This window comes from Jaculus jaculus, chromosome 1, assembly GCF_020740685.1.
Source record: "Jaculus jaculus isolate mJacJac1 chromosome 1, mJacJac1.mat.Y.cur, whole genome shotgun sequence".
In the NCBI taxonomy this organism is placed as follows: domain Eukaryota; kingdom Metazoa; phylum Chordata; class Mammalia; order Rodentia; family Dipodidae; genus Jaculus; species Jaculus jaculus.
The window spans coordinates 5,540,405-5,601,352 of record NC_059102.1 but is presented as its reverse complement, the minus strand read 5'-3'; the positions used below and the strand labels follow the sequence as shown (position 1 = coordinate 5,601,352).

At 47.6% G+C, this 60,948-nt stretch overlaps 1 protein-coding gene and 1 pseudogene across 3 annotated transcripts; both read right to left on the bottom strand.

Moving 5' to 3' along the window:
• Positions 1-293: 293 nt before the first annotated feature.
• Mki67 (marker of proliferation Ki-67) lies at positions 294-26,258 on the bottom strand. Of its 3 annotated transcripts, none has more exons than XM_045142078.1 (14): positions 26,125-26,258; positions 23,157-23,235; positions 22,949-23,064; positions 20,352-20,418; positions 18,027-18,072; positions 16,015-17,025; positions 14,412-14,584; positions 12,835-13,159; positions 12,628-12,746; positions 12,356-12,527; positions 10,692-10,850; positions 4,009-9,110; positions 2,156-2,599; positions 294-631 (listed from the first exon to the last, which is right to left on the bottom strand). In XM_045142078.1, the coding sequence occupies exons 1-14, from the start codon at positions 26,214-26,216 to the stop codon at positions 575-577; spliced, it is 7,962 nt and encodes a 2,653-aa protein (XP_044998013.1). In that variant the 5' UTR covers positions 26,217-26,258; the 3' UTR covers positions 294-574. The 3 variants fall into 3 exon arrangements, with proteins under 3 accessions (XP_044998013.1, XP_044998014.1, XP_044998015.1); XM_045142079.1 differs by having other exon boundaries at positions 12,835-13,153; XM_045142080.1 differs by lacking the exon at positions 16,015-17,025 and having other exon boundaries at positions 26,125-26,257.
• Positions 26,259-58,420: 32,162 nt separating this feature from the next.
• On the bottom strand, positions 58,421-58,669 carry LOC101611162 (annotated as a pseudogene).
• Positions 58,670-60,948: the final 2,279 nt, after the last annotated feature.

The following is a 60,948-nucleotide window of genomic DNA, read 5'->3' as shown; positions in this document are numbered from 1 at the left end:
AAGGCATTGCCAGCTGAACCTCAAGCCATAGCTGTATTCAAGTAAGGTCGCGGACTCCAAGGACTGAACAGACTTGTGCTGACGGCCAATAGCTATGGAGTTCCACCGTGCGGCTGTGTTGTGGAGGTTCTGAGCACGGAATCAAAGGTCATCACTGACGTCTACTGAGAGCTGCTCAGCATGGGGACACGGGACAGACCCTCCTGCCTCTCCTGTTGTGGAGGACAGAGACAAACAAGACCAGGTAACACAATGCTACAAGAAACAGAGGCCAACAGAAACTGATCACAGCAGGCGTTGAACTCCAGGCTTTATAGTTAGACAGTAGGGAGGGAGCGCCGCCCCTTTCCCACCGCCCAGCTTCTAAACTGGTACTACCCCAGATTCCAGACAGCCCCTAGTGCTTCCATGTGGGCTTTTGAAGACAGTACAACACAGAAAATTCCACGTTTTCTCCCTTACACACAGAAATCAGTATTTACAAAGTATGCTTGTACACAGATGGTAAAAACAGTAGAATTCATCAGTGAACCAAGTTTTTTGTTATTTCCCTTAATTACTGATACTAAACACCTTAACTGTCCCGATGACTTCTTGTTCTTAATTTCTTGGTGCATTCACTGTCCTTATCCTGTTTGAGAAAAAAAATAAATAAACAAGAGAACTCTTTAGTATTGTAAACACAGGGACTGTAACCAGCCATACACTGCTAAAACCTCAGAAGGTCAGCTGTCACTCCAACTCCATTTTGAAGTTGTAAATTAGGTTTAAGATATGTTACCGTACCATGAAGTTGTTTCTTCCTAAAGGTTTTATTTCCTTTTTTAAACAAAACTTTTTATTCTTTCATATCCAAGTTTCCAATGTGTTTTAAGCAGATACATGCGACAATTTCTGTGAGAATGCACACACTTGGGAGTTGCAGAGGTGGCTTAGCAGGGCCTGACCATAAACAGCGCGGCAGGGCCACACACACCTGCAATCCCAGTCCAGTCCTATTTGAGCAGAGAGAGAATTTCTGGGGCTCACTGGTCAGCCAGTTGACTGAAAAATGGCAGCTCTGGGGTTCAGTGAGAGTCTGTCTCATGGAACAAGCAGGTGAGTGATTTAAAAAAGCAAGCATTCCAGAAAAAGTAAAGATAGCCTGGATTATCACTCCAGAGTGCCCTCAAACCAGGTCCCCGCAGACAGAGGACTCTGTCAGGGTGCTGACCTGTGGCTGTGAAGCTACAGGAAGGCAATGACTAGAGCGCCCGGGAGATTAAAGCCCGTCTGCCTGGAAACAAAACAGCCTTGCCCCTTTTAAGTGAGAGTCCCAACACCCTGGCATCTATGGTCCTGATGCACATAAGGCCTAACCAGGGCAGACCAGAAAAAGCCAGGGGTCACAGGGTACACTTCAGGGGAGCTTCAGGAAGTTGTCGTGAATACTAAGAAGAGGAAATAGGAGTCTAAGGCTTAAGCTGAGTATGGTGGTGCACACCTTTAATCCCAGCACTCAGGAAGCCGAGGTAGGACGTTTGCTGTGAGTTTGAGGTCAGCCTTCGACTACAGAATGAATTCCATGAGACCCTTACCTCAAAAAACTAAAAAAATAAAATAAAGAGCAACTGTATACTACTCACACAAAGTTATCTGTCCATGGACGGCATCCTTCACACTGGCCCACCACATTCCCTCGAATACTAACATTTTTATCGTGGCAAGAGGGATGATGCAAATTACTGATAATGTGCTAGCTACTTACAGCTCATTAGCCCAGGTACTGCTCAGTGGGGGAGGGAAAAAGCACATACTTCCTGCTGAGCTCTACTTGTCTTGAAGACAGCTCTGACCTTCTGAAGAAGTCCTTGGAGACCTAGACAGGGCCGGCGCTGCTGACTGCAGAGAGTGAAGACATCAGCTCCGATCTTATTATAAACTGCGTCAGCAGCAGTGAGAAAATGGAGACCCAGTAAGACTTTAACAGGGTGAGTTCACCACAGGAAGTTCCAAGCGACATAAGGAAGACTCAGCTTAGCCTGATGCCTCTTCCACTAGGAGAGCTGCAAGCTGGCACCATGTTGTAGTACATAATGCTCTTCATCTGCTTTCACAACGTTGGGCAGATATACCCACACATGCCTTCCTAAGAGGTAAAGCGGAAGTTACTCACCTTCTTTGGGTTTTCGGCACCTTTCCTGGCAGCTCGGGTGAATCTCGGCTCAGGCTCACTGTCCAAAGTGCGTCCTCTGGGCTGGACTCCAGTCTTTCGAGACCTCAAAGACCTTCCATCTGTATCTCTGGTGACTCCTTTCTCGTTCTGACTCTTCCCTGGGATCACTACACTTTTTTTAGGTGCTTTCTCCTCCACTGCTGGTGGCTGGGAGACCTCCCTCTGACCCCCAGATCTCAGGCAAATTCGCCTCCCTCTGACGTTCCCCCTTGATGTGGATGTCTTGGCCTCCTCGCCTGCGTTTTGTAACTCCGTCTCCTGGGGGGGCTTCGTGGGCTTCTTCCTGTTTCTCTTTAACTCAGTCTTCTCTGCTGATACGACAACCTCAGCTTTTTGCTGCTCTGTGTTGGTTGTATTTTGGCGTCTGGAGCGTAGGGATATTTTCTAAAGAAATGAGATGCCCAAAATAACTAAAACACATCTCAAAATTATCAGGGAAGAAAACAATCAAATACAAAGGGGAAAATTACATAAATTTCTGTTCATTTTCTAAAGCATTAATCATCTAAGATATTAAAAGGAACACCTTACACTTTGTTCCCAAGGAGAAGCAATCATCTCTACTAATAAAATTATCCAGAAAGGACAATCCTAACAGCCACTCTAAGCAGTACAGTTCACAGCCCTGAAGGATGCTCATCACATAGGCAGTCAAGGAAGCCCAGTCTTCTCATGATCCCTAAGGAAAAAAGGGCCTGCATTTCCTGAGTTCTGGGTGCCATGGTAACGTGGCTGCCCCAACAGCTACTTCTCAAAACATGTGAGTCTTATTGATGGTATCCACGGCAAAATACTGTCACAGGCTGAGGAGATGGCTCAGAGATTCAAGGTCCTTGCTTGCAAAGTCTGCAGGCTTGGGCTCAAGTTCCCACAGAGCCAGATATACAGTAGTGCATGCATCTGTGATCCCAGTGTGTCTACAGCAATAGGAGGCCAAGCCAGAAGCCACAGGTCAGGCCAGCTAATCAAATATTCTGTCTGCAATCTGGCATTTCATTTGCTGTGGCAAGAAGTCCTGTCTCACAGAAAGTGGAGCACAGACACCTCCAAGTTGTCCTCTGACCTCCACATGCAGCCTTGGTAAAATACTGTGGTACATACCTACACACACACACACACACACACACACTTAAAAATCAAAAATAGGGCTGAAACCAGGTGTGGTGGCACATGCCCTTAATCCCAGGATGTGAGAGGCTGAGGTAGGGGGATTGCTGTGAGTTTGAGGCCAGTCTGGGACAAATTCCAGGTCAGCCTGGGCTACAGCAAGACCTTGAAAAATAAAAAGGGGTGAGGAGCTGGAGAGATGGCTTAGCAGTTAAGGTGATTGACTGCAAAGCCTAAGGACCCAGGTTCAACTCCCCAGAACCCATGTAAACCTGATGCACCAGGTGGCTGGTGGATGCGTCTGTCTGTAGTTTGTAGTAGCTGGCTAGAGGCTCTGGTGCACCCATTCTCTCTCTTCCTCCAATAAGTAATAAAATATTTTTAAAAGTTAAATTTAAAAGAGTAAAACTAAAACACTTATGAAGACACTGCTGCCCTAATGAATTTTTCAAACTGAAGATGGATGGACTCCGTGAGAGGCTTGGAGGAACTCTGGCAACCATCACTCTGCTAGTTCTTTCCCAGCGCTAGTCTATGCCTGTGGAAATCCCCAAGGGACCCTTTTCACTGCTTATGGTGGTGAATGGGAACCTTGTGGAAAAGGGAACCCACTGCTAAGGCCAAGCTATGCACAAACTACCAGACAGTTGGGCCACACCACTACAGATAAGGTTACGTTACATCACCTGATCTGGAATGACCACCTCTTCTTCCTTGGGTTTCCTTCCTTTACTTTTCAAGCTGTTGCTGATCAGCTCCTCCGCAAGCTCAATTCTTCTCGTCACGATTCTCAGCTGTTTCATCTTCGGGGGCTCTGGGGACAGGTGTCTCTCACTGGGAGCAGTCCTCTGGGTCCTACAGATGGGCTTCTCATCTGCTGTTTCCTGCACTGGGGCCACAGAGCGCAGGCCCCTGGTTCTGGAGACACGTCCATCTCTAGCAGATGTCCTTGTGACGGTCTGGGAAGTGTTGCTGTGAGATGCTGAGGGGGCTCTGGAGTCCACTGGGACTTCCACGGGGCTCCCTTTAGGAGCCCTCAGGACTCTTCTCCTGGCTCTCAGGGGCCTCACTCGGTCAGGCATTTGCTCTGGAGTGTTGAGGCTCTGAGAATCATTATTTAATAGCTCAGTGTGACCTGATATCTGGATGACTTCTCTGGAGGCGGCCGGGACTTCCGGAGGCTGAGCCGCTTTCTTAGGTGTTCTTAGCCGCCTTCTGCCACCCGTCACACTTGCCCCCGTGTCCAGTGTGAGCTTTGCTGCTTCCTTCGGGGCTTGGATGCCTTGATCACCAGCCTCGGGGCCCTGGCGGGAGCGCACGGTTCGCCTTGACGCTCTCACCGTCTTCCTCGCTGCCCCAGGCTCTTCTTGCACATCTGCTTTGGCACGTCTCGTCCTGGGGCGTGGTGAGGCAGTTGGGCTGCCCACCTTTTCTGGCCGTGAAGAGTTATGAGCCACCGGAATGGGTTTATCATCGTTCAGTGACTCTTCAGTGTGACCAGGGGTATGGATTGGTCCACTGGAACCAGCCAGGTCTTCTGGGAGCTGCCTCTCTTCCTTGAGTGCCCGTCGCAGCCGCTTGCGGCCAGGTGCGCTTGCTGCTGGGTCCAGTTTCCGCTTTGTAGACTGCTTAGGCTCCGGGTCACTCGGACCATTGCCTGTGGGCTCTCTGTGCGCGTTCCTGGTGTCCCTGCCTGACGGTTTTCTCTGTGCTGCGGGCTCTTCCTTCATGTCCACCTTACAGACTCTCATCCTGAGTGGCCTCTTCGAGGCAGCCGGGCTGTCCCTTTGTTCTGGCTGCAGATATTTGTAAGGCCTTTCTGTGGTTTTCTCATGACTTGCTGACTCCTCATGGAGGTCTGGTGTTTGGGGTAGCTCCTTGGGGCTAGCCTGCTGTCCTGGGGGCTGGACCTTCTCCAGTGCTCTCGGTGGCCTCCTCCTGCCAGTCACACTTGCTGCCGGCTCCTCTTTCTGCTCTCTGCGCCTGCTCCTAGCTTCCCGTGATGTTCCTGACCGCTCCGTGCGCACGGGGCACTCTCCTCCCACGTCCACTGTCCTGAGCCGGGCCCTGCGACTCCAGGTGGACGTCTCCACTGCTTCTGGAGCTTCACGGACCTCTGAGGTCCCAGCCATAGTCGCTGGGTCCTGGGCACGGGCTGGGGTTTGGAAGAGCTCTTGCAAGCCAGTCAGGTCCTCTAGGGCCTGTGTCTGTTCCTCAGGTGCCCGTCGCAGCCTCTTGCTGCCAGGTGCCCCGGCTGCTGGGTCCAGTTTCCGCTTTGTAGGCTGCTTAGACGATCCAAGGCCTCTGTGCTCACCCGGCACCCTGGATGTGCCTGTGGCTTTTCCTGATGGTGGTGGGAGCACCTCGAAGTCTGATGGTTCTTTCGTTTCATGAACTTTCCGCAAACTTGTCCTGGGTTGCCTCTTGGGGATTACAGGCATCTCCATGGTCTTGTCAGCTGTCACTGACTCCTCGCCATGGCGGGGTGTGTGGAAAAGTTCCTGGAAGCCAGCCAGGTCTTCCGCGGGTTGGGCCTTTTCCTTGCGTGCCCCTCGCTGCTTCTTGCTGCCAGTTCCACGGACTGCTGGGTCCAGCGTCGGAGGTGTGGGCTCCTTCGGATCCGTGCTTCCTCTGCCATCACCTTCTGGAAGCCTGGGTGTGAGCGTGATCTCCTCTGATGCACGCAGCGGCTTATTCTGCGCAGGCAGCCTCACTGGTGCTTCCACATTCCCCAGACTTGCCTTAGACAGTCTCTTTGTGTGTGGCAAGGTTCTCACAGGTTCTGACTGTGGAGCCTTCTTTGGTGTTGGGTCAACAGTCGCTGGGTCACTGGCATGGCCTGGTGTTTGGAAGAGCTCTTGGAAGCCAGTGATGTCTTCTAGAGGTTGGGACTTTTCCTTAGGTGTTCGTGACAGTCTCTCATGTCTGGTTACATTTTCTGTGGGCTCTCGTTTCTGTTCTGGAGAGACAGCAATGCCTTCTGCCCCTTGCTCCTGGACCGGTCCTGTGGGCGTGGGCCTGACTTTGCCTGGTGACTGCCCTTGTCTCCTGAACGCTGGGACTTCACCTTCCACACTCACTTTCCCAAAACTGGGCCGCGGCAGTTTCTCTGTGCTTCTTGGGGCTATGACTGGCTCTGTTCGAGGACATCTGTAGGTCAACTGTGTAGTTTCATCAATAGTTGCTGGGTCCTGGGCACGGGCTGGGGTTTGGAAGAGCTCTTGCAAGCCAGTCAGGTCCTCTAGGGCCTGTGTCTGTTCCTCAGGTGTCCATCGCTGCCTCTTGCTGCCAGGTGCCCCGGCTGCTGGGTCCAGTTTCTGCTTTGTAGGCTGCTTAGACGATCCAAGGCCTCCATGCTCACCTGGTCCCTGGCGCGCATGTGTGGTTTTTCCTGACATTTGTGGAGGTGTCCTATATCCCAAAAGTTCTTCTCCCACCTCCACATGCCCAAGACTTTTCTTGGACAGTCTCTTTGTACTTGCTGGGGTTTGGACAGGATCTGGTTGTAGAGCGTTCAAGGACAATCTTGGTGTTTTGTCAACAGCCACTGGACGGCTGGCTCGGGCAGGTGTTTGGAAGAGCTCATGGAAGCCCACCAGGTCTTCCAGAGGCTGGGCCTTCTCCTTCGGTGGCCGTGGCCGTCTCTTGGGTCCAGATGAATTCCCTGTGGGCTCCAGTTTCTGTTCTGGAGTCTGCATGATGGCTTCGGTCCCCTTCGTCTGGCTCACTGGTTCCATGGGAGTATGTGTGACTTTCCCTTGTGACTGTGATTGTCCAGGGGCCGAAAGCTCTTCTCCCACATCCACATTCCCAAGACTTTTCTTAGACAGTCTCTTTGTGTTTCTTGGGGTTCTGGAAGGTTCTGGTTGTGATTTTAAAGACATTCTTGGGGTTTCGTGCACAGTCACCAGGTCATTGGCACAGCCTGGGGTTTGGAAGAGCTCTTGGAGACCAGCCAGGTCTTCTAGGAGCTGGTACTTTCTCTTAGGAGTGTGTGGCCGTCTCCTACGTCTAGGGGAGGGATCCAGTTCCTGCTCTGGAGTCTCCATGCTTGCTTTAAGCCCACTCTCCTCCTGTCTGGGAACTGTGGGAGTGGCCGTGCTGGCTGACTGTGTTATCTCCCTGAGTGCTGAAAACTCTTTCTTCACACCTGCTTTCCCCAGGCTTATCTTGGGCAGTGTCGTTGTGCTTCCTGAGGTTCTGACTGGTTCTGGAGATTTCAAAGACATTTCTATAATTTCACCAGTGGCCACTTGGTCTTTGGCAACACCTGGTGTTTGGAAGAGCTCTTGAAAGCCAGTCAGGTCTTCTAGAGATTGAGTCCAGTCCTTAGGTGTCTGTGGCTGTCGTTTATGTCCAGTTAAATTTCCTGTGGGCTTTGGCTTACACTCTGGAGTCTCCAAAAGTGCCCGGGTGCTTCTCCCCTGCTGTGCTGGTGCCACGGGTGACAGTGTTAGTTCCCCAAGTGCTGAGAGCTCTGCTCCCACATGCACCTCCCCAAGGCTTATTTTGGAAAGCCTTTTTGTGCTTCTTGGGGTTCTGCCTGGTCCTTGCTGTGGAGATATGCAGGGCATAGTTGTGGTTTTGTCAACAGTCCCAGCATCCTTTCCACAGCCTGGGGTCTGGAAGAGCTCTTGGAAGCCAGTCAGGTCTTCTAGGAACTCAGCCTTCGTAGCTTCCCCAATGTGCCTCTTACTGCTGGTGGCACTTGCGGCCGGGTCTCGTATTGGCTTTGCAGATTCCTTCACAGCTTCATTTCTGCCGTGCTCATGGTCAGGCACTCTGAGCATAGGCGAGTCTCCCCTGGACACGTGCATGAGCTGCTTCGGTGCAGAGAGGTCTCCCTCCATAGCCACTTTCTTCCGGGCCGTGCTGGGCTCTGGGGCTCCGCAAGGTGCTGTGGTTTCATCATCACTCCTGGACTCATTGTGCCTGGGTGTTTGGAAGAGTTCACTGAGGCCAGCCAGGTCTTCTAGAGCCTGGGTCTTCTCAAGCGGTCTTGGCTTCGGCCTTATCGCAGTTGTGTCTACCTCTGAGCACACTTTCTGCTTTGTAGTTCCCTTCCACACTGGGGTGCCACTTTTTGGTGACTTGCGTGTGCACGTAGACTCCTCCGAGGCTTGTGTGAGCCTCCCTGACGCAAAGAGATCTTCTTTCACGTCCTTACTCCACAGAGGGGCCACGAGCCGTCTCCTTCTGCTCTCTGGGGAGCCCACTGCCTCTGGCTGTGAGGACTCGCTGGGGGGTTTGGTGACTTCCTCCCCGTGAGCTGGCTCCTGGGCACAGCCAAGCATGCTGAGGACAACTTGACTACCTGATAAATCCGTAGATTCACCTTTTGGCTCCCCATTTCTTGATCTCCTCATAGCAGATATCGTTTCTGGACTTTTTGATTTGACGTTTTCCTTGCATCTTGGTAATGACGGTTCACTGTCCGGTGCCTCTCCCTTCACTTCCTGTCCTTGCAATGGAGTCTTCCGTAGGCGTCTCCCTGTGAATCCCTCAACAAGGTCTTCTTCTGTCCCAACGCTCTTACTTTCTACAGATGGCATCTCTGCATCTCTGAGCTGCCTGGACCTCCTGAACCTGTTTGTAGCAGCCACTGTCTTCAGAGGCTCTGCCACAGAATCAGGAGTTCTCATCTCAAGATGAGTCACTGGACAGACGCCTCTAGCAGTTGTTGCTGTGTTTCCATCCTTCACGCTCCGTCGTCTTAAGGTAGGGCTTGCAAAATATTGGTCAGATGTCTCCTTTGCTGCATCCAAAGGACTGGAGAGCATATTTGCGTCTGTAAAAAATGAGGGGACACACAATATATGTATTAGCTTCACTACGCTATGTCAACTTCGTGTTTTCTTCCTTTTTTTTTTTGTCCTCATAAAATACAGCACAAGAACCAACAGTTCACCTGTTATCAACCTTGGCAAGAACCCCTGCCTACTCTTTGGGCGCACAAGTCTTTCCCATTGGTTAGCCACGCATCCTTAAGTCTAACGCCATTGGGAGACAGAGCAGCCATCACAAAGTGGCGCTTGGAGTCCACAACCATTATTTATGGAGGGTCTTCTGAACCAGGTATGGCATGTTACACTGACCTGAGCAAGGCATTTTTTAACTTAAAACATTAGAAATGACTATTTCTTGTTTTCTTTTAAATATTTTATTTGAGAAAGAAAGGTGGGGGGAGGGAGAGAATGGGAATGCTAGGGCCGCTAGCCACCACAAACGAACTTGATATGCATGTACCACCTTGTGCAGCTGGCTTACGTGGATCCTGAGGAATCAAACCCGGGACTTAGGCTTTACAGACAAGAACCTTAATCGCTAAGCCATCTCTCCAGCCCAGAAATGTCTATTTCTTTTTTTAAATTTTCTTGTTTATTTTTATTAATTTATTTGAGAGCAACAGAGAGAAGGAGGGAGAGAAAGAGAAAGAGGAAATGGGCACGCCAGGGCTTCCAGCCACTGCAAATGAACTCCAGACATGTGCGCCCCCTTGTGCATCTGCCTAATGTGGGCCCTGGGGAATCAAGCCTCAAACCAGGGTCCTTAGGCTTCAGAGGCAAGCGCTTAACCGCTAAGGCATCTCTCCAGCCCCAGAAATGTCTATTTCTTATTTGATTTACCAACAAAGTGACCAGCTTCTGCTGTGTATGCACTGGGCCCACCAACACAAGACACCTTCCTTTTAACAGCAGCAAGCACCAGAAGGGTAGCAAGCAATTCCCTCTCCGGAAGAAACACAAGATCCAGTGCCAACCAAGAGGGCAAAGAAATTCAGGTTTCCTTTCTCATACCATCCAGTGACCTACTCCATCCACAAGAAGAAAGGAAAAGCTAGACAGAAACAAATCACTACCACTCTCTCCTAATCTGCAATTTCAAATTTGAGTAATCTGTGAGTGATAGACAAGTCTACTTGTTACAGTGTCATGCTCTTAAAGAAGCTAAAGGTCGTCTGGAGAGATAGCCCAGCTGTTAGGGTACTCACCTGCAATGCCTAACACCCTGGATTCAGTTCCACAGTACCCACATAAAGCCAGATGCACAAAGTCATACCACATCTGGAGTTCATCTGCAGTGGCTCGAGACCCTGATGTGCACTCATTCACTTTCCTTCCTCCCCTTGCAAAAAAAAAAAAAAAGGCATGGTGGCACGTGCCTTTGATCCTAGCATTGGGGAGGCAGAGCAGGAGGATCGCGGTGAATTGGAGGCCACTCTGAGACTACACAGTGAACTGCAAATAGGAATCTCTGCTTTAACCTCACAGAAAATAGCACAGCACTGACTACGAAGAACTGAGACCACCCGCCAGTCCCCCTCAATAGCACAACAGCGCAGTGCAGAAAAATAACAAATCAAACCCACCCAAAACGTCTGAGGCGACAGGCAGAGGCTTTTCTCCTAAATTAGTTCCTTGACAATGTCTTCCCAGCAGATTTTCTGAGTTGGAGAGAAGGGTGGAGCCCCGGCTCCTTCTCTGCTGCTGTTTCTCCTTTGCTGGAGTCTTGAACATTTCTGTCAGCCCTGGGAGAGGAAAACAGTACAAAAGCTGACACACTATCAGCTTATCCCGTTTCTCCCACAGGAAATACTAATGACAAGAAGAAAGTCTGCTTGCAATGTCTCACAAAAAGGGTGATTTCACTAATAATGTTGCTCACATTTGTTTTAAAGGACAATGAGAAGCCAAGGGTGCACAGCTCCCTTTTCCATCCCTTTCTCATTGGCCAAATATCTGTGGTCTTCCAAACTAGTCCTCAAATACAAGCCCTGGCAGAAGGACAGCAGCTGGGCATGGGCACCTCCCTCCAGGACGTGCCCTCTTGGTACCCAGGACCAGAGGGCCTTGTCCTGTCTTCTTAGTCTTGGGTTCTTCAGACCTGGTCATAAGTAACAGTTCCCACTTTTAGAAAATGACAGAGTGCTCCCCATACATACGTCATCTAGATAACACCACCACACTACTTTACACCCTAACAGCAGTCCTGAAACAAGCCCAGAAGAACCCTATGCAGAAGACCTAGCCCCGGAGAAGCTCGTGTGTGCCCGTGTTCTTGACTGGCTGGCACCATTGGATGGGAACAACTCCCCAGGCACTCAGCACCTGTATCTGGGAAACCTGCCTGAGGTGACCATGCCAGCAAGGCTGCTCAAAAAGCCTAAGCTCTGCAGGCCTTCCATGGTACAGCCAGGGCTAACTTCCTGTTGATGACTTTAAATGGAAGCTGCTCACACCAAGGGGTGAGAATTTGTGACTCTAAGAAAGGGTCTAAGAAGGAATACTTAGGACAAGTGCTAATGTTATTTATTTTACAAATATCGTTCATATTGAAAATATTATAAAATACACCATACATTCATAACTTATATGCATCCCTTTTGTTTTATAAAGATAAATTCATCCAAATACAATTACTTCAGAGGCAACTTTGCAAACATTTTCTTGAGGCATGCAACAGCAGTCTCGCCAGCCAGGATTCAACCTACTCATTTCAAATCTGACCTCCCCCATACCACACAGTGGAAAACATGGGGCATCCTGCATAATGGGACACCAGCATCTGCTTCCCCATTTCAGGCACGAGAAGACACTATCACTACGAAACATTTGCTCATTTACTAACGGCTTAGAACTTCTGAAGTGGCTTTCCCTGAAGAAGCAGTACAACTACCTAGAAGAAAAATAAGTCTTGAAGATCTACTTCAAGCAACTGGTCCATCTGAGACACGCCACCTGTGTAACTGCTGGGCAAAGAGCCCGTCGCCCTCAGGCTGCCGGACTCTGTACGACACCGTTCTCAGGAGCAGGGACACACTGGGGGTTCCATCCCCACTTCTTACAGGATACATGATCCTGCCAACCGACAAGGTCCTGCCCGGTACTCCCAAATTTATCTTCTTTTGACTATCACCCCAGAAAGCTAACTTTACATTTCTTCTGTAATAACACTAGCAACAGCAAGACACCAACCTCCACAAAGTCAAGCACGGTGGGAAAGGGCAATGACTACCAGGGTCAGATTACTGACCTGACAGATCTTCACTGAAGTCCAGCTTCTGGTTCAACACAAAGTTGTTCAGCATTCTGTATGGTCGAGCAGGCACGTTTACTTTTTCAATCTGAGCTTTCCCTATTACAATGGTACAGGGAGAGTTTGCATGGCCTGTGCTAAACTGATTGTGAACACTGCTTGTGGGCTTCTGTAGGAAAAGGTAGACAAAACGGCACAGGATCAATACACACTTAAGGCAATTTCCAGTAATAACTGGGCAGGAGACAAGTAGAGCCCCGAGCCCATACCTTGGGTGTGCTAGGCCGTCTTTGTCTCTTGCTCATCTGCCGCTGAGGACCATGCTTTACAACTTTCGTTTGTGTTTGTTTTGTGCCGAGCTTCACAACATCTGCCCAGGACTTTGCAACTGTCAGGGGGAAAGATGGTGAGATTTTTCAGCACCCAGGTTCTGCGAGAAAGCCAAGCCCTGCGCACCCTTGCCAGCTGGCACTCACCGATCAGGTTGGCTTCAGAAGCACCACTCCTTCGTTTGGAGCATATCATCTGTAGGATGTCATGCTGACTCCGGCTGACGGACAGTCTCCGCGAGGGCCACATGCTGCTCTTCCTTGCTGCTCTCTTAGCAAAGTCCATCTGAAGTGGGGGTTTGCTATCACCAGAGGCCAGGGAGGCCCTACCTGACCTGCGTCTCTGGTCATGTGTCATCCTTGATGGGGTCACTCCAGGACTGGAGACTGAGGTTCCCACACACGTTTCCTGATCCGTGACTTTCAAACAGATTCCAGGAGCCTCTTTTTTCCCTGACGACAGAGGCTGTTCCTGACCAGAGAGAGGTGCCCATAAGAAACTGGACTCAGGATGCATCAGTGGGGGCTGAGGAGATGGCTCAGTGTCAATGGTACTTGCTTGCAAAGATTGCCAGCCTGAGTCTAATTCCTCAGCAGCCACATGAAGCTGGACATGGTGGCTCATACACCCCAAAGTCCTACAACAACGGAGGCACAGCCAGGAGACCTAATGCTACAGGCTAGCTACACTGGCGCTTGTCCCCAATCACATCTCCCACAAAGTGGAAAAGCCGACACCTCAAGCCTGTCCCATGACCTATGTGCTGTGGCACTTGCATGTGCACACACCAAATAAAAAGAACTTTTAAAATCTTTGTCACTTGAGCCGGATGTGGTGGCGCACGCTTTTAATCCCAGCACTGGGGAGGCAGATATAGGAGGATCGCCGTGAGTTCAAGGCCACCCTGAGATTACATAGTTAATTCCACGTCAGCCTGGGCTAGAGGGACACCCTGCCTCGAAAAACAAAACAAACAAAAACAGCCCTTGTCAATAAAGAACGCCAGCAGTTTGAATTTCAAAGCTCCGGACGGGTAAGGAAGAGGCCCTCTGTCCCACTACTTTAAGAGAAAAGGAAGCAAGCAGCAGTGAAGTCTGAATTGAGGTTCCTTCATGGGGAAATAACTTCTCATCAAGGCACGCTCTGATCTCAGTCCAGCAAATGCCAGCTGTGGGCTCCAGGCCCGAGGTCGCGTCTATAAGGCAGATCAAAGCGGGAAGGACTAGACAAAAAGCAGCAGCCCAGGCCCTTTTAGGATAGCGAGCTATGCGGCCAACCTCCCAGGGTCTAAACACAGGGAGGCCACAGTGATAAACAGCTAAAAGTCCAGGGAGCTGACTGCAGCCATGCCTACTCATGGTTTCCGCTTCGCTGGCCTCATAGTCCTCACAGAAAATGAAAGGAGCCTTGTGCCTGCATGGGCGCTGTCTTCAGATTTTTACCTGGTCATTTTCAGTGTGACTAGGTGGCTATGTGCCTTCTGGATGTGTCGGGGTCTTTTGTACCACAGCGCCCCCGCCCCCCCAGTAGCCACCTTAGAACCATGGCCGAAGGAGCTCAGATATTTATCGTCTGACACAAAACAAGTGGGCCGGAAGTTGTTGTTTTTAAAACTTATCAGAAAAATTAAGATCTTAATAGTCACTCTCCCTCTGGTTTCAGAGGGAACAAGTACCATCTGTGTGCCTCAAGACACAAAGAAAATACTGACAATCCATCTTACCTTGATGGTTTTCTTTAGGACAGGAGTGTGAGTGACAAGTGACCTCCTCTTGGTCGGTGTTTCTCCTCTTTTGAGTGGTGTGTTAGGGGGCAAGTTTTCATCAAATAATTCAGGTTGCAGACAACCACCAAAGGACACACGTCTTCTCTTCAAAGACACTCCCTCAATCTTGTCTAAAGTAAGAAATACAAACACAGGCAGCCATGAGAAGCCCAGGACAGGACCTAAGACCGACATCAAATTCACATTTAAAAAGTAACCCATTAAGGACTGGAGATGGCTTAGCACTTAGTCACTTGCCTGCAAAGCTTAAGGACCCAAGTTTAATTGCCCAGTACCCATATCAGCCAGGTGCATAAGGTGACACATGCATCTAGAGTTCATCTGCAGCAGCTGGAGGCCCTGGCGAGCCCATTCTCCTTCCCACTCTAAAAATAAATATTTGGGCAGGGGGAGTTGTACAGAAACATGTCACCTTCATTCAAAACACCCACCAAGCCAGAACAGCCTCAGGACTTCCTGAAAGATCTCGGGAGAAACCAGAGACCCTGATGTCAGCACTGGCCAGTGCTGAGGGTGTCCTTCAAACATTCCAAGGTGCATGGGACATGACTTGAGAAAGCCACCTGCCTGCAATAGCCATGGCATTTTCAAGCAGACAGAAAGAGAAAGAACTTGAGCCTGAGGAAACATTCAAGGCACAGGTACCTGGGCCAGACCAAGCCTTGCCTAGTGAACAAAATGCATGTGCTATGGAAAAATGCAAAGTTAAGCTGCTGGGTCAGGGCACCCAGACCCCATCACCCAACTTCCCAACACACCAGTCAACAGCAACCCCTTGTTCAAGCGAGTTGTCCCACTACAACACTCACTGAGCACTGGCTGGTGGATACAACTCTCACTCTTTGATACGCACACCCCAACAAAGGCTGCTGTAGCTGGATATAAGCCAGCCCTGAAGTGTGGTGTGCAGAGCAATGCCGGAGCTCCCCACCATAAAGACCAGCTCACAGCTCCTGTGTGGCCATGAGTTGTCAGCTCCTGCTTATAAAACACTTCTCATGGACAGTCCTACTCTGCACTGATCGTTCAACATGGCAATGCCTAGGAAACACAACTTTGCTCACATGAAGGTTCTGGGTCCAGGAGAGTGTCTGTAACAAAGTGCTGTGGAAGACTGGGATCAGAGTGTAAGTACCTGAGAACTACCCACGCTGCGAGATCCTCAGGAGACTGCCAGTGGTTTACAGGATACAGTGATTATAATTGAGAATCGGACCCACACAAAGGCCATTACGATTCTTCTCCTTTTCATGTGGTGATGACGGAAAGGAGAATCATGCTTTTGGGTCTCACTGGCTCCTTAGGCAGCCCCAGGATGTGGTTCCCTAATCAGGTAGCTAAATCTCTCCTATTATCCTTGTTATGACCAAGTCTTCAGTACCTCCTCTCAGACAAAGCATGCCTTGTACTGTATCTAGGCACTTAGCGGGCTCTACTACCAAGCTCATCAGTCCCGACTCAACACAGGCGCACTAACTCACACCTATGTGGGCGAGCTTTCATCTTTCAGGGAAAAGACAGTCACAGTTAAGTAACTTACGAACAGAATCTCCAAAGTTGCTGACATCAACTGAAATAAGGCCAGGTAACCCAGAGCACGTCTGCGCCGCTGTCGCGGCGCCCAGTTTCTCAGGGTTGGTAAGGGCGTCCTTTTCCGTCGTGTCGCACTGGGCAAGACGCCGAGCTGAGAGGGCCTGGGTTTGAATCTCAGCAGGAGACCCTTCCACCTTGGCAGAAGTCCTCCTCCTCTTTCTGGAGGAGGTATTTTCTGGTTTGGCATCTTCAGCTTTCCGGGGTGTCAGGTTTCTAGTTACAAGCTTCTTAGGAGTGAGTATCTCGTGAGGCACCCCAGTACCTTCACTTTCATCCAGTCTTGCAGACTCTCTGCTGTGAGTCACGTGAAGGACATCATCCCTCAGTGGCTGCGAACCCCACACAGGCGTCTTCACTTCAGCCCTCTCATTGAGAGGACTGGCACTCAGAGCCTCTTCGGAAGGCTGAGCAGACGGCACACCACCACCCGGGTCCTCAGCCTGGACGGCTTCTAGCTCAGGCGAAGCGGCAGCCTTCACAGGGGCACTTCCACCAGACTTTGGTCTAGGCTTGCGTGACAGCAAGAGCTGCGTCTCCTTTTCTTTTACTCTGGCACAATCAGGTGGTGGCACTGACTTTCTACGATATGGTAGAACACTTTGGTTTTGTGACTTTATGTCAACTTCTCCCTTTTGTGATTTGGTAACCAGTTCATCCTTCAATGACTGATAAAGCTTCTTAAAGGGAGACTCACTTTTCTTGCCTTCGTCAAGGCTCCGCACAGGAGGACAGGACTTTCGTTCTCTGTAACAGTTCACAGCAACCCTAGACTTTTCCTTAAGAACCCCAGTAGTGGACTCTCTTGCATTTCTGTCATTGTGTCCCACATGTCCCTCACTGTCCTCCAAGCCATCCCAGGTAGAACTGTCGTTGAGTCTCCCGACATGCACGAGAGATTTCCTTGAAGCATTTCCTTCAGAGACATTTGACTGGGCTTTGGGATCAGAACCTTTTGCATCTTGGCAGGACATCATAAAGCAAAAACAGAAGTTCAGCATTTTCTCCGATTAGTGTTTATGGTATTCAATACCTTGTTTCAAATCACCTTGCAAACTAGCTTTTCATTTAGTCCACAAATTACTCAATGCCTAACACATATGTCTTTTTAAGCATGTATGTTAGGTATGTTTGTGTATGTGGGCATGCCAGGGCCTCTCGCTGCTGCAAACAGACACTGGGACACTTACACCATTTCTCGTGAGCAGGTTATGTGGGTGGCCGGGAAATTAAACCCAGAGTCCACAAGCTCTGCCAACACGTGCCGTTAACTGCTGAGCCACCTCCCCTGCCCACTACTTCTGAGTCCACGGCACTGCTATTTCTATCAAGAAATCAATTGCAATAGCTTCCAATAGCCAGTACAAGATAATTATGCTATCAATCAACAGAATTAAATAGAAAACTAAAACAGCAATTGTGGTGGTTTGATTCAGGTGTCCCCCATAAACCTAGGTGTTCTGAATGCTAGGTTCCCAGCTGATGGATATTTGGGAATTAATGCCTCCTAGAGGGAGTATATCGTTGGGGGTGGGCTTATGGGCTTTACAGCCAGTTTCCCCATGCCAGTGTTTGGCACACCCTCCTGTTGTTGTGGTCCATCTTATGTTGGCCAAGGGGTGATGTCCACCTTCTGCTCATGCCATCGTTTTCCCCTGCCATCGTGGAGCTTCCCCTCGAGCCTGTAAGCCAAAATAAATCTCTTTTTCCCAGAAGCTGCTCTTGGTTGGGTGATTTCTACCAGCAATGCGAACTGGACTGCAACAGCAGTTTATGTGCACTTTGGCTCTGGCTTGGGCATAAAGCCACCATCACAAAGGGGCCCATGCCTGGGCTTGCCATGTTAAAATGGCACAAGTATCTAGTTTGGAGAGACCAGGAATTTCAATGCACACACCCACTGCCATGGTCACAGTGATCTGACCCTGAAAATCCCCAGGGTAAAACGCAGCCAATACCAACCAGGGTCAGCAGAGAAGCTGGATCTTGAGGCCCGCCGCGCCTGCTCCTGTGAATTAACAAGAGGAGAGTGGTGATGGAGAGGCTTGCTGAGGGTGACCTCACAACAAAGAAGCACTCCCTGCATTAGCCATTTTGGCCAAATTGCATCTATATGACACCGAGAGACTGAGAGATGGGCCCGAGGCATGTGGAAGTCAGTGGTTATGACATAAAACACTGCTTAGCTGGCTTTAAAAAATTATGCAAAATATGACAGAAATAAAATGCAGGTGTAGGGCTGGAGAGGTGGCTTAGCAGTTCCTTTGCAGTGGCTGGCAGCCCTGGTGTGCCCGTTCTCCCTCTCTCTCTCTCTCTCTCTCTCTCTCTGCCTCTTTCTCTCTCTGTCACTCTCAAATAAATAAATAAATGTTAAAAAAAAATGCAGGTCTAAACTGACTAAAATCAAACCTCATAGATTCTATCATACCCTTTAACCCCTATTCTCACCCTTCCAGCAGCACATGAACGAACTAAAGCTGAAGCCAAGCATCACCTGCACCTGCTAACTCAGGACAGGCCTGTAGAGACCCAGACTTCCTACACGTCACCAGAAACAAGCTACAGATGCACAGGCACACTTGCGCCCTCGCAGCTGACAGAGGTGTGCCTTGCATCCGAGAGTAAAAAGTTAAGGCACCTCTTAAAAGCAGTTTGCCAAGTGGCACTGCCTCCTCAGAGCCTAAAAATCAGACACCACTCTCCTATCTGGAACCCCAAGAGATAGGGTCCACATATTCCTTCAATGGGGTGATTTCCGGAGGCAGAGCTAATAACACCCGTGCAAATAGAGAAGTCTGGTACTATGAAGGAGAAAAAAGTCTATCTTTAAAAAAAGAAAGAAAAACCCTATTAGTACCAAAGATAAAGAATTTAGCTTCTTCATTTAATTAGCTTCAAATTACTTGACATATTAGGACATTCCTATGTGAAAGACAAGTTTTGTATTTCCAATCCAAAGTATATCAAGAATCTTACAACTAAACACAAAAATGAAACAATAAGATTAACATGCATGTGTTTAGCGAACTGTCAATTATTATAATACTTCCTATGTGTGAAAATTTAATTGTCATTTTATCACAGACCAGTCACAAGACAAACAATTCATGAGTAACGAGAGGCACTTACCTACCCCACAGACCTTACACCTATTAACAGGCTGACTGCTCGCTGCTGTGTGGGACACCTCAAAACCTAGCTTCCATCAGAAGCTGATGAGCACCAGGCTCCTCGAGGGCATCAGTATTTAAGGTGGCAGAGACCATGACATGGACACCTGCTGCCATGGAGCTAGCAAGAGCTAACATCACCAAAGGTGGGAAAGACAGAAATCCACAGGACAGGCTGGAGAGATGGCTCGGCAGTTAAAGGCTCTCTTGCTTAGAAACTCTCAGAACATATCCTAAAGATACCAAATTCCAGTAAAAGTCCAAGCAACTGTCCCAAATTGTGCTTTTACTGGAATACCTGTTCTGCTCTGGTATTCTCAAATAGGATTCCCTCCATGAGAAACACAGAACTCACTTCCATCAAAACTGGAAAACAGGACTGGAGAGGACATAGTAGTCAAGGCATTTGCCTGAAAAGCCTAAGGTTCGGTTGCCCATTACTCACGTAAGCCAGATGCACAAGGGGGCGCATTGTGTCTGGAGTTCATTTAAAATGGCCAGAGGTCCTGGCTTGCCCATTCTCTATCTGCCCCTTCCTTTCTCTCTTACAAAAAATAAATAATTGGAAAACATCTTTAGCACGCAACAGTTTTCATGGGATGACTTTAGATACAAAGATGGATGAGCACCATCTGTGGGAGATAAAATGAAGACCAGGTAGAACTGCTACCAGAGCTACTTCTGTGACCTCAGTCCTGTGGGCCTGCTCGAGCACAACACGCCCTAGCAGACATTTTGGCCAAACACTGAGTTAGTGCCAGGTCAGTACTTTCACACAACTCTCCTTTCAACACTGTTTCATGCTATTGTTTACACTTCTCTCCCTCCTTGGTCACACATTTAAAGTGAGAAATCAGTTGTCAACGAAAACACTACTGGGGAGCAGACTGAAGCCAAAGGGGAAAGACTGAGCCGGCGAGCATCGGCACGCGTCTCCTGTTTCCCAGCTGCAGACAGTGAGCGGCCCCTCCCACCCCCATGCCTTCCCTTCCCCGCCATGACCAAGTGCACCCTCAACAGGAGCCAAAAGAAATTTTCTTCCTTAAAAAACAAAAACACATAGATGATTTCCTGGATGAAAAACAGAATCAAAGACAAACCTGATACTTCCCCTCACCTGTTCACGTCTCTTTCCTGTGAGTCCAGGTGACTTTCTCCCATTCTGGGGACCTTCATCTTCATACCTGCAGCGCAGGAGCAATACAGAGTCAGGGTGTGTGCCCGACTGCTAACTGCCTTTCCCGCAAAGGGCTCTAGCCACGCCACGGAGCAAACCGCGGGCTTGGTGCAGAGCACTACCTCACACTAGAAAGGAGCTTAGTTAGAAAACGTCTGCACGCTAGGATCGCACATGAAGGGGTAACTACCACAAAGCGCAACCTGAGAACGAGGCACCTCCAGCCTCGCACCCTCTGTCCAGAGTAGCTCAGGAAGGCTGCACAACTGTGGTCAGACTCAGTGGTCACAGGGTGGCGGCATCCTTTCTTGACCACAGTGAAAATGCTACTCAGTGAAGTGGCCAGGTTGGACTTTAGACGCTACCCATAGCAGCCCAGTGTCTGGACCCATTCCTCAGAGTTCTCAGGGTGCTGAGCCAGGTCTCTTAGGAGTATCAAATTTTTCCTCTCTTTATTGACTTTCATCACCTCAACTAATGTCCATTTGAATAACATTTCCTTTTGGAGAAGTGGTATGACTTTATCCCTCATCAAATACTTCCCACCTAGGAGTCTACAGTCCATAAAAATGCCTTTTTTGCTTGTTATTTTGCTCAAAGTAGGGTCACACTTAGCTCAGGCTGACCTGGAACTCACTCTGTAGTCCCAGGCTAGCCTTGAACTCACAGTGATCCTACCTCTGCTGCCTGAGTGCAGGGATTAAAGGCATGCACCACCACACCTGGCCAAAAGTACCTTGTAAAGTTGTTCATAGAGATATCTTATAATGATCAAGTGGCTTGACAGCAAGACCCAAGAGAACCGTGCACAGCTAAGTTAAGGGTGTGGTGAAAATTACACTGTGCAAGAACCAATCAAAAACGTCAGTTATCTTCCAAAGGGACAGTAAGGCAGCACACATGACTCATAATAAAGCATATTTTGGTTAAATGTGGTGTGTGTGTACCTACATAGTCCAGAGGCCAACCTTAGCTGTAATTCCTCAAGAATGACAACCACATGTTTTGAGACAGGGTCTCTCATTGGCATGGAGGTCACTAATTATACTAGACTGGTTGACCAGTGAGCCCCAGGAACCCACCTGTCTCCACCTACCCAGCAATGACATTACAGGTGTGTGCTGCCACATGGTTTCTAGGGATTAAATTCAGGTGCTCATGCTTCCCAGGTAAGCACCTTACTAACTGAGCTATCTCCCCAGCCCATAAAAACCATTTCTAAATGACAGCTATATGCAAGGAATTCTAAAGACAAAGAATTCTATGAATAATTTAAAATTATACCCAGGAGGGCCTAATTATAGGTCAGAGTATGGCTTCAAAACAGAGGTGGGACCTGGGGAGATGGCTCCGTGGTAAAAGGCGCTTGCTTGCCTAAAGCCTGCCTGCTGGGGTTCAATTCTCCAGCACCCACATAAAGTGTGGCAGGCCTTCATTTGTAGAGGCACAAGATCCTGGTGCACCCATGCAAGTAAATCAGAAGATCTAGTAATAGCAAAATCTACTGCTTTCAAATACACAGTAAATTAACGTGTACCATCTGACCAAAATGAAAGCCTCAATACATTTCAACTGGAAATCACTCAAATATACACCATGACTGAACAAACTGTGTATGATCTTCTATACTGCTGTGCATGTATGCATTTTTAATTGAAATGCTTATACTGTGAAAAGGGACAAGCTGCAAAGAAACCCAACATGCTATGACTCTCCCACACATGAGCACATCAGTCAGGCAAAGCACATATGTTATGGAGTTTAGTGTCTAGTAATCCATGCTCAGGTAGTAAAACTCCAAGTACATTTGGATCTTACAGCCAACTACGAACAAAGAAGCAGTGATGAGAGGCAGTATGAAAGAAACTTCTGGAAACTTCCCTGGTGACGTGGGAGGGGTATCGGTTGGCTAGGACTGCCATAATTGAGCACCAGACAGAGGGTCTTGACAGGTGTCTGCAGGGCTGTCTTCTGTGAGCGCCTCCTGGGCAGGCTACTGGCAGCCTTCTTCCTGCCTTTCTCATCACCTTCCCCCTGGGTGCTTCCGGTGTCCTAACCTCCTCTTATAATGACAACAGTCATGGATTAAGGTCACCCTAATGGCCTCAGCTGTTTCAACTAGACATCCTAAGATACCAAGGGTTAGGAATGTGAAGTGTGAATTTGGGAAGAGCACCATTCAGCCCAAAGCAGGTAGTCATCACACAGTATCTGGATTATAAATTGGTCTGGTCACTGTTCTATAGATTGATCTGCAAGCGTATTTTGCTTTAAAAAATGTACAGTTTTATCACACTTGAAAGAAAATAACCTATCTGAACCAGAGCACTGTGCACCCTCCCGTGCTGGGACCACATCATATCTGGCCCCTTGTGTCACTGCTAGATCCCTACACTTAGGTAGATAAGCTGTGTTGAAAACGAAAGTCTTACGCCCTTCTGACATTCCTCAGCACCAAAGGATGACAGCTGATGGTGACACCAGTTCCCGGTTAATCAGAGCCCGCCATTTACCATGACCCAGTTATGTCTGCCTACCTGAAAGAACGGTCGATAATCGTTATGACATCTCCATGTTTAAGCCGCACAGGTTCGCAAATAGCAGATCCATTCACTTGTGTTGGATTTGTAGAACTGAAATTATATAATATCACCTACAAATGGAGAGGAGGGGAAGACATGTCACTCATGACTGGCCAAAATCGCACTGCCACACTTTTAGAACAGACTTCCGAGCCCCACTCACCCCCTGGTCTTCGACTTCAATCTTGCAGTGCTGCTTGGACACGACCGGGAGCTGGATGCGAATGTCACATTCGATACTCCTTAAGAGATTTCAAAAAAGAAGTTTGTTTGGGGTGGAATGTTACAACTTCTTAAAAAAAAACCAACTTGTCAAAATAAAACCGAATGGGACAAATATGCTAGAACTGCAAATATGAGGACTGACAGAAAAAAAAAATGGGCAGTATAAAGGGCCTGACCTTCTGCAATGTTCACAAGTATAGCCTAAGAAGCTATAAAAGGACATTAAAACCTACAGTGCTTAAAAATAATTAAAGTAGGGCTGGAAAGATGGCTCAGCAGTTAAGGTACTTGCCTGCAAAGCCTAAAGACCCATGCTCAATTCCCCAATAGCTACATAAGTCACTAGTTGGTACATGTGTCTGGAGCTCATTTGCAGTGCCTAGAGGCCCTGGCCTGCCCATTCTCTCTCATATAACATATATATATATATATATATATATATATATATATATATATATATATATATATGAACACACACACACACACATATATGTATATATTTTAATAGTTCTAGTAGAAAACAGTGAAGTACATTGTTATGTTTGCAAGACACAGATAAAGGAGCTCTTCATATCAATTCCAGACATTTTTAGTTTATATAAGTTTGCAATGTTATGAGTGTTTAAGGCTCTAATCATGCTCACATTTCCTGTTAGCCCCAATTTTTGCCTCAGTTTTTTCACACACAGATGATATTCATACCCATGTTGCATTCAGTTAGGGTTGTGTGACCCACAGAGTAAATATTATACGTGAGCTCTTGACAGCTGTTTCTAAATTACACCATCTTGACAGATTCAAGTTTCCTAAAACTGCATGCACATACACTGAACCTGCAGGCAACGAGAAAGATTATCTCTAGGCAACCTGTCTTTCTAGGAAGCCAGCATCTTGACAATGCACAGAAAACCAAATTCCTAAACCCATCTTCAAATTACAACCAGAAGAGTTCAGCAGTAGCTTGAGTATAACTGTGAAAGTCTGCGTATACTATACAATTTCCTGTTTTTCATATGAACCTCTGAAGCCTAAGCATGTCTCTTCTTCCTACACATGTCACATGACCAAACACGAACTGGTCTCAAAATTATAAAAGCTGTGTCATCATCCTCCCCCAGCACAGCCCGGATGAAGTGTGTGCGTGGACCACCAGGAAAACAACAGCCTCCTCAGGCTGTGGGAAAGTCACAGACTTTGAAAAGGGATTCATTATGGCTAAAGTAAAAAACACAAAGATTCAAAAGAGGGAGACTCTGAAAATGCAGTTGAGGCTGCTGAAAAACAGACAAGGAGGCAGAAATTACAGTGATGAAGATGGAGATATTATCTTCAAATTTAATATACCTCAACAACCAAAACAGAAATAAATTTTAATTAGTCAAATATACAAACTTCCAAAATGCATGTTTTTTTAATTAAAATTTCTGGAAATGGCATGAACAAATAAGGTTGGAGAAATAAGAATCTTCTACAAGTTATTTTTGTTGTAATCTTATAAAATATCCTGGGCGTGGTGGCACACATCTTTAATCCCAGCACTTGGGAGGCAGAGGTGGGAGGATCGCGGAGAGCTCCAGGCCACCCTGAGACTACACAGCCTGAATTACAGTGGGACCTTACATCGAAACACCAAAACAAAATGATAAAATACTATGCATCTTCAGTAAAATTCTAGTCATTAAGTGTGAACAGTTTTGCTTAACACCCTACTCCAAATTTCAGAAGCTTTTCAGGAAGCATATTACTCCCATGACACTTCATTAATGTCCATCATGTATGCCAAGACTGACAGTCACAGTGTGGACAATGTGGCTTACTTCTTTTTAAATCTACAGATTATGCATGTTTTACAGTACTACAGATGTCTACATGTAATAAAACATTTGACAGAACAAAATAACAACAAAAAATTATAAAGGCCAGAGAGGTGGCTCAGCGGTTAAGGCGTTTGCCTGCAAAGCCAAAGGACCCAGGTTCATTTCCCAGGACCCACCTAAGCCAGATGCACAAGGTGAGATACATGCGTCTAGTTATTTGCAGCAGCTGGAGGCCCTGACACACCCATATTCTCTCTCTCTTTTTCAAATAAGAATAAATTTAGAGTAAGTGTGCCTAAGTGCTATCGTATAATAACTTTGAGAATGGGATGTTTATTCTTACAAAGCGAAAGGAAGCTATGGGAAGTGGCATCGTCCTTAATCTCAAGAAAACTTGGGTTTTAGGTCTTAAAACGCCCCAGGGACTAGGACTTTGAAGATTAGACGTGGGTTTCACCATAGATGCCTGCTGATTTCTGCCCACGGCAGGCGCTTGGGCCAGAGAATCCCTGGGCCTGGCCTGCTGTCAGACCCGGCAGCTTGCCTCCCTCCACGCCCTGCGAAGGCGGCACGGAGAGACGGCACCCAGGAGCAAGGTGGAGCGGTCCTCCTGGGAGAACCAGCACCACGGGCTGACCCGAGGCCATGGTCCCGGCCCGGCCCGCGCTTACCCGCAGGCAAGAGCCGGGCCCCGAAGACCGTCCTTCCCAACGAAACTGCCGGGCCGGTCGGCGGCCAGTCTAGCAGGAGAAAAAGAAAAGCCCCAAAAAGGAATCGCAGCGCGGTGCTTGCCAGCGAGAGAGCAGCTTTCCCAGAGCGCGGCGGCCACTGCAGGGGCGGCCGGGGCGGGCGGACGGCGAGCGCGGGCCGGGCGGCTGTCTCCGCTCGCGGGAAGGGCCGGGCCCAGGCCGCCGCGCCTCCCCCGCTACTGTTCGCGTCAGTGTTGGAGCAGCGGTCGGGGCAGGCGGGCGCCCCGGGAGCCCCAGGCCCAAGCACCCGGCGAGGCGCCCGCTCCCGGTATTATCGTGACATGCTACTGTTAGTCACGTCCCCGCAGAGCGAGCGGCGGCCGCGCCCGGCGTCACCCACCTTCCCAACAGGCAGGAGCGCAGGCTCAGCGGGAAGTGCGCGCCGTCGTCGCCGCTCCTCCGGATGGTGACCAGGCGACCCGCGGGCCTCATGTCCGCCGCCCCCTGCGACGCGGAAGGCCGCCCGCGCCGACTCCAGACGCTCCCGCCGGGAAACGGGCCGTGCAGACCGAGCCGCGGCCCGCGCGCCCCGCGTCCTCCCCGCGCTCCCTCCGGCCCGCCCGCCCGATTCAAACGAAAACGTCGGTTCAAATTGTGGCGCTAAGTGCTGCGATTGGACGGGGTGGCGCGGCGGGGGACCAATGGGAAGCGCGAAGCGAGCGTGGGCGGGGCCGGAGGCGGGAAAGCGCTTCCGCGAGGCGGGGCGCGGCTGGCGGGCGGGGCTCACCTGTAGGGCCCGCGCGGAGACCTCGGAGCAGGAGAAAAATGCAGTTATCCTAAGGGAGGGGAGACATAAAAAAGGCCTAAAAAGGAACACTCCCACTACCGAGATGTCTTTCTTTAAAAAAAAAAAAAAATCAAGCTGGAGCAATGCCTTGTCTTACTCACTGCTAAGAGATTTAAGTTTTTTAAAAATTAAAAACCAGAGCTAGAGAGAGGGCTTAGCGGTCAAAATGCTTGCCTGCAAAGCTAAAGGACCCATGTTCGATTCCCCAGGACCCACTAAGCCAGATGTTCAAGGTCTTGGCTTTCGTGACTGAATTTCGTTTGCAGCAGCTGGATGCCCTGGCACTCCCATATTCGCTCTTGTTTTTCTGTCTCTCCCTCTCTCTTTCTCCCTCTATCTGCCTCTTTCCCTCTCTACCCTCAAATAATTTTTTTAATTAATAAAAAAATCAGGGCTGGAGAGATGGCTTAGCGGTTAAGCGCTTGCCTGTGAAGCCTAAGGACCCCGGTTCAAGGCTCGGTTCCCCAGGTCCCACGTTAGCCAGATGCCAAGGGGGCGCATGCGTCTGGAGTTCGTTTGCAGAGGCTGGAAGCCCTGGCGCGCCCATTCTCTCTCTCTTCCTCTATCTGTCTTTCTCTCTGTGTCTGTCGCTCTCAAATAAATAAATAAATAATTTAAAAAAAAAATCAAAACCACCAGAGTTAATTAGCTCTGAGATTTTGAGGATTACCATGAGTTCAAGGCCAGCCTGGGCTACTGACTTCCAGGTCAACTTGACTAGAATGAGACCTTGTCTCAAGATAAATAAATAAACCCTTCCCCTCTCCAGTTTCTACATCACCCTTTGCATAACCTGTTATGTGAAGTCATTCCTTGTGCCTTTTCAAGATAGGGTCTTCCTCTAGCCCAGGCTTACCTGGAATTCAGTATGTAGTCTCAGGGTGGTCTGGAGAGCCCAGTGATCCTCCTACCTCTGCCTCCAGAGTGCTGGGATTAAAGGCCTGCGACACCACACCTGGCTTTGTGCCTTTTTTTTCATTGCATATATGTTCTGCTTTTCAAACATATGCAAGAGAGATCATCACAGACATTTTTTTCTAGGTTTGTCCCTGCTTTACTAAGTGCAGAAACTGTTAACATTTACAGAGAATGGTGGTACACTACCTCACTTTAGGAAAACACCATTTAATCATCACCACCACAACACATTAAGTCTATAATGCTTTGCTGTTGTGGGGGTGGGGGAAGGCGCGAATGCCACTTAAACAGCTTGTGCATGAAAACATGGATCATAATGCAGTGCCGAATTCCATCGTGCGGTGCCTGCTAGCCAGGTGCAGGATGGATGGGCGGAAGAAAGCATAAACCCTCCCTCCCTGTTCTGGGATCTGAAGCAGTGCTTCACAGCTCCAAGTGGCCTCCAATTCTTTCAGGGGTGCACAAGATGAAAACCACCTCTTAGATTTTATTTATCCACATCTTCTCAGGAGGGGGTTGGAGTCTGCCAAGTGCAGACAGAGATGGGAGCTTCTAGCTTAGTTTTTCTACCAAGCCAGGTTATGACAGATTGTCAACTTGACAGGACTCACCTAGGAAACAACACCCTGGGCATGCCTGTGAAGGACTATCTAGGTTAGGTTAATTGAGCTGGGAAGACCCACCTCAACTATCAGCAAAGCCGTTCCATGGCTGGAGTCCTGGATGAAAGACAGGGCAGACAGGCCACTAGCATTGCTGGCTTTCTGCTTCCTCACTGTGCACACAATGTGACCAGCTGCCTCAGCTCCCCTGCCATAGTGGGCAGCGTCCCCTTGAACTTGAGCTGAAATAAGCCCTTCTTCCCTTTAACTCCTTTTGTCAGATATTTTGTCCCAGAAATGAGAATGGCAACTTGTACATGGCTGTTACAGAATGTGCAAAAAGGTGAAGTTAGGAGTTCCGGGCAAGCTGGCGTCCACCTAACCGCACTTCAGTTCCTGGGGTAGTATCAGACAGGAGGTTGGCCTGAGAAGATGAACTACCCATTGCACGTCAGTCTGGCCCCAGCAGAAACCACAGAGCAACTAGGGAAATGAGCAAGAGTGCTGCTTCCATGGAGAACCTGATAGTTAGCACCAGGGTGAAGGAGCCAGATTCTGAGGACACTCAATACCTACCAAAGCAGAGATCCAGTTTCCTAAGAGCCCATCACTGAAGTAGACTTAAAACACACCCAACACAGCTTAAGAATTTTGCAGAAGAGGGGGTGGAAAAATTGTTAGAGCCACAAGGTGAGACATCATGCCCAGAAGCCTTGCCTCTCCCCAGTAACTGACTGCTGCTCCCATAACGCATAACCCACAATTCCCATGGGGATAACCTGCGACTCCAATGAGGAGGGCCCCCCTCAGAAAGGGAGCAGGGATGAGGGAAAAGACGGTGCCAACATGTAATGTTCCCATACTAAGTACGTCCATAATTAATTTTAAAATGTTAAGCTAGACTATTCTTTTTACAGTTCGTTGGTGGTGAGGGGGAGGATTGGGTGGAGAAAAAGTTATTTGTGTTAACATGAGATGGGTGCATCATTGTAAAAAAAAAATTAAGATGAGTATTTTCTTAACTCCTCAGTTTTAATTTCAGGTACAGTTCCTACAGAAAGAAACCAAGCAGGTTAAGCCCATCTGCCTACAGCCTCAGTGGAGGACCTGCCTGTGGGCATAAGGGAAGTCCTGAGTGTGCTGAGAGCCGTCCACTCTGGACAGGTGTTGCTGACATCGAATAAGTCCTGGATATTATAAGCCTTTGGAGGGCGCTAGTTTTCATTTCCTACCCCGTTAAACAGTCACCAAAACTCACAGAACAAGCCCGTAGAGTGCTGCTCTTGACATAAGTATTGCCTTTTTTTTTTTTTTTTTTTTTTTTTTCAGAAAGGGTTCTTTCAAATGTCATGGTCCAAAAGAGTAGCACATATGGGTCGGTGTTTAGGCCAGCTGCCCTGAAGATTTTGTGGCCACCATTATGCCTGATAAAATATGCCCTGAAGGCTAAGAGAGCCACCTAGAGGGAACTTGTGCAAAGGAGGAGTTATGCAGGAAAAGGACATAAGCTAGGGCCCTCTCTGTTAGCCTCTGATTTGGTGAGTGAATTGGATAAAAAGAGGGATGAAAATGCAGGTTCTGGCTTGCCAGGTCGTATGGCTAAGGGACTGTGAGAGATACAGGACATAAGTAGATTGAGGTTGTATAGCCCTTCCTGGGACCCAAACACTTGGTACTCATGGGAGGAGTCAGATAATGAAGAGGGAGAAAATGAGGTAGAAATGGCAATGTGTGGTAGTGTGTAAATGAAAATGTGTGGTAGTGTGTAAGGCTCAGCTGACCCAGCCAGCAAGGTCTGAGTCTCCAGGAGAGCTAGGAAGTTCATTCAGAAAGTCTGGTGGTGGAACATAATTTTTATGAGATGGGAGAGGCTCTAAAAGAGCTGAGACACTTAGGCATGTAAAACGAGGGTGGAGAGCCGGCCTGCTGCTGTGGAAGAGGGAACTCTTGAGGGCTGGGTACCACAGCAGTTGCTTTCATAGCCAAGGCTGCCTGCAGGTAGAGACCATGCAAAGCAACTGGAGGCCTCACATTGAATTGCAGATTTATTGGCCTCATACTAATGTACAGACTATCTGGGCTTAGGTGAATGCTGGTGAGACCTGGTTGGTTCCTGGTGGCTTCCAGACACAGCAGGGGCAATGGGCATCGCCTGATGGACATGGCGATAGAATGGTGCAGATGAAAAGGACCAAGCCTAGCTTGGGGTGCACAGTTATCCTCACAGAGTAAACCGTGTACATGTCCCTCTCAGCAGCCAGGTGTGGTCAGTGGAGGGAGGGACAATGCAAGTGTCAGCTTGGACACGTCCCACTTCTGACAGCAGAAGTGGGTCCTTGCTGGAGGAGGTGTGTGGCTGGGAATGGACCTGGTTTACTAGCCCCTAGCTTGCCAGTGTTAGCTGGCTCACTCTCCTGCTGTTGTTGCATTGCCTCTGAATGTGCTGTCCTTTCCCCCACCATCATGCATCTTCCTCTCAAGACCGTAAGCCAAAATAAACCCACCATCTGCTTTTGGTCAAATGTTTTGTCTCAACAGTAAATGTTTAACTACAACAGAAAATTGGTACCAGAGGAGTGGAGTTGTTACTGCTAGAAACATGACCATATGACTTTTGATCTTTTGGAACTGATTTATGGCAGGAATATGGAAGGAATTAAAACCTTGACTAAGAGATGCCATGTGGTGCTGTAAGCAGAATTTAAAGGACCATTCTGGCCAGAGTTGAAAGACCTAAATGTAGAAAGCACTGTTCAAGCTTGGCTTATGAGGGGAAGAACGAGCTTTGTCTGGACCTAGCTAGAAGCAATTTGTGTGTGAGGCTTGCTGCATTATGCCTATGTCCTAAGAACTTGAGCAGGGTTGAACTTGAAAAAATAGATTAATATGAGCAGAAAGATATGACACTAAAATAAATGAAAGCTTCAGGCCTGAGATTGTGGCCCACTCCAGCTGTAATTGTTTGACATTAAGTTTAGGCCGGCTGTTTTACACTGGGACAGCAGGAAGAGGCTGGTGGAGTATCCTGCTCGCAAAAATTCCCCTGGATTAACAAACTTGGTAGACTGGTACTATGGGGCTTAACAGATGAACAAAAGAGAAGGTCACTGGATTTACAACCTGGTAGTTTGCCCAGTGGAGCCATGAAAATGGAACCATGGGTTGCAGTGGAGACCCCAGAATAGGAATGTCAGGACTATAGGACGGCTGTTAAATTGAGCTGTGAGCTTGGGGTGGAGTATTTCTTAGGCTATGGGAAATCCAGCTGAAAGGATTGGAACTGAAACCGTGATCTTACATGCCAGAAATTGAGTTGCTTTGAGTTCTGGGGATATTTGAACAGTGTTGAAACTGATAAAAACTATGGGGACTTTTAAAGTTGAACCAAATGGCCATGAGTTATGGGGGCCAGGGACAGATGTGGTGGTTTGAATCAGATGCCCCCCATAAACTTGTGTGGTCTCCAGCTGATGGTAACGGGAAGGTGGAGCTTTGCAGCAGGAGGTGTGTTGATGGGGGTGGACCTTAGGTTTATTTGCCACTAGCTTGCCAGTGTTAGTTCTACTCACTCTCTTGCTGATATTTTCCACCTACTGGGGCAGAAGCAATATCCGGCCTCTGCTCGTGTCATATTTCCCCTTGCTATTAATGCAGGGGTTTGTTGTTCAGGAGGGGTCTCCCAGAATCTTTGAACCTCAACTTTTGGGTTCTATCCTACCTTTAAGAAAGAATTAATGAAGACTGACTCAAAAAGAATAATGTATGAATTATTTAGGGGGAAATCACAAATTGTGAGATCTATTTAAGGGAGATTAGGGTCTAGGAAGGGAGGCTAAACATGTGGGGAATAGGAAATACACTCTTATATGGAAAAATTGTACAGTTTATACAGTTTGCGTAAGAGAAATTAAGGTTTTTAAAAATATTTTATTTTCATTGATTGATTTATTTGACAGAGAAAGACAGAGACAGAGAGTGAGAGAATGAGAGGAAGAGAGAGAGAGAGAGAAAGAATGGGAGCACCAGGGCCTCCAGCCACTGAAAACAAACTCCAGATATGTGTGCCCCCTTTTGCATCTGGCTAATGTGGGTCCTGGGGAATCAAACCTGGGTCTTTTGGATTTTCAGGCAAATGCCTTAACCTCTAAGCCATCCCTCCAGCCCAGAAATTAAGGTTTTCAAAGACGGACTAGAGTAAAGCTGCACGCACATGGAGGATAGAACTGAGATGTTCAGGTAGAGAGACTTAGAAAGAACATACATGGCATCTGACCTGTGTTTTCTTTTTTTTTTTGTTCAGTTGACACGTGTTTTCTTTAAGAGGGAAAATATGAAAGCACAGACCAAGAAATTCAAAGGAGAAATGAGTGACTAAGAGGGTTACACTCACGGTTACCCAGAGTTTAGAGTAACTACGCAGGTAGCAAGTCTAGAGTTGGTGAGATCACCCATGTCATAGCTTCGAAGAATAGAAAAAATAAAATCATGTATGTAATCAATGTGACAAGTTACCCCAAGGTCGTGTGTGGTGGCGCATGCCTTCAATCCCAGCACTTGGGAGGCAGAGGTGGAAGGATCACTGTGAGTCTGAGGCTACCCTAAGACTACATAGTGAATTCCAGGTTGGCCTGGGCTAAAGCAAGACCCTAAAAGAAAAGAAAAACACGCTACCTCAAGCTATAAAGCAAAGACAAGCAGAAAAGTTTAGATCCCGAAACAATGCTATGCTTTCCTACCCTGACCCAGTCAAGCCCTGCGGGAGTGGAGGCCACACTCACATGCAGCACTGGGTAAGAGCTGGAGAGAACTCCCCACCCCACCACACACATACATACTGAAGGTTGTGTCCAGAGAGAAGAGAGGGAGGGGCTGGAAGGTCACAGCCTGCCTGGCATCAGATTCAGGTATAGAAGGGGAAGACCTATTTGTCTAGTAAATTTGGTGGGTGGATCCCAGAGCCAGCTCCTGCGAACCATTTTATATAGATAATAGCATGTTAGGCTGTGGGCAGCAGGGGGCGCTGTAGATCAGTCTCCGTCAGACAGGAGTCCCTTTCCTGCCAAGACTTCCATTCCTGTGCCAGGGCGAGGTGGCATCCATGGTTCTCTTGGGGCCTCATTTCTAACTGGAACTCCCTTATTAAAAAAAGAAATAAAAAACTAGCTATTTCCTGTAGTCCTTCAGTATCATGCATTTCCCCCTCAAGACTTTAAGCCAAAATAAATCCCATTAGCTGCTTTTGGATGGCTGTTTTGTCCCAGCAACGGGCGGTAACTACAAGAGTCAGGCCCAGGAAGCGGTCCTAAAGGTCACAAGCAGCAAGACAGAGCGAAGCCTTCTCCTCCCTTGGCCCTGGGCTGCGCAGAGCAGCGTGGACAGGTCACTCACTGATCCATCAGGGTGTGGAGACCCACGAGGAGACCCCGTGGGAGCACCCCAGGGTAAGAAAGCCAGACGGCCTGTGGAAAATGATTACAGACTGTAGAGAGCTCCCTAAAGATCCCTGCTGCCACCCCACAGTGCTCTTCTGAGGAGAGAGTGGACTCTTTTCATGCCGTATTAGATCTTGCTATCCTTCCTTCCTTCCTTCCTTCCTTCCTTCCTTCCTTCCTTCCTTCTTTCTTTCTTTCTTTCTTTCTTTCTTTCTTTTTTGTTGTTGTTTTGGTTTTCCAAGATAGGGTCTCTCTCTGGCTCAGGCTGACTTGGAATTCACTATACAGTCTCAGGGTGGCCTCGAACTCATGGCAATCCTCCTACCTCTGCCTCCCGAGTGCTGGGATTAAAGGTGTGTGCCACCACGCCTGGCTTTAACCAGGGGCTCTAAACTACATGACATGCCATGGGGCTGATATCCCTGGCAGAAAGTCTTGGCTGAGACACGAGGCAGAGGTGGGAGGTGCTGCTCAGTGCTATCTGGCTTGCTAACATTTCTTTCGTATCCTCTTAGCTGTGGATCCTGAGACCAGCTGGTGTTTGCTTGGAATGGGCATGTATGGGTCTTCAAAGATCCTGCCCTGTCCTCATTGCATAAATGGTTTGGTGCTGACTCCTGAGTGTCTTGCACTCTGGAAAAGCAACTGGGGCTTAAAGAAGGAACCCTACATGGGTGAGAAAGGGCAGGCCACAAAGCTGTAAGGTGGTCAAACGGCAACGCCAGTACCAGAGGTGGATTACTCCAGTTGCTGACCAAGGAGGCCCCTAAGGTCTGTCTCACAAATGATAAAGGCCATGCCACCACTGTTGGCTGCATGCCAGAGCTAGATGGCAAGACCCTATTGCTGAAGACATCACGTGCTTTGGTGGCAGGGCCAGGTTGGCACTAAACTGGAAGCTCCCTCCCCCGAACGCTGGCTTTCATAGTGCTTGAGGACCCTGTAGAGACCTACTGAGGGGTAATTGCCACCAACAACCCTGCTCAGCTACACACCCTGCATGCTACACTACCAAGATGCCAGGAAAGATGCGTCCACCGGTGCAATAGTGACATGACTGTTGAGGATTCAACCAACAGCTTTCAGGTTGGATTTAAGGCCCACTCCACAGGAGGGAATTCACGTCAGCTCATTGGCCCACTAGGTTGGACTTTGGTGGAATTGTACTTTGGTCTGCATTGGTACCTGGGGTGAACAGACATCCGTTTGAATCATTCCAGGAAGAGTTAATATAACAATCACCATTCCTGCAAATTCTGTAGAGTCCACACCAATGGTTGTGGGGAGGGCAGGAACTCAAAGTGAGGGGAACTAATCAGGTAGCTTTCTTATTAGGTAGTCAGTCAGGAGGGCGCAAAGAGGAAGGACCATGCCTGGCCTGCCTGCTTGTTTCAACAGAACCAGAGCTCAGCATCTGATCCAGTCTAACCAATCAGCTCCCCCCAACACACACATACGCGCGCACACACACACACACGTACACTATGCTGGCCTCTTCCTGAGCCCAGACCAGTCAGCTCTCTCAGGCTTACCTTGGCCTGAGGGTAAAGCCCACCATAATAAGATTATAAATAGATACTTACCAGGTGGGCATGGTCTCTCTTTTATTTTTATTTTTTTGCATAGGACTTTTAAAAATCTTATTTTAGTTTTTTCTCAATTTTTTAAAACATTTTCCATGATTATAAAAAATATCCCATGGTAATACCCTCCCTTCCCCTCTTTCCCCCTTTGAAATTCCATTCTCCATCATATCCCCTCCCCATCTCAATCAGTCTCTCTTTTATTTTGATGTTGTGATCTTTCCCTCCTCTTATGATGGTCTTGTGTAGGTAGTGTCAGGCACTGTGAGGTCATGGATATCAAGGCCATTTTATGTCTGGAGGGAGCACGTTGTAAGGAGTCCTACCCTTCCTTTGGCTCTTACATTCTTTCCACCACCTCTTCCGCATTAGACCCTGAGCCTTGGAAGGTGTGATCGAGATGTTACTCGGTACTCTAGTCACTTCTTTCCAACACCATGATACCTTCTAGCTCGTCCCAAGGCCACTGCCATCTGAAAAGGGAAGATTTTCTACATAAAGTGAGAGTAGCCCTAATTATAAGGGTATGAATATTAAGAGAAGTGCTTACTGAGCAGTTTGATAAGCATAGTGTTGCAGTCTGGTTCTCATTGCTGGTAGAAATCACCCAACCAAGAGCAGCTCCTGGGAAAAAGAGATTTATTTTGGCTTACAGGCTCGAGGGGAAGCTCCACAATGGCAGGGGAAAACGATGGCATGAGCAGAGGGTGGACATCACCCCCTGGCCAACATAAGGTGGACCACAGCAACAGGAGGGTGTGCCAAACACTGGCAAGGGGAAGCTGGCTATTATACCCATAAACCCACCTCCAACAATACACTACCTCCAGGAGGAGTTAATTCCCAAATTTCCATCAGCTGGGAACCTAGCATTCAGAACACCTAAGTTTATGGGGGACACCTGAATCAAACCACCACACATAGTATATACATTTATCCAGCTAACAGCAGACGTTATACCCCTAGGGCTCATAATTACCCCTGTTTTAAGTTTTCAGTATCAAGGATGTGTTCCCTTCCCATGGAGCGGGCCTCCAAGTCCGATCGGAGGGCAGTTGGTTTCCACCATGACAGACGTGCCACTATTGCACCCGTTGGCTCATTTGGCCTGGCTGGCCAATTATAAGGCTTGCAGGGGCATGGTCTCCTTTTGTGGCTGCTCATCTGCCTGGCTCCCAGGCCCTGGCTCCAGTGGAAGCCTGTCTTGCTCAGTGCGTCTGAAGGGTTCACCATGCCCACGTGGCAGGAGCGCTCTGCACTTTCTTCCCGTTCCTTTTCTTAGGCTAATACAGTCTCCCTAAGGCTTTCCTTCTGGTCTCTGGATTTTATTTCTTTATATTCATAAGGCAAGGATCTGGGGATACCCTACATTTATTGGTGTGCTAGCATATTGGTGCATTGGCAAGGAACCCCAACATTCCCCTTGCAAAAGGCTAGAGGGAGTGGCCAGTAGAGAGAAGGCCATCAAAGGATGGAGGGACTCACAGGAGAGCTCTTGGAGCTGTAGTGGGGCCTCACCTTCACCCTGTAGGATGAAGGTGTTTCACGACTAAGGTTTGATGCGAGCTTGCTTGCTTTCTCTCTCTCTCTCTCTCTTTGTCTTCCTTCTTTCCTTCCTTCCTTCCTTCCTTCCTTCCTTCCTTCCTTCCTTCCTTCCTTCCTTCCTTCCTTCCTTCCTTTCTTTCTCTCTTCCTCTTTTTGATTTTTGGAGATAGGACTTCACTCTAGTCCCGCCTGACCTGGAATTCACTATGTAGTCTCAGCATGGCCATGAACTAATGGCGCTCCTCCTACCTCTGTCTGCTGAGTGCTGGGATAGAGAGGAAATTCAAAGTCTCCCTTCACCAAACGAGCGTAACAGTGGGTCCAGCCAACCTGGCTACGCAGACTCCAGTTAGTGCTCCTTCCCGACACCCCATGGCACACAGTATCTTCCCTTTCTCCCAAAGGTTTTTAAAGCCATTCTTTCTCTTTTTTTAAAAAAAAAAATTTTATTTATTTATTTATTTGAGAGCGACAGACACAGAGAGAAAGACAGATAGAGGGAGAGAGAGAGAATGGGCACGCCAGGGCTTCCAGCCTCTGCAAACGAACTCCAGATGCGTGCACCCCCTTGTGCATCTGGCTAAGGTGGGACCTGGGGAACCGAGCCTTGAACCGGGGTCCTTAGGCTTCACAGGCAAGCGCTTAACCACTAAGCCATCTCTCCAGCCCCCATTCTTTCTCTTTTTCTTTCTTTCTACTAGTCAGTTCAGAGTCCCCTTTCTCCTTTCTCTGGCACTCTGCCATTCTCGGGAACCAAGCTCTCTTTCCTCTTGGTTCAAACACCACTGTTCACTCACCTGACATTAGATAAAACCTAGGGCTCTCTCTCCCCTCTCGCTTTCTCCCTCCTCCCCAACCTCTCTCTCTTTCCCATTCCGATGAAGTCTTGAAGCCAAAGCAGCCCCAGCCCTCTCTTGCAAACCCCTTGCCTGACAGCACCCCTTGCGGGGGCCACAGCTCCCCCTGCCTGCTCAGTAACACTAGACGCCTTGTGCTTAGAGACCCAGGGAAGCAGAGCAGGAGGAAGAGCCCTCCAGGGAGGATGCAGAGTTGGGGAAGTTCCTAGAATTAATTTCCATGTCCTTACTGTTAGAGTCCCAGAGCTGTCTGTCTACCACCTCCTTCCCCCCCCCCCGCCCCACCTGGCCATGCTGGGCCTCTAACGTGACACCTCTTCCTGACGTGGCAATGGCAAAGACGTCTGGCTGACAGGAGGGCAAGCCTGCCCACCTCAGCCCCCAGCCCCTGCGTGCCCACCACCCAAGACCCCTGTCCCTGGGCAGTTTCTCTCCTCTCTCCATGAAACTCCTTCCTAGTCCTCGCTCCCTCCCATTCATCTGTCCTGCTCCAGACACTTGAACCCCCACGTTCTCCCCACTTTCCCTCTCTATTCCTCCTCCCCACCTCTGTGTCTCTCTGTCTGCCTGTCTGTCTGTCTCTGTCTCTCCATCTCTCTCCCTTTTTCTTCCTCTCCCCCATTGCAATAAAGTTTACATCCAAGAAATTGTGAGTCCTCTGATCTGAAAGTTCCTCTCTTTTGGGGGGTCACACCATTCTATCCTGATGTTAAATGAGACTTTAAATAAGATTAAATAATCCCAAGAAACTGTCCTGTCTATCTCGGTCCTCCATTTAGAACCCCACACTTAACACTCACAGTCCACATGCATTCAAGATGAAGAAGAAATCGTCCTCAGGCGCGGGCACCTGAGACTAAGTCTTCCAGCCTTGGCTCCTACATGCCTTTATATTTGTTTCAGACACAGGCATACCTCAGGACTTTCCACACCAAATTCCTCAAGATTGAAGTCAAAATTGAAGAGTGGAGAATTCTAGCCTTCCTGGCAGGAGCAAAGATATTCTAAAGAGAGACACGTGCGTCCCTCCCTTCAGCTGTCAAACTTTTGAGACAATGGACAACAAGAAATTGGAATTTCCCCAGGAGTCTCATGCTGGGAGAGGGAAAGGCCAGGCCAGCTTTTGGTGCCAGCGGGTGGGCGGGGGGAGGACACACGACATACCACACAGGTCTTCAGGGAAGAGGTTTCACACAGTTTCTACCACCTTGCAGGGGAGACAAAAGCGCAGACAAACGTGGGCCAGTGGAGGGTGGGAACACATCTTGACCACGGCTGCTTAGTTACACATACATCTTGCTTCAATTTAAGCCTCAGCCTCGTGTCAGGACCCTGAAGATGGACGGGGTGGCGGGGGTGTCTCTGTGCCTCTTTATTTGTCCTTCCCACCCTGGCCACGCTGAGAAGGTCTTTTTCTGTGTTACACCGTCACTTGTCTTTTTAAGTGGTCTATTAGGATGGGTAGCTGAGCTTGTTTAGACTGCCGGGCCAGTCTCTGACCCTAAACACCTCAGCAGCACAGCCTCTCTCACCTCAACATCTACACATAATAAACCACCTTACAAGTTCATTTAAAGAAGGAAAATTTTGGTTTTTTTCTTTTTTGAGGTAGGATCTCTAACTCAGGCTGACCTAGAATTCACTATGTAGTCTCAGGGTGGCCTTGAACTCTCTTGGATCCTCCTACTTCTGCCTCCCAAGTGCTGGGCACCACCACGCCCAGCTAAAGAAGGAAATTCTTTAAATAAAGCAAAATTAAGCAAACAAGCTTATACATATTTTAGTTAATTCTTAGACTTTAAGATTTGTTTAATCTTTAAATCTTGTAAATTATATCCCTTGAGGAATGTAGCTTAAAAAGGCACCAGATGCCATATATATATATATATCTGTGTGGAGACATGTAAGCCCACCCCTCCATACTGGAAAGCATGTATTCCCTCTTATCTGAAATTTGCAAGCTTGGCTTCCTAGGGCTCCAGCTGCTGCAATTCTTTCCGGAGGCACGCATGAGGACACGTCCCTAAGGAGAGGGGGACTCAGGCTGTCGGCACAACACTGCTGTGTCCCTCCAACATTGCTGATCCTGTACCATCAAGGGAGCTCATAGGGTCCCCAAACTGCTCTTCTTCCCCTTACTCCTGGTCGCCATCACTGGGCCCCTCAGCTTTCCAGTCAGAGGAAACAGGCACCTGATCATGGGGAGGGAGAAGAAGGAGGGAGACAGCTTGCTGGCTGCATCATGAGATCCCACCCAGCCCTAAGACAAACATGGATTACCACACAAGAGGACCTGGCCCGCTCTGGTGCTGGCTGCTGGCTGAGCTCTCTTGCTGACCCAGGCTCTCCCTGCCTTCGACCCAGGCTTTGGAGCAGGAACCAAAGCCTTCCATCCTTCTCATGCTGGACAGACGGGGGACCAGGTCTGCAGGGTCCCACCTCACGTATCCCTGTCTCCACTCTGGTGTCTGGGCCAGGAAGGCAGATAAGAGTCCTGGAGAGGAGTCTTCTTTGGACACACTGACCTGCAACGCCTACAGGGCCACGAGGTGTCTGTCAACTAAGGATCCCCAGGGATGGAGCAGTCTGGAGATAGAACCCAGGGCACCCACCGCTGCTCTCAGCATGTGAAAAAGAAAACAGATATGGCATTGAGAAACAAGAATAAAATTTTGGAAACTTGTTTTTTTTTTATTTAGGAAGCTAATATTATATGTTTTCACTGTAGAGTATTTGGAAAACACAAATATGGACAGAAAGCAAGGTTACACGAATATACACAAAAAATCTGGGATGAGAGGCTGGAGAGATGGCTTAGTGGTTAAGGCACTTGTCTGCAAAGCCTAAGAACTAATGTTCAAATCTCCAGGAACCACTTAGCCAGCTGCACAGTGATGCAAACACGTGATATCACACATGTGCACAAGGGGGTGCACGTGTCTGGAGTTCATTCGCAGCACGCTCATGGTCCTGGAACTCCTACCTCTATCTGTCTCTCTGCCTCTTTCTATCTCTCTCTTTCAAAACAGAAAAAAAATTTTGGAGGAGGATCACTGTGAGTTCGAGGCCAGCCTGAGACAATGTAGTGAATTCGGGCTCAGCTTGGGTAAGAGTGATTCCCTATCTCAAAAAAACCAAAAAATATTCACAGAAAAGTAGGAATATGTTTTCCTTGTATGATCATTACATTGAAGTGTTATTTACGTACATGTGTGTATGTAAACCAACATGTTTAAAATTTTCCTGCGTTCATCCAGCAGTATAAGTATTGTCTTGTTTACTTCAGATAAATATCACTCTGATAACTATCTCCTTCTATTTATGGCTTTTCCTAAACATGCTGTTGTTATAAACATGCTTTGATGAACACTTTGAGAACAACTTTGCATTACAAATTGTTTTCTAAGTATAGATCTTCCATAATCCTTATCACACAGAATGTGCTTTAGCCACCAAACTGTTGACTTTTTGAAACTATTCTTATTAATCTATTTGCAAGCAGAGAGAAGAGAAAGGGAGGAGAGAGAAAGAGAGAATGGACACACCAGAGCCTCCTGCTACTGCCCATGAACTCCAGACACAACTGCCACTTTGTGTATCTGGCTTTACTTGGGTGCTAGGGAATCATACCCTGGGCCAGCAGGCTTTGCAAGCAGGCACATTTAACTGCTGAGTCATATCCCCAGCTCCAAATTGCTTTCCTTCCAAAAGAGTTGTGGTGACCTGGCTGGGGTGTTCGTGTTCAGGGCCAGACTATTCATTAGCACTGAACAATCTTTGCTGGGGCAGGGGAGTGGCTTAGCAGTTAAAGGCACTTGCTTGCAAAACCTGCAAACCCAGGTTTGATTCACCAGTACCCACTTAGAGCCAGATGCACAAATAGGCCATGCAGCTGGAGTCTGTACTAGCAGGAGCCCTGTGTACTCATTCTTTCTCTCTCAAATACATGACAGATAAATACGTCCTTTTTCTAAAGTCTGTGCTAATTAGTTCTGCCAAAATGGGTGTCATTTCTGCGTTAGGTTTTAAAGTCACTGCTAAGTTTGAACATTTTCTTCATGTGTTCAAATCTTACATCTTTCAGGTGTCACCAGCCGTCTTGAGTGCTGTGCTATGAACTGTTGTTGACGTGTCAAAGCTGTCCTTGCGGAATTGTTCAATACACACGTAAATCTTTGTCCTGTAGACTTCCTAGAATTTTAAAAGTTCAAAGACTGAGTATTATTGGAAATCACTTTTCTGGATTCCCTGGGAAATGTGTACAAGCACTGGACTTGGGCTTTTTAAGCAAGTCCCACCAGTGACTGACATACTCGGTTTCAGGATGGGAAGAGAAGGGAAGGAATTAGACCTAAGAATCTCTCTCTTTTATGGGGGGGAGGGTTTCAAAGTAGGGTCTCACTCTAGCTCAGGCTGACCTGGAATTCACTATGTAATCTCAGGATGGCCTTGAAATCATGGCAATCCTCCTACCTCTGCCTTCTGAATGCTGGGATTAAAGGTGTGCGCCACCATGCCAATAAGAATCTCTCTTTAAAGATGACCTGAACACAATAGAAAAGCTCCAAGAGCAGGTCTCTTAAACATAAAACAAAAATAAATAAAAGCAAGCTTAGAAATCGTGCTGGTGGGCACACTAGTTCCTGGGCTGTCCTGGCTTGGACTCAACTGGGGAGGCTGGCATCAGCAGATAGTCATAACTCAGGCTCTGCCAGAGGATGAACTCTGAAAAGATGGCAAATGGAATCACAGCTTGTTATAAGTGTGCTGTGCCAGGGACGTGGACAGACGTGTTTGTGCCCTACCACAGTGTGTGAGTTTATAGAATAATGATAAACTCACAAGCAGTATTGATTGTGTTGGCTATAAATTGCCAAGTAGCTGATTTCCCCTGGTAGCCGCCCATTGGCAAACACTGTTTCTTTTCTTCCAAGCTTTACTAATATTAACTCTCAGATCACACAGTACACGTCACACCATAATTACATCTCGGTACATATACATGTAGGTTTCAGAATGGCTACACAGAGTTAACGGGTCTGTAGCAGAGAACCAGGAGTTCGAAGACGCTTGACTAGAGGGGATGCAGGGAGCTGATACGGATGCAAAGAGCCTCGTTGCGGTGAGGAGATAAGATATGAACTGACCCAGTCAGAGAGCTGCAAAGCCAGATCCCAGGGTTGGATCCAACCAAGCTGCAGAGGGGCAGCCCTGAGAGGGTTGTAGAGGTGAGGCAAGCAGCACTGGGTTTGGACAGACAGATGGACAGAAAGACAGCAGTCTGAGTAGGCCACATCAGCAGGGGGTCAAAGCTGAGCTGAAACGCTGGGATAGGAAGTGCTGTGCCTATGGGCCCCTTGATGCACACAGCAGGTAGTCAGAGAACAGGCTGTGGGGCCATCGCCATCCCAGTGTCAGGTGTCTCTTGACGGGGTTTGGACGAGGGTGGCGCACTCTTCAATGGCCTGGCATGTTTGATAAGTTCTCAACGTCTAATTCTGCTGATATGGTGTTCGTAGGCCTGCGTGCTCACATGTTCCCTGCTTTGATAAGTTTATGGGGCCACATATGTACTTTCAGGAAAAATTATTGATCCGTCTCCTGGGTGGTGCTGGACAGTGTCTAAGTGCGTGAAAGGTGTCATTCTGCCTCCCATTTGCACCCCGTGTCCACTGCTGGTGGTGTAACTCTGGCGTCCCCCATAAACTTAGGTATTCTGAGTGCTAGGTCCCCAGATGATGGCGATTTGGGAATTAAAGCCTCCTGGAGGCAGTGTATTGTTGGGGGCAGGCCTATGGGTGTTATAGCCAGTGTCCCCTTGCCAGTGTTTAGCACATCTCCTGTTGCTATTGTCCATCTGATGTTGACCAGGAGGTGAGGTCCACCCTCTGCTCAAGCCGTCATTTTCCCCTGCCATCATGGAACTTTTCCTCACGTCTGTAAGCCAGAATAATCCTCCCCGCTCCAAGCTGTTTTTGGCCGGGTGTTTTCTGCCATCAATGCGAACCTGACTGTGACACCATTCAATGCTTCTTGTAATTCTCAGTCACCCGAGGCACAGTGCGGCCCCACGCCTCCATGTGACACGGCATGGAGTCACGTACAGCGGGGACAGGCTGATCTCAACGCGCTTCCAAGGACAACCAAGCATGGAGGAGAACACTGCTAGCTCTAGATACAAATGACGTGTAGCAGGGTGTGGTGGCGCACGCCTTCAATACCAGCACTCGGGAGGCAGAGGTAGGAGCATCGCTGTGAGTTCAAGGCCACCCTGAGACTGCATACTGAATTCCAGGTCAGCCTGGGCCAGAGTGAGACCCTACCTTGGAAAACAACAAACAAAAACCCAAGGTATAATAAACGCTAGATATATCACTGGTAATCTGTTAGCTGGGAACATTCATCCCATTGCTAAATTTGAGTGACTAGAGCCTTGTAACCCTCCAGGCTGAGGTTCTGTAATTCTTGGATTCTCATAGCTGGAAGGCACCTGTAGAGGGGGTGTTGTGATTTGAGTAAGAAATGTCCCCCATGGACTCAGGCTTATAAACACTTGGTTGGTTGCCAGCTGGTGGTGCTGTTTGGGAAAGCTGTGGAATCTTTAGGAGGTAGAGTCTTGCTGGAGAAAGTATCTGACTAGGGCCAGGCTTTGATGCTTGATCGACCTGCCCACTTCCTATCTTCCGTCTGCTTCCTGACTGTGGACTCAAAGTGGCCAGCTGCCTCAACTCCTGGCACCATGGACTAGCCCCCTAAAACAATTAAGTCCAAACCCTTCCTTTCTTATTTCTTGTCAGATGACTATTCTAGAAACAAAGAAAGTTACTTCTATAGGGCGCCAAGTCCACCACTTTGTACACCTTACACAGGGTGTAAGGGTCTCATCTGGTACCTCTTCTGTAAAGGAGATAACAGAAAAAACATTTAAAAAATGATTTATTATTTATTTATTAAGGAGAGAGAGAGAGAATGGGTGTGCCAGGGCCTCTAGCCACTGCAAACAAACTCCAGACACATGTGCATCTGGCTTACATGGGACCTGGAGAATCAAACCTGGGTCCTTAGGGTTCACAGGGAAGTGCCTTAACTACTAAGCCATCTCTCCAGCCCAGGAAAACATTTGAGAATATGATTCCTACAAAATAAAGGGAAAATCTGTAAGTATGAGCTTATATGTTTTTATTACTTGAGAACAGAATCTTTGCAATCAGGATCAATATACTTAACAAGTAGTTCAGACACGTTTCTAAATGATTATCTTTTTTTTTTTTTTTTACTTCAACCACATCTTTGGACATGATCAATGACTGATTTTATGTAGCCACAAGAAGGTTTTAGGACCCCAAGTTGATTACTGTCATTGGTAAAACATCTCATTACCATTGGAAGCAGTATTTTATTTTTGAAATATTAGATATTTCTTGATAGGGAAAGGTAATTTTCCTTGAAATGATTTCTCTTTTACCAATTTTTAGAAACATACCCTTTACATATATCCTCTTAAAAAAGAAATTTGTTCTGTGATGTGTTAGAAAGTGAATTACTGGTAAGACTTGGAAATTTGCTCTACAAAGATCGCTCACTGAAGTGTCCAGGCAACCTGATTTCCCTGGAGGATGTGGTTCTGAGTGAGCAGAGTGGAATGTCAAGGCCAGTGGCAGGAGGGGGCACTGCTTACAGGTCTCAAAACTAAAACAAGCCGGGTGTGATCGCTCACACCTTTAATCCCAGAACTTGGGAGGCAGAGGTAGGAGGACTGCCTTGAGTTTGAGGTCACCCTGGGCCTGCATAGTGAATTCCAGGTCAGCTTGGGCTAGAGTGAGACCTTCCTACCTTGAAAAATCAGAAAAGTAAAACAAACAAATCCTAAAGCTAAAATACCCTCCATCCTGGTGCAGTATTCAAATACTCTGGGGACAGCCTCTCACCTCTGTAACACAGACATCTGTGAAGGGGTGTTCTATATGCTGGTCGTTACAAAAGAGGACACCACACAGAGAGATATTCCCTACCAGGGCCCCCACACCACCAATGACCTCACTTTTCCCACCCCCGAAAGGTTCACTTCTCAGCACCACCACAGGCTGGGCACTAAGTCTGCACAGGAAGTCTTGAGGGACATTCCAGATCCGAAATGTAACACTAGTGACAAACACTATTATTTTTGTTTCCTGAAACAGCTCTTATGTGGCGCAAGCTTGCCTCAAACTCACTAAGTAGCCAAGGGTGACCTTGAACTCCTTGACACTCCTGCCTCCACCTCTCAAATGCTGAAATTACAGCCTTTGTTCCACCGTGCCCAGCTTACATGGTGCTGTGGGGTGCACTCATGGGCCTCATGCATGCTGGACAAGCACCACCAACGAGCCACATCCCAGCCCAGTGCAAACACCCTTCAGTGCCAAATTATAAAGCAGGACAGAGAATGCAGTGAAAAACCCACGTGTCTATCAGTCATCTTGAAAAATATAACTTAACTGGTACCCCACACGTCAACTGATTTGATAAATTTCTGTGGCCTTAACTAAATCTGTCAATAATCAAAATATCTTCCCAGGGATTTAAAAATTTTTATTCATTTTTATTTATTTACTTGAGAGTGATAGAGAGAGAAAGAGGCAGATAGGTGGAGAGAGAATGGGTGCACCAGGTCCTCCAGCCACTGCAAACGAACTCCAGACATGTGCGCTCCCTTGTGCATCTGGCTAACGTGGGTCCTGGGAATCAAGCCTTGAACCGGGGTCTTTAGGCTTCACAGGCAAGCACTTAACCGCTAAGCCATCTCTCCAGCCCTTCCTAGAGATTTTAATACTGATGTATGCTGCTATGGAATGGCTTGCCTCCAAATATTATCCAATGCAAAAGTATGGTAGAACAGCTTATCATAGATCTTAAAATTGTAACACGTTTAAAAATAGCTCTCCTAGATCAAAACTACTCTAAAGCTGGATCCAATGCCCAAGGCAGCTATTTTCAGGTAGTCTACCTCAGGCAGGCCAGCATCCTCGAGAGGAGATACGTTCACAGCGTGCACAGGAGCGGGAGACCCCGTGGAGAGGAGGCTCTGCGCTGGGAGGCACCGCCCAGGCTTGCAGAGAGAGAGCTGAGGGGCCGTCCTGTCAGGGAGTAAAGTGGTGTGGGTCCTCCGCACAGACAGACTGCAGGGAAGAGCCACGAAACATGCCCACTCAGCTTACACACGCAAGCAGCATAGTGCCAAAATAAAGGTGGCACTGGAACTTTTCCAGGTAAGTGAAAACAGAGAACTCACTCATAGCACATGGGGAAGATGCACTTTAAACTCACCGGGTGATGTAGTCACACACCTACCTGAGTGGTTCAAGTTCAGCAGCTCCTGTTGGGGACAGCTCGGAGCAAGCAGCAGTCTTGGCCTTTACTGGTGGGGGATATGCAGGGTGCAAGTATATTTTTGAAAAATTTTTAGGCAGCTTTTAAAAAATTAACTTACTGCTGATGGGGTCTCATGTAACCTAGGCTAGCCTCAAACTCACTATACAGTTGAGGCTAACCTTGAACTCCTGATTCCAGATTCTCCTACCTTCACCTCTCAAGTGCTGAGATCACAGGTGTGTGTCAGCCCTTCTGGTTTTAAGCAGCTTCTTATGAGGTTAAAAATATCTCTTTCTGGCTGGCTTGATGGTGCATGCCTTTAACCCCAGCACTTGGGTGGCTGAGGTAGTGGATCACCATGAATTCAGACAGTCTGGGTGACAGTGAGACTCTGCCTCAAAAAATAAATAAATAGGGCTGGAGAGATGGCTTAGTGGTTAAGTGCTTGCCTGTGAAGCCTAATGACCCCGGTTCGAGGCTTGGTTCCCCAGGTCCCACGTTAGCCAGATGCACAAGGGGGCGCACACGTCTGGAGTTCGTTTGCAGTGGCTGGTAGCCCTGGCGCGCCCATTCTCTCTCTCTCTCTCTCTGCCTTGTTCTCTGTCTGTTGCTCTTAAATAAATGAATAAAAATAAAACCAAAAAAAATAAATTAAAAAAAAATTAAGATGTAGTTGCTTCACTATTGGCCATTTGCCAAAGAGAACTTAAGTCATGTCGACAAGCCATACCTCCCTGGATGTGCCTGATCTTGTCTGATCTCAGAAGCTAAGCAGGGTCGGGCCTGGTTAGTACTTGGATGGGAGAAATGAAATCATGTTGCTAGAAAAAGAACGATGGGCTGGAGAGATAGCTCAGTGCTTAAAGGAGCTTGCGTGGGTTCAGTTCCCCAGTATCCACATAAAGCCAGATGCACAAAGTGGCACATGTGTCTGAAATTCATTTGCAGTGGCAGGAGGCCCTGATGTGCCCATTCTCTGTCTCTGTTTCTCCTTACAAATAATCAAAATAAAAATTTTTAAGAAAAAAGGAAGAAAGACTGACAAAAGCAGTTTTATTTTTTTTTTTTTTAAGTTTTGAAGTTGTTATTTTTTGAGGTAGGGTCCTATTCTAGTCCAGGCTGACCTGGAATTTACTATATAGCCTCATGATGTCCTTAAACTCACAGCAGTCCTCCTACTTCTGCTTCCTGAGTGTTAGGATTAAAGGTGTGCCCACCAATCCCACCTTCGGCTTTGTTTTTTATAGGCAAACCCTGGGAAATAGAAAAGGAAGGAATCCTACCAAACTCCTTCTATGAAGCCAGCATCACCCTGATACCAAAACCAGGCAAAGATAAAACAAAAAAAGAAAATTACAGACCAATCTCTCTCATGAACATAGATGCAAAAATTCTTAACAAAATATTGGCAAACAGAATACAAGAATATTGATAAATGTAATACATTATATAAATGGACTGAAGGACAAAAATCATATCATCATCTCATTAAACACAGAAAATGCAGTTGACAAAGTCCAACATCTCTTCATGATAAAAGTCCTACAGAGACTAGGAATAGAAGGATCATATCTCAATATAATAAAGGCTATTTATGACAAGCCTACAGCCAACATATTACTAAATGGGGAAAAATTGGAAGCTTTTCCACTAAAATCAGGAACAAGACAAGGGTGTCCACTGTCCCCACTTTCATTTAATATAGTACTGAAAGTCTTAGCCATATCAATAAGGCAAGAGATGCACATAAAAGGGGTACAAATTGGAAAGGAAGAGATCAAGTTATCATTATTTGCAGATGACATGATTCTATATATAAAAGACCCTAAAGACTCTACCAGCAAACTGTTAGAGCAGATAAACACCTACAGCCACATAGCAGGATACAAAATAAATACACAGAAATCAGTAGCATTCCTATATGCTAACAACAAACACACAGAGGATGAAATCAGAGAATCACTCCCATTCACAATTGCATCAAAGAAAATAAAGTACCTTGGAATAAATGTAACCAAGGAAGTAAAGGATCTCTACAATGAAAACTAGAAAATACTCAAGTGAGAAATTGAAGAGGACACTAGGAAATGGAAAAACATCCCTTGTTCCTGCATTGGAAGAATTAAAATTGTGAAAATGGCAATCTTACCAAAAGCAATCTACACATTTAATGCAATCCCCATCAAAATTCCAATGGCATTCTTCACAGCAATAGATAAAACAACCCAAACATTGATTTGGAATCACAAAAAACCTTGAATATCTAAAATAATACTGAGCAAGAAAAATGAGGCTGGTGGTATCACTATACCTGATTTTAACCTATACTACAGAGCCATAGTAACAGAAACAGCATGGTACTGGCACAAAAGCAGACATGTAAATCATTTAGAACAGAATAGTGGACCCAAATGCAAGTCCAGGTAGCTATAGCCACCTTATATTCAATAAAAATGCCAAAAATATTCATTGGAGAAAAGACAGCCTCTTCAGCAAATGGTGCCGGAAAAACTGGATATGTACCTGTAGAAGGATGAAAATAGATTCTTCTCTCTCTCCATGCACAAGAATTAAATCCAAATGGATCAAAGACCTTAACATCAGACATGAAACTCTGAAACTGCTAGAGGAAAAATTAGGGGAAACCCTCCAACATATTGGTCTCAGCAAAGACTTTATGAATACAACCCCAATTGCTCAGGCAGTAAAGTCACAGATTGACTGCTTGGGACCTCATGAAATTACAAAGATTTTGTACAGGAAAGGACACTGTGAATAATGCAAAGAGGCAACCTACAGAATGGGAAAAAATCTTTGCCAGCTATACATCTGATAGAGGATTAATATCTAAGATATGCAAAGAACTCAAAAAATTAAATAATAATAAATCAAACAAACCAATTAAAAATGGGCTATGGAGCTAAATAGTTCTCAAAAGAAGAAATATGAATGGCATATAAGCATCTAAAAAATGTTCTACATCCCTAGACATCAGGAAAATGCAGATTATAACTATGTTGAGATTCCATCTCACTCCTATCAGATTGGCTACCATCATGAAAATAAATGACCATAAATTCTGGCGAGGATGTGGAAAAAGAGGAACACTTCTACACTGTTGGTGGGAATGCAATCTGGTCCAGCCATTGTGGAAATCAGTGTGGAGGTTCCTAAGACAGCTAAAAATTGACCTACCATATGACCCAGCTATAGCACTCCTAGGCATATATCCTAAGGACTCATCTCATTTCCTTAGAAGTACATGCTCTACCATGTTTATTGCTGCTCAATTCACAATAGCTGGGAAATGGATCCAGCCTATATGTCCCTCAACTGATGAATGGATAATGAAGATATGGCACATTTGTACAATGGAGTTCTACTCAGCTGTAAAGAAAAGTGAGGTTATGAAATTTGCAGGAACATGGATGGATCTGAAAAGGATTATACTAAGTGAGGTAACCCAGGCCCGGAAAGCCAAGCTTCACATGTTCTCTCTCATATGTGGATCCTAGCTACAGATGACTGCGCTTCTGTGTGAGAAGGAAAAATCTCAGTAGCAGAGGCTATAAGTAAGGTATAAAAGAGATAGAAAGGGAAGAGAAAGGAAGGGAAAGGGGGCACTTAATAGGTTGGTATTGTATATATGTAAGTAGAAGAATAGATTAATGGGGGTGAAAAAGCCCAAAATGAAGTCTGAGGAAGAGATTGAGTAAAGGAAAGGTGGAGGGACTGCTAATCAAAATCTAAGAGTATATAAATAAATCATATGTAATCCTACTTTTTTGGACAATGGAACACTCAGGAGCTGTAGATTGTTGCTAGAAAATTTTCAGTGCCAGGGATGGGATATCATCCAGTGAGTTGTTGGCCAGGGAGATTCCTGAGGCCCCCAAAACATTATAGGCCATTGCCAAGGTCCTTGGTTTCCCACCAGGAATAGATGGTAAAACCCTATTGCTGAAGACTCCGTGTACTTGGGCTGCAAGGTCACTGAGAAATCCTGATGGAACTGAGTTGATAACCTCCTCCATGTAGACCAGCTGACAGAAACTTTGAAGAAGCCATTCTGCATGCAGTTAAATGGGGGGGGGGGGAGAAAGAAATCACCAGTGAAGATACTCAACAGTGGACACTGCAAGCCTTATATTTGGACAGCCAGGCCAAATGAGCCAACAGGTACAATAGTGGCACATCTGTCATGGTGGAAATCAATTGCCCTCTAATTGGACTGGAGGCCTGCTCCATGGGAAGGGAATACATCATGATACTGAAAACTTAAAATAGGGGTAGTCATGAGCCCTAGGGGTGTAACATCTGCTGTTGTCTGGCCAAATGTATATACTATGCTTATCAAACTGCCCAGTAAGCACTTCTGTTAATGTTTGTACCCTTTTATTAATGCTACTCTCACTTTTGGTAGGGAATGTTCTCTTTTCAGATGGCAGTGACCTTGGGACGACTCAGAAGGTATCATAGTGATGGAAAGAAATGACTGCAGTGCTCAGTACTGTAATATTTCAATCACACCTTCCAAGGCTCAGGGTCTAATGTGGAAGAGGTGGTGGAAAGAATGTAAGAGCCAAAGGAAGGGTAGGACTCCTTACAACATGCTCCTCCAGACACAAAATGGCCTGGATATCTATGGCCTCACAGTACCTGACACTACCTACACAAGACCATCATAAGAGGAGGAAAAGATCATGACATCAAAATAAAAGAGAGACTGATTGAGATGGAGAGGGGGTATGATGGAGAGTGGAGCTTCAAAGGGGAAAGTGGGGGTAGGGAGGGTTTTATAATCATGGAAGTTGTTAGTAAAAAAAATTAAAAAAAATAAAAGAGAGAGAGAAAAGAAGAACATCGGGCAGTGGCCTGCTGAGTCCCCACAGACAGGCCACCTTACCCCCTACCTGCCCCTTAGAATAGCAGCTTCTATTAAAAATCGTACAAGTGCACAGACTGCTAGCGTTTCAAAGAATCCAGCTCTCTGGCATCTCTGTAAAGGACGAAGGGTCTCTTTTTTTTGTCTTTCACCACGCCTGGTGCTGGAGCCCAGCCACCACGGCAGTGGACGGAGTGGCCCTCGTGGTCCCCGAGCGCGGTGTCTGGGCCCGCTGCGCCACCTGGCGGCCAGGCTGGGTCACGGCGCCCTCGGTCGCCCGCTGCCAGCTGCGGGGCTCTGGCTCACCACCTGTCTGCCAGCTAGGCAGGAAGGAAGAAAGGCAGCTCTCCCCCTCGCCTGGTGGCGGAAGTCACCGCCCTTTGCAGGGGTGTGGTGGAGACAGGCCCTGGGGCAAGGCGGGCACCAGCTGTTCACACGCAAGGCCCTAAGGGACCTGAGAGTCCTGTCTGCCTCAGTGCCAGGGACCACGAAACAAAACCCCAGTCACAGTGCCGGAATAGGATTCTGGGAATATCAACCTGAAAAACTCTCAAGTGTGGTTCTGTTCCAAGTATCATGAAACCAACGCCTTTTCTCTGTCCCTTCAAACTTGATCAGTGACAGACCCTGTATCCAAAAAGGTGGGCAGTGGTGACTAGGAGAAAGGTTCTTCTTCTGCCTACACACACACACACACACACACGCACGCACACGCACACGCACACGCATACAGACACACGCCCACACACCCACTCATCCTCCCCACGCAAAAGGTTCAGTGTCACAGTTTTGAACAATTGTGTTTGGGAAAACCTCTACATTTACTAGTAATGTGAAAAATTTAGCCCATGGAATTATGAATTTATTAATTTGGATACAGGAACTATCTGCCAGAGTAGACATCCAGTGTTCTGTCATGTGTGAGGTAATGTGCTAAAAAGATGAATAAATAAAACAAGCCAGGTGTGGTGGCACACACCTTTAATGCCACCGTTTGGGAGGCTGAGGTAGGAGGATCATCCTGAGTTCAAGGTCAACAGGAGACTACATAGTGAATTCCAGGTCAGCCAGGGACAGAGTGAAAAACAAACAGACAAACAAAAACCAGTTGCATTGTCCATGGGCATTTAACTGGCAGAAGAAAACTCTCAAACAAGATTTACTCATTCAGTGCATCTGGCGTGAGTCACAGCAGAAGCTGCATGTTGCTGCCACCTAGAGGACAATGTTGGGAGGGGCCCTGGCCATGGCCATGGTGAGAATCTGCCCCGGGGCTTGGAAAGGGATGGGTTCTATTCACTTGTAGGCCCGCACTACTGCAGACAGCATTTAAACCTCGGAGGAAGATTGTACAGGGGAGAGACGGAGGACGTCAGCTGAGCTGTCGTGAGATTGCCTCAGAGAGAGTATGTCGGGCACAGTTGAGGGCCCTGGACCACAGGAGGTTGCCCCAGGCCTAGACCCTGATAATCTGGACCTTTTCCCGCCACTACATGAACACTTATAAGCCCCTGTGTGCGGGCACTGGAGTTACCCCTTCCAGGGCAGGGTCAGAGCTGGGGGACGGCTACATGTGAGTGCAACTCTAGGCAAGGCGTCACCCCAGGAGCTGTCCTGGAAACAAGGTCTTTTCAAGTTTGGTGCCCAGTGAGCCTCTTGCCTGTCTGTGACTCTGGTCCCATAGGGGAGGCCATCAAAACCCAGGAAAGTAAAGCACTTCTTTTTCTAGAAACATTTACTTATGATGGACCACAGGAAGTTGCCCCAGGCCTAGACCCTGATAATCTCCCCTGGACTGGAGACCAGCAGGAGTGAGGCCCTCCCTCCCTGGCCTGCAGCACCTGGACATCCTGCTAAGACTTAGGTTTCTCCATGGCCATGTGACCCGTACCCCCAGGCTAACCCTCTATGTGAATGGGGTGTGAGCCAGCAGTTCTCACACAGCCAATCCCCTGTGACCCGAACTCTGGACCTTTTCCCGCCACTACATGAACACTTATAAGCCCATTCCCCCAACAAGTAAATGAGCTGTCCTCTGACACAGTCTCCCGGGTGTTTCTTCCCATCACACTCACGGCCACTCAAGACCCTGCTCCGCAGTTGCCTGGACACCCCTGGGAAAGTGATGCACAGTGGCCCCAGGGTGGCCGGGAACCACAGGAGTAAGTTACAGCCCTCAAGGATGGTCAGGTCGGGAACCGTGCTCAGCATTCCCAGCCCCTCCAACCTACCCAGCCCCCTGTGTCTGGGCACTGAGGTTACCCCTTCCAGGGTGGGGTCAGAGCTGGGGGACAGCTACATGTGAGTGCAACTCTAGGCAAGGCATCACCCCAGGAGCTGTCCTGGAAACAAGGTCTTTTCAAGTTTGGTGCCCAGTGAGCCTCTTGCCTGTCTGTGACTCTGGTCCCATAGGGGAGGCCATCAAAACCCAAGAAAGTAAAGCACTTCTTTTTCTAGAAACATTTACTTATGATGGACTGAAGGGATGGCTTAGCGGTTAAGGCACTTGCCTGTAAAGCTAAAGGACCCAGGTTTGATTCCCCAGGACCCCTGTAAGCCAGATGCACATGGTGGTGCATGTGTCTGGAGTTTGTTTGCATCAGCTGAAGCTCACTGCATGCTCATTTTCTCTCTCTTTCTCTGCCTGTTTCTCTTTCTCTGTCAAATAAATAAAATTAAATTTAAAAAGTATTTACTTATGTGTGTGTGTGTGTGTGTGTGTGTGTGAGAGAGAGAGAGAGAGAGAGAGAGAGAGAAAGGGAGGGAGGGAGGGAGGGAGAGGGAGGGAGAGAGAATGAATGAATATGGGTGTGCCAGGCCCTCCTGCCTCTGCACATGAACTCTGGACTCAAAGAGCCCCTTGTACAGCTGGATTACATGGGGGGTAGGGAGTTGAACTGGGGTTGTCAGGCTTTGCCGGTAAGTGCATTAGTCACTGAGCCATCTCCCCAGCCCCGAAGAGCTTCCATAATCATGTGGCTTAGCTGTGTCAGGGCTGAGATGTGGAGTCAGACTTCTGTCTGACTCTGGAGACCTTTATTGTCAAAGTTATGCCTTGTCTCCTCCAGTGTCCAGGTTTTTGCCCCAAGGTGTTTAGGTTTTGCTTGAAGGCTTCCTCCTTCCCTCCCTCCCTTCTTTCCATCTTGCCTTCCTGCCAGCAGGTGTCTTGAGCTGGGCACGATGGGGTCCCATCTGCTCACCCTGCCCAGCAGCGCCGCCGCAGAAGCCTCGGCCTCGTCTCTCCAGTGGGAGTCTGGGTTGCAGAGGCCGGGTGTGGCTCACAGCGCACAGCTGTACCTGTGGGTGTGCTCATCACTCATGGCCCCAGCCCGCCTCGCAGGGACTTCTGTAGGTAGAGCAGGCTGCATGGGCTCTCCGGACCACGCTCTGCACAGTGCAGGAGGGAGGAGTGTCTGGAAACCTAGAAGCTTGGAGCCACTAAAATGACCTTATTTAAGTTTTGGAAATAATAATTGTTTTTAAAAAATACTTTTTATCATCTGGGCATGGTGATATATGCCTTTAATCCCAGCAGCACTTGGGAGGCAGAGGTCAGAGGATCCCTATGAGTTTGAGGCCAGCCTGAGACTGCATAGTGAATTCCAGGGCAGCCTGAGCTAGAGTGAGACCTTCCCTCAGAAAAAAAAAAAAAAAATATATATATATATATATATATATATATATATATATATATATATACATACATATATGGTTTCTCTCTCTTAGAAACAGACAGTGAATATGGGCAGGCCAGGGCCTCCGGCTGCTGCAAATGAATTCCAGACACATACACCACTTTGTACAACTGCATTTACATGGGTACTGGGGAATTGAACCTGGGCCATTAAGCTTTGCAAGCAGGCACCATCTCTCTAGCCCAAAATAATTATTTTTAAAAATCATGCAATATCCTTTTAAACTCAACATTATCTGTGAATAATGACCAAATTCTTCCATGTGTCCTAAAAAAAAAAGAAGACATCTAAACAGACATTTGAAAGGACTAGCTAACCATCAGTGGGCACACAAGTAGAAAGCCAAGGAGCCAGGTCGATTTCTAAACCATTACAAGGTGATAAACATTTGGAATTTTATTTTGGTGTGGCTCATGTGTAAATGCAGACACACACCTGAAGTTCAAGGGCAATTTGGGGGTGTATGTCCTTGTCTCACATCTCATTTGAGGCTGGGTCTCTTATTGTTCACAGCTCCATTTGGCAGGCTAGCTGGCCCATGAGCTTCTGGAAGATTCTCCTGTCTTGATCTCCCATCTTGATGTGCACACAGGGATTACAGATGCTTGCACCAAAGCATCAGGTAGATTCTGGGGACTTGGACTCAGGTATCCAGGCTTGTGCAGCAAGTGTTTTATCCACTGAGTCACGTCCCCAGCCCCAGGTTGCTTCCTATCTTGCACAGTAAGTCATAAATCATCCCCGTGGACAGAAATGCAATTCCATTAGTCAACCATGGAAGCCAAAGAGTTGGGCTCAGAGGGCCTGGACCTGGACTGTGTTCCTTTCCCACCTCTTACCTGCTCCAAACTGCAGCAGAACAGTAATAAGGCAACTGGCCTCCCCTTGTGTGGGTCAAAGATACCTGGAAAAATAGCTGTCTGTATTGAACATGAACAGATTTCTTCTTGTCATTATCCCCTGAATAATACAGTACAACAATGATTTACATATCATTTGCATAGCATTAAGCACTGTAAGTAATCTAGAGGTGATTAGAGTACACGAGAGGATGTATGTAGGTTCTCGGAAACACTTTACCGAAGGGACTTGAGAATGCTGGTACCATGGGGGATTCAGGAAACAACAACCCATGGGCACCAGAGGATAAGTGCCCTGTCTTTGAGGGTTTGGGTATCACTTGAGATGAAATGGTTGTCACCCAGAACCTGATGTTGAAGGGCTAAATATTGGAATACTGTAGAATGTAGCTCTATTTGGTGATAGGATCTCCTAAGGGTAATTTAAGGGTAATTCAGATAAAATGAATTCATTAGGGTGGGCCCAATTCTAACATAAGAAAAGCTTAAGAGCTGAGCATGATATTGCATGTAGGAGGATATCATGAATTTGAAGCCACCCTGAGACTATATAGAGAATTCCAGGTCAGCTTGGAGATCTTACCTCAAAGAAAAAGAAAGAAAACCTTAGGATACAGATAGGAATGGGGAATACTAAAAGAAAATCCTAAAGTATCTTTTTTAAAAAAAAAAAATTTATTTATTTGCAAAGAGAGAGAGAGATGGGGGGGGGGGGAGAGAATAGATGCACCAAGGCCTTTGCTGCTTCTGCAAACAACCTCCAGATGTATGGATCACTTTGTGCATCTGACTTTACATGGGGACTGGGGAATTGAACCTGAGCCATTATGCTTTGGAAGCAAGTGCTTTTCACAGCTGAGCCACATCCCCAGCCCACAGAAAAAGAATCTACAGGCCAGGAAGTGAGGCCTCAGAAGAATCAACACTTCCCCGACCTCCTCATCAACAATCCTCCACACCGCCTAGGCCCTCACGTTCCATGGTTCAGCTCCTCAGCCATAGTGTTTCCTAAATGGCTCCAGAAAAATGATACAATGGCTTTCTGAGTCCTCATACCTAATAAATACCCCACGAGCCTTAATTTCTCCTTTTCTTTTTGTCTGCTTTTAAGAGACATCCAATTTTATGAAGTCATGGTTGTAAGAAGGCCATGCGACTGTCTTATATAAGCGGTGTGGAGCATGCATGCAAAGCTTATATGGACACTGCTTCTCAAAGCCCAGGGTCTTGAGTGAGGCTCCACGTGTACCGTATGTCTCTGCCTGAGGGCTTTGCACACAGCTCATGAGTTCATGGTCTTCAGGGGGCCAAGCAGCAAGGAAAGAGATTATGGTATCTAACACACTTCCCAAGTTCAGTTGGCCCTGGAGGGCTCTACTAAAACCTTCCAAAGAGCTGGGAATGGTGTTCTGCACTCTGGCTGGACCACACCAGCCTCAAGGAGACAGGCTCATTTTAACCTTCATCCCGACAGGAGTGGATGCACAAAATTCAGGGATGGTTCGGATGAGTTTTCACTGGGCACATTTTAATGAAGGGCAACGTGCGCTACGTGTGCTGTATGCTGAGGGACCTTTTGTGCGTGTGTGTAGTATGTGTGGGGAGTTGTATGCATGTGTGCGGGCAGATGTTTGCCTCTTGCACGCGTGCGGAGGCTGAAGAGAATGTCAGGTGTCTCCCCACCACTCATCTGCGTGTTTTCTTTGGCGATTCCAGTCTCTGCTCCCCACAGGATCAGGGTTACAGATGTGCATGCCATGGCCAGCTGTTTACATGTGCTTTGGGGAGGCACATTCAGGCGGCCTCAGCCCCCCTTGCTTGTTCTATCTTAACTGTTGACCCATCTCGCCAGCCCCTGCTGAGGGCATTAAAACCTGTTATTGACAGCTTCTGTACCTACAGGTAACACCATGAGCATGACCCTCACCCAGACACCCCCCTCTCCCCTCCCAAAACCCCTCCTCTTTCTAACTAGCCTCTCTTCTATTTTGATGTCAACATTTTTTCCATAGCAATTGTTATTTATTGAGAGATATTATGTCTTATATTCATACTTCAGGTGCATAGATCAGTGACAAACGTCCTCTGAAGCTCAGTGCATAGAAAATCTATATTCCACAATTATTTCATACTCTGGAAAATACCAGCTCTCCTCATCTCCTCAAAATCTTTCATGGAACCGTAGTTTCTATAGAAATCTACATATGCCTTCTTTCTTGGTTCAGCCACACCAACCTGACAGGACAATGAAACCCCAGAAAGACAGTGAGCACCCCAATGATGAAACTGCAAGTGCTTGGCCAAAGGACCTTGACTCTACGGTTTTACCGAAGCACCAGAAGCCGTGGTAGCAAAGGGCCTGACACCCATGTCCTTCCCAGGTGGAGGAGAAACCTGTCAAGTCTTTGTTTTAAAATATTTTATTTTCATTTATTTATTTATTTGACAGAGAAAGAGAGAGAGTGAGAGAGAATGGGCATGCCAAGGCCTCTAGCCTCTGCAAACGAACTCCAGATGCATGTGCCCCCTTGTACATCTGGCTAACGTGGGTCCTGGGGAATTGAACTGAGGTCCTTTGGCTTTGCAAGCAAACGCCTTAGCTACTAAGCCATCCCTCTAGGCCCTAGTCAAGTTTTTTGTAAGAGATACGTGAAGACAGGAACTAAGCTGGCTTCCCATCAGTGTGACAAACACCTGAGTAATCCACCTAAGTGCAAAGGTTTGTCTGTGGCTCATGGTGTTATGTTTCAGCCCACAGCCCCCTGACCCCATTGCTTTGGGTCCATGGTGGCATTTAACAGTGGAAGACATGGCTGACAAAACCCTTGGCTTTATGGCCTGGAACAAAAAGGAGAAAGAGTTGCCAGGCATGGTGGCACACACCTTTAATCCCAACATTTGAGAAGCTGAGATAGGAGGATCTCTGAGTTCGAGGCCAGCCTGGGACTACAGAGAGAGCTCCAGGTCAGTCTAGGCTAGAATGAAACCCTACATCAACGAAACCAAAACACAAAACGATGCTGGAGAGGTGGCTTAGTGGTTAAGGTGCCTCCCTGTGAAGCCTAAGGACCTGGGTTTGATTCCCCAGTATTCACATAAGCTAGCTACATAAGGAGATGCCTGTTTCTGGAGTTCATTTGTAGTGGCTAAAAGACCTGGCATGTCCATTCTTTCTTTCTCTCTCTGTTTCATTACCTCTCATCATTCAATCATAAATAAATAAATAAATAAATAAATAAATAAATAAATAAATAAATAAAACAAAAAAGAAAAAGAGGAAGAGACTGTGAGACTGGAGTCTTACAACCCACGATAACCTCAACCCACCCACTAGGCTCCACTCCTTAAAGATTCCGTTACCTTCACATAGGCCCCAGACTGGGGACTAAGTTATTAACACCTTTGGGGGACAGTTAATATTGGAACCATGTCAGGCGGCATGTTTGTAACAGCCCATGCAAGAAACTCTCCATATATCTGTCAACAACAGACAACGGAAGGCATCCTGGCACGTGAGTCTGCTAGGCGTGGGTCCCATGAGGAAGGTGGCTGGGAAGTTCTTGGGCCTGGGGCCTGGGAGTGTTCTTTGAATGGAAATCCACAGAGCTGAGTTCTTGGGGTCTGGGCCACTCCTGTGAGAGCATTGTCACCCCTAAAGCACACCCTAGGACAGGAAGCCTTCAGAGAAAGCTTAGCTCCAATCTCGTCCTTGGGGCATTTTGTGGGAAGTGTTTCAGAGTGAACCATCCCTCAACTTGCAGAACAAGAAGAGGCGGCAGCAGAGGTTTCCAGGGTAAATCCCTGCAGAACAGCGATGGGGGACTTTCTGTCTTCCCCCCTGGGTGGCTTGCCTAAGCCTCCCCACCTCATCTACCCCAAAGCAAACCACTCCCCCAGGAGGCCTGGGAGCTTCAGGACTGAGTTGTGTTTGGAGGTTGACACTTCAGGAAGAAGCAGCTCACTTTGACAAGGGCAAAAGAGACCCCAGGACTCAGCAAGACAACTGACGCATCCTCCCCATGGAAGCCGTCAGCGGGGCAGATAGGGTTCAGCTGTAAGACTGGCAGCCCTCCCTGACTGGCCTCGTTATTTATTTTAAAGGCAGCTCATATCCCTGTTGTCATGTGTCTCCTGGTATGGCTGTGTCTCATAGGGGCAGTCCGGGGTCTTTCACTGGTCAGTATGGGGGGCTTACCAGGAGGCCGCAGGTAAGCCCTGGGGTCAACTGCAGTGAGGTATCCACGTGCCTGAAGATGCCTGGAGCTCCTTCACTTTCCCAGCAGCCTTTGTGCTGAGCAGTGTGGAGCAGAATCTCTCCACCCCAGACTGCAGCTGAAGTTGTCAAGAAAAGGTGAGGACTGACGCTCAGTGAATGCAAGCTGTGTGTCTGGTGTCATTACATCTTCACAAAAGCTTTGAGGAGGTCCTTTATACATTCTCAAGACACCTTCTTGAGGGGCTGGGAAGATGGCTCAGCGGTTAAAGGTGCTTATTTGCAAAGCCTGCAGGTTTCAATTCCCAGCTGCCCATGTAAGTCAGACCCCAAAAGTGACGTGGGTGTCTGGCATTCAGTTTCAGCGGCAAGAGGCCCTGGCATGCGTGCATACACACGCGCACACACACACACACACACACACACACACACACAC

Excerpts from the sequence above, each read along its gene's own strand:
- Mki67 (XM_045142078.1), bottom strand. The coding sequence starts at position 26,216 with ATGAGGCCCGCGGGTCGCCTGGTCACCATCCGGAGGAGCGGCGACGAC. Across the intron at positions 20,419-22,948 it reads ATTATCGACCGTTCTTTCAG|GTATGAAGATGAAGGTCCCC; the intron begins GTAGGCAGACAT and ends CCTGCGCTGCAG. Across the intron at positions 12,747-12,834 it reads TTCTGAAGCCAACCTGATCG|TTGCAAAGTCCTGGGCAGAT; the intron begins GTGAGTGCCAGC and ends TCCCCCTGACAG.